The sequence below is a fragment of the Diceros bicornis genome, chromosome 7 (assembly GCF_020826845.1).
Source record: "Diceros bicornis minor isolate mBicDic1 chromosome 7, mDicBic1.mat.cur, whole genome shotgun sequence".
NCBI classification, from domain to species: domain Eukaryota; kingdom Metazoa; phylum Chordata; class Mammalia; order Perissodactyla; family Rhinocerotidae; genus Diceros; species Diceros bicornis.
Genome location: NC_080746.1, coordinates 43333082 through 43405170, shown reverse-complemented (window position 1 = coordinate 43405170; position 72089 = coordinate 43333082). Strand labels below are relative to the sequence as shown.

Below are 72089 nucleotides of genomic sequence, written 5' to 3'. Positions count from 1 at the left end.
TTATCAACATTTTTTATTATTTACGTGTATTACTTAAATATTTATGTTTTCCAAGTTAACAGGTGAAAATGAAATACCATAAGTGCATTGCATTGCATTTTCCATTACTTGTGTCATTACGGATTGACACTGGGATTGTTCACTTATGAATTCCCTCATCAAATTTGCCTATTTTTTCTAATAGGAATTAGTATTTATTTATTGATTGGCATTATATTCCTTTCTACATACTATTATTTGCCCATTAGGTTTGCAAACATTTTTCTCATTGTCTACACAGGTTGGTATTTTACAAAACACACAGAAAATGGCAAATTTTAGAAGTGTCCATTAAAATAATTCCTGAGAAGAAACAAATTTTGGTAAAAAGGTTATAAATTTACAATCCGATGGTCAAGACTATCTTTATTGAGGAAACAAAAACATCAGGCTACATGCCATTAACATGAGAAATATGCAAATAGCTTCTCATTTCTCATTATCACAGGTTCAATATGTGGGATCACTTATAGAAAGAACTTACAGAAAGCATTACAAGATGCTAAATAAACATTTTGTCTCATTATGAGTACCTGTGAGTTAACTATTCATTTTCTGTGCTAGTTCCAAAAAAGTTTATTTGAAACTTTACCATGATACTTAAATTGGGCCCTCATTGCAGTTTATGAGTGAAAAATAAGAGTCTGATTGTTTCAGAAAAGAAGTAGATAAGAAACAAATTTATGAGAAAACATTGAGCAGTATGGAGAAAGAGGCAGCTGAAGATTCATAACTCAGGAGCATCCTTAAGTTACTCTGAGGTATTTGCATGTGATTGAGTGATAGTCAGGAGCTTGTCTGGAGACTGTAATGACTATCCTCCTTCACATAACAAAGCAGAGAGCCTTCCTCAGAATCACCCAGACTGACATGATTCCTTGTCCAGACCTATCAACAGACTACTACAACCCAATGCTAAAAGTCTCACACATGCTCCGCCCAGTGATGCCTGCTGCAGGGGAATGCCTGTACTCCAGAACAATACGGTCCTTGAACCCCTGCAGATGTTAAAGCACAAAGTTTTATGGCTTCTATGAACTTCATGTTTCTTAAAATCTCAGGTAATGTAAGTGTTTGGACCAATTAGGTTCCAGAATGATACCCACCACTGGGAGGGAAAAGCGGTCAAGTCTACAGAATTATCATCTCAAAGATCAGAATCCCCCACATACATACAAAAGAAGTTTTACTTAGAGCCAACTTGTAATTGTCATTCTCTTTTCCAGAAATATAGGAACAAGAGAGCAAGCTCTGCCTGATGTATCTAGCCTGGGCATGAGTAGCAGCACCAACTCATCTGTTAATTATAGAAGATACAATTACACAATTACAATTTTAAAGAAAAAAAGCTATATCACACTTTTTGACCAAGCCTCCCAACCAAGATGTTTCATTAGAATTCTCTTAGTTCAGCAAAAACAATCTGATCTCTGTCCCAATCTTGAATCCAAGAACAAAATGACCTTTCTACATGTCTCCTAATCCTGGCACAGAAATAGAGGAAGTGTGTGTCAAGGATATGTATCTCCATTTTGTAATATCATTTTCTTTCCAGGTTGTCTTTCATGTCAATTTTTACTTTTTGTTCTATGAAAGAATAAAAATTCTTGCAATACAAAAAAAGTGACGAGGTAAATGAATAAATAACTTATTTTAGGGATGAGAACCAGGGAAGTCTCAAGTTTTGAATGTAATGATGGAGACGGTTTCTAGTAGCCTCATCTTAATATTATTTCAATTATAATTAAGTCCCAGGTAATACTGATTCCAATATAAGTAATCAAACATGAAAAATGGAGAGAGCAAATGCAATAAATATCTCCAGGAGTATTATTAGAAGAAGATACTCGATGTAATGGCGAGAAATTTATCAAATAGAAACACAAATTCTCCCCATCTTCCAAAATCAAAGGCAAATGCTGAATGTCCTTAAAGTAGCTAATTCTGCCTGTATATACAAGCAAATCTAAGGTAAATAAGAAGAATGCTAGCCATGAAATTTTCTTTGAAAAAGAAGAAACAATAAAATTATTAAACTTAGGGTGTATTTGCTGTTACTTAGAAAAATTTTAGCATCAGTAGACAAGCTCAGGACCCATAGGCAAAAAATAGGAAAGGAGTGCTGGACTGAAGCCCCGAAGGAAAAAATTATTCAATGTGAGATCACTTGGAGAGAGGCACAAAGTCAGAAAGAAGCCAGGGAAAAATGTTCTCTGTTAGTCAATAAAGTGCTGCGTGAAATATGTGGCAAGAGGAGAGAGAAAGTTAACTACAGAATCTGGGTGGTAGTAGTAGCAGAATCGAGAGTGAAAGGATGGTGGAACATTTCTGATGAGTATTTTCAAAGTCTGGAGAATCATTTCCATCTTAGTCATCTATTTAAGAGATTAGAAGACAATTAAGATGCTCCTTGCCTCATGACTCACAGTTAGCCAGGCCTAATGGTAAACCTTTGGCACCTTGCCAATAACGAAAAGCAGAGTTTACTCATTCTTGAATACTGAGACTAGACCTAACCTTGAGAAACACCGTCTCTTTTGTTGAGGCTCTCATTTTTCATTGAACACAACCTCTTGGGGTTTCTTCTATTGTGTCAGTCATTTCATGTTTTTCTTCTGACCCCCAAAATAAAAAAAAAAAATCTTTTCCTGTGTATCCAGAATTCCTAGACATATCTCTTAGCTTGGTGTGCCATATGCCTACGCTTGAACCAATAGGAAAGGAACAGAAGTGCTGTACAGAACACCAAGTCATTTCCTTAAAGTCAGGTCCCCTTGCCCTGGATATTTTTTCGGCTTTCCTGCTGGATGGGACATGGCAACAAATTGGAATTTCATACACACATAGATAAAAGCCAGTTGCTGAAGATGTCAGCCTTCCTCTTGACCACCTCCCATATCTGGACAGACATGAAAGAAACACCTCTTCCAACTCATTTAAATTTGGGAGTCTTCGTTCGAGATTAGCCTGTGCCCTAACTGGTTCCATGAGGGATTTTTCCCTTGCACTCACTACCTATGAGAAATGAACCCTCAGCTTCATGGGATTGAGCACGTCACAGATTATGCAATTTCTTCACATTTCAGTCATCATTTATCCCATGACTATATCCTGAAGTATTTTTCCTTTTTTAAGAATTTTTTAGGAGACGTATCATATTGTATTATAGAATTCTGTATTCTCTATCATCTGAATTATCCTTTCAAATTTACATTGATTTTGTTCGTTCCACTGCTTAAGGAGGTTTATACCACCTTAGGCTTTGCAAGTAATTTAATATATATGTCAGTTTAAATTTTCTGACAGTCTCCGTCATTTGAAGCCCTGTTTCCTGTTTTCCTATCATTTTATGTAGGGTCTTCATTATCCATCTTTGCCTTCCTAGGGAAATCTCAAAATCAATGCTATAAAATAAAATCATGCTATAGTTATTTTAAACCTCAAAATAATGACATTCTCTCAGGCTGAATTTGGAAATCAATCTATTTCTTGCCTTTTGTTGACATTTTCTATTAGTATTTTCTGTCTTATTATGTTAGGTACATTTTGGGAAACATTATCAACATTGGAATAATTGTTTATATTAACTCTTTCATTTATTTACTTATTCACTCGTTCACCTTATATTTATTGTGTATTATGTTCTAAGTACTGCATTGGATAGTGGGAATATAGTAGTAAATAAAACAAATACAGTCCTTACTCTCTTAGCATTTTAAGTCGGGTAGTAATAAGTATCTACCAATTTGTTGAAAGTTTGCTGAATATTATGATGAGATAGTATAATATGCTCAGAGAATGTGTAATCAGAGGAACTACCCTGGTCTGTGGAGTCAGGGAGGAGTTCCATGAAAAGCTGTTGTTTGTGCTGAGATGTGATGAATGACTAGGGTATAGAGAAACAATAAAGTCTGTCAGACACTTGGATCTACCCAACTAGGTCAGACTTGAGAAAACTAAGCACCATTCCTTTCACTTAACTAAGCTGAGATATGTACCACTTCATTCTTCTGCCGTAATATCTGATTCAAACACGTAAGTCAAATACATTGCTTACAATGTGGATGAACATTACTAAGTGAAAAAAAAAAACAGATACAAAAAAGTCACACATTGTGTGATTCCATTTACATGATATATATACAATAGAGAAATCCATAAGGACTGAAAGTAGATTATGGGTTGACTGGGGATAGCGGAGGGTGAATGGGAAGTAAATGTTAATGGGTATTGGCTTCTTTTTGGGGTGATGGAAATATACTGGATTTCGTTATGATAGTTAAGATATGCACAACTCTTTGGATATTACTAAAAACCCCTGAACTAGAAACTTTAAAGAGGTGACTTTTATGGTATGTAACTTTTATCTTAATAAAACTGCTATTGAAAAAAGAAGAAACAGCCATTCATTGTATTCTAGGAAATGGTCCATAATAAACAATTTTTATTAAAATAAAATTTAATAAACAAATTTTATGCATTCAACATGGTCATGTCATTTCATAAACATACAATAACTATGTTCCCTTAAGTTACAATGTGCTCTAGACACTCAGGTTGCCTCACACAAAAAGGCTTAAGTACAGGATTTTCCTCACACATGGAATTTCATGAGATAAACGGTCATGAAATGTGACTTTTCATGGGGAACCAAAGCAAAGGAAAGGCTTCAGAGGGGAAGAGAAGGAGGCAGGAAGGAAACTATATATGAGGGAACCTTTGCAAACGTCATAGAAGCTCACAGTGCCACTGTCATAATCCAGAAACACTCCAATCCTACCCAGAGGCCTTTTCACGTACTGAATTAAGGGTGGGGAGTTGGTAGAGAGACCGTAATGATTGTTCGTCTTCAAAGAAAATAGCAGAAATGCTTCCTCATCATCAACAACATTCGTATCGCTGGTCAAGGAATCTTTACAGACTCCCAGAATCCAGCTTGAGGAGTGTGTCACATCCACCTCCCAGTAATGCTTGCCGGAGGTGAAGGCCTGAGCTCCCCATACCGCAAAACTTGCCGCTCCCGGGGGCTCTCTGGACACGCCGTGATGGCCTTCTCCAAATATCGCACTTGTAACGTCCTCAGAAAGGCTCATATAGTGACTGGTCCTTTCCTGACTCAGAACGTCATCCTCTGCAGAAAGAGGCAAAAACCAGGTCAGCGAATGGCATTTCCGTGTCCTGAGGGGCAGCGGCTCTCTACCCAATAGGTATTTGCCCCTCCGCCAAGAAAATTAAAAATAGAGAGAGAAATGAGAGTTCAGACTGCCTTATCTGTGAAGAGCAAGAGTTATTACTGCCACTAGGGCACACAAAACTCCTCCAAATCTTACAGAAAAAGAAAAAATAAATAAAAATCCAAACATATCATGAACTGTTTAAAGCAGTGATTTCATGTCAATCTATGGATAGTTTATTTCAGGACATCCCTAAAACTTTTCTTTACTTTAGAAAACTTTTCTTGTGTTGTTTGTCTTTAATACTACTTAACAAATAGATAGCACTTGGCTGTTATGTGAGTTTTTATTGGGATACAAGCTGTACCTGTTACATTTTCAAATGTCAAAAAATTTGATGGAAATCCACATATGCATAGTTTAGAAGCTTCTGGAAAGACTGTTCTGGCTTTACATTGTCAGTTCAGACCCCGGATTCAGTCTGTCCTGATTTCAGCCCTCTGCTGTCTAGACCTACTCTCCACTATGGGCATAACATGGTTGGGCCACATTCACAAATCCCTTGCCTTTCAGTTGTTTTGAGATTGATCTAATAGCATTAAAATTTTTCTGCTTTGACAATTTTAGTCTTTTTTGTCAAAAATTTCTGATTTTATAATAATAAATATTCTTTGTACAACGCATGATAAATGTACTTATAATCTAGAGCAAATTAAAACCACCAATGCCAAATTTAATCTTTCAAAAGTGGAGTAAACTGAATAAACATACAATATTTATTGCTGCTCTGAGAACTAAATACTCTGTCTCTTCATAACTGCATGACCAACATGATTGCCCTTCTCTTGCTCTGCCTGTGTCAGATGTAACTGAAAATACGTATCTTACTTTGCATTTTCAGTAAACTATAAGTTGCAAAGTTCAGTCTTGATCATTGTAATATGACTCTACAGGGAGAAAAATGGAAAGTCCTGTCCTTCCTTCAAATCAGGAAAAAAAAATTAAAATGGAAAAAGTCTCATTTCCAAGAACCACTAAAGAAATTGAAGCTGATTGTAAAGAGCTGACTCTCACCTCTGAAGCTGTTCAGCATGTCTAGGAGTCCAGTAATGCGCCATGAAGTGAGCTCTGGGTTCACTGGCTGAGGCTTTTGCGTCTGCACAAATTCGCTCCTGCAAACAATGACATCAGTTACACTTCCAGGGCAGAGGTTAATCACACAACCATTACAAAAGAAGCAGTTTTTAATCCAAGGTATTTGATCAGAATTCTCCCATTTTTGGTTAAATGGGTGTACATTATATTCTACAGTCTTGGGGATATAAGAAACGTTACCTTACTTTTTTCTAAATTTAAATTATATCAAATTCCAGCTTCGCATTCTTCTCAGATATTATTCCGTTTCTAAAACTATTGAGGATCATGCCCTCCCTCTGCTCCACTTCAGGTAATGCAAAGATCCTGGGTATCTCATAGAGAGCAGAAAATTCAGGCAAAGCCTTTGGGACTTCAGTCCACCAGTAGTCACTGATGATACACTCAGTGTCTAATAGGGAAGAGTCCACTGAGCCAGACAGCTTTGCTCTTTTCTACCAAGCAACGGAATCCAACTCTAGCCTGGCAGCCCTGGTCCTGAGGGCCTGACTTCCCACTGGGCACCAGGAAGCCACTCCCTCTGAGGTCCAGCCTACAGCAGGGGCATGCTGTGATGGAACAGGCTGGGTCATTGCTGCTTCTGGGAACAAAATCACATCCTCCTCTTCCCATTCTTAGAGCATCTCTTTCTTTCCTGTCTTTTTCACCTTACAGCTCTCTAGGGTAGGTGCCTCCTCTGTGATACCTTAGAAAAATCCCTTCAGTAAGGTTTATTTGTGATGAGGCTAGAGAAGATGGGGGGTGGAGGGGGAGAGTGGGTGAAACAAAGCCCAGAATGTCAGATGGTTTTAGGTATATTTGAATTCAGCCACATAAGAAGGAAGCTTTGAGACCAAGAAGCAGAAGGCCTCGGGGTGTCTTTTGAAACAAAATAGAAAATAGCCACAGAGGATGCTGTTAATAGCTCAAAACATATGTTCATTTCATCAATGAGAGAACGACTTGCTCAGAAATCAGAAATCATTGGTGTAAACTCACCTTTCCAGTACATTTCCCAAGTCCTGCAAGGAAAAAAAAAAGATACTGTTAATCATCAGAGTTCTGACCTTTTGCATCTTCTCTAGTATTCTTGTTTTCTTGTTTTAATAATGTATTTTTTCTTATTCCCCTCTAAGGAACGTCAGAGGCTGTCTTAATAACAGAGCCTAAACTAAAACAGAGTGCACTGAGGAAGCAGGGAGGTCAGGAAGAGGCTGTGTAGTGATGCAACAAGATCTAGGTTTCCAGTGTCACTCATTGCCCAGTCTTATTCCCAAGGAGAGATCTGACCAATTATGATAAGAATTACAGCAAAACAGAGAAACATATAAAAAATAATAACTATAGAGTGCATTGAAATTGATTACCAAATTCTACAAGTCTTGCCTGGGCAAGGGGCCAAACCTCAATGTCTTCAGCAAGTGGCTTTTGTGTGGGATAGCTGAGAGTGTCAATGGACTAGGAGAACATAAATTGAGAATTATCCCAACAAAGTTAACCTTCCCCTGGTCACAGAGTTTTGCTGATTTGGGGTAATGTGTCTGCACGGATAGTACTCCTGATTACACTGAAATAATTTTGTCCTATGTTAGTTACCAAAACGCCAAAAGTCTCCCAAAGATTACCATGATATGAGGAAATATGTGGTTGGACAAACATAATGATGGGAGTCAAGGAGCGTTATCACTTAGCTGAGAGGAATGGTAAATGCAGGTAACATTTCAATGTCATGGCAACATTGTCCAGAAAAGGATTCCAGTCTCTGAGGATGGACCCTTCCTTCTCACCTGGAGCAGCTCCACGTCAGGCTTGTGGCACATCTCAGTCAGCTCTCTGTACATTTCTTTCAGGCTTTCTTTCTGTTGGGTCATTCTGAATTCACTTTCCTTGAGTTGTCGGAAAATCTCCTTTGCTTCCTTCTCCAGTGTCTCCAGCTGGAGTTGCTCCTCCTCACGGAGAAATAGATGCATCTTGTGATATTGAACTTTGATCATCATCTTCCTTAAGGCCACGTAGTCCTGCAGAGATAGTGGATTAAAAGGATTACGTATCCACACTCTCAACAGAAATCTTCAATCTTCCATATTTCCTTAGCATCATCAAGAAATAACTTGGTAAACTTTCTGCCTCACATCACAAAGTGTCTTAAATATTTGCTAGTCCTCTCTATCCATCCTTTCTCTATGTTCCTAGTCTCTTTTCCTGTCTAAATCAAGCCCTCTAAGGGGTCCCAGGCTCTCTCTCTGTACTGCTCCATCAATTATTTGCTCTTACCTGAATCTTCCTTTTCTCTTGCTCTTTTGCCTGATTTTTCTACATATTTAAAAATATTTAGGTGTACACCATTTTATACAGATTTTTTTAAAATTCTCTCTGTTTCCTCTAGTTACTACTCTTATTTTTCTCCTCTCCTTCCCAGCCAAACTTAGTGCAATGTTGTCTTACACTCAGTGTCTGAGAAGGTTTATCTGAACTTTCAAAGTTTGACTGTGAATACATTTCATGCCCTGGATATCCGATATACTCTCATTCTTTGCACAAGCTTGTGTTTGCCCGTATATTTGTGGTTACTGATATACCATTTGAAACCACTACTTTTTCCTGGGAAGAAACTACTACCCTTTACCTGCTAAGTTGAATTTAGCTAAAACTCTAAGCCACCATTGTGTTAATCTGCATAAAAACAAATAGAACATTTTCATTCTTACCTCTAAAATCTGGGTTTTGGTAGTTTCCTCATTCAGATTATCTTGCATTTCTTGAGTCACTTTCCATAAAGAGCCCATTCTCTTTAGAAGTTTCTCCTGCAAAATAACCATGAGCTTTAGCGACACAGATGATGATATTGTACATTTCATCCCTTTATTTATGGAAAAAGGCAGTGGCTGAGAAAACAGCAATTTTGAGTTAGAATGGGACGGTTGGATGTTTCTGCATTAATCTAATTTGATTCTAATATTTGGGATATCAGAGGTAACAGAAACATATAATAGAGGGTTAGGGATACCCTACAGATAATATAATCCATTTCCTGAGAAATTGGCATTCAGACTTTTATATAAGCTGACTATGAAGATGTCAAGCTTGCCTCAGAATTGCACTGGCCTCACCATTGCAGCAATTCCGCATGTTTGGGCAATGTTTCTAAGGAAACCTCCCTTGGTAAAGGCTCTGCACATCTATGACTATAGTGTCAAATCTGGTTAACAACATTGAAAGGATACACTTATATCTTGGAATTTACATTGAAAAATCACCTCCTCCACCATCTCCATTCGCATCAACTTCATTATCATCGTCCTCAGCTTTCTCTCTAATTTAGGAGCCTCTAGATTCCAAATTGCCGTAGAGGCAATACCTACCCTGTATTCCTCAGCGGCCCATTGTACTGGACTGTGGCTGTGACCCTCATGCTCTGGGGATTCAGAGCAGGACCCGCAGAGCAGATTCTTGTCAACCTCACAGAAGAGCCCCTTTGCTTCTCTGTGTGCCACACACATCTGCTCCTCAGAGCTCTTGACCTGGTCGGCTCGGGTCTGTCTGGCAAGGGAAGCCAGCCTCTTGAGTACAATATTCGTTCTGAAATCTGGCTTCTCTGATATTCCCCTGCACTCAGGGCAGCGCATTGGAGTTTGGGCTTCCTCCCAGCAGAGGCACAAGCAGGGACTGCAAAAGCTGTGCCCACAGTCTATGGTGACGGGGTCTATGAAGTAGTTCAAACAGATGGAACAGATGAGTTCATTCTGGAAGGTTTGCAAGGCGTCTGAATCCATGTTTCTAAAAATTAATAAATAAATAAAAGAAGAAGAGAGAAAAAGTCATTATTGGGCCCTAAAGAAGAAAAAAAAAAAAAAGCCTCTGGACAAAGGCTTGTCTGCTTGAGCTCTGTCTAATCTACCTATTCACATCCCCTCAGTACAAACCCAGACACGGCGAATACAGACACGTTGGGTTTATGCTATGATACAAAGGAGAAAATGAGACAAGAGGGTCCTCATCACCCTTTTTGTTGGAAACAAACAATTTTATCAATCATACCTAAATTATTTGGACAAGCTTAAAGATTTGGACAGAGGGTAAAAGTTAGGATGATTCCAGAGTTTCTTTCATTAGCTGATTCTTCCAGAATCCCATAGAGAATCTCAATCTCTCTCTCCATGACTCCAAGACTGTGACACACACGTGCACATGCTTGGTCTCTATGCTAACAGTCTGTGTGCAGCCTGACTCCGAACTGACAGATGTACTTTATTCTAAAGACAAATAATGTTGATTCGGTTTAATCTAAGCTGGCTTAATTTAATCAGTATTGGCTTCAACTTTGAACTCCTGAAAATATAAATGGTTGAATTTACGCTTCCAATGTTAATAATAAAACTCCTGCTTTCGAGAAATAAAATGTAAAAATTGTTTGTTATTCCTAGTTCAGGAAAACAATTTTTTCAGAGTCAGTTCTGACCATCAGAACACCTTCACATTTTGAACTGGTGAAGGCTCAAGCTACAGTGATAATAAGCAACAATTAATCAGCTGTTTATTAAAACCAGAAAAAAGGAGAATAAATACTGGGATTTCCTCTCTACACTAGAAAATCCAAAGATGCAGTTAATGGGAGCATGACCAATTCATCTTTGTTTCTGATAATTCCCCATGATGACCAATGCCATTCTTGGCACTCCTTACCAGTTGGTTGGATCTATTTTGAACATTTTTCAAATCTAGTCTGCAAACCAAAGGCTTTAAATAGACAGCAAGTAGAATCTTTACAACAAGGGTTTTCTAATTAATTCAACACATTTAACTTTTGATGTGTATAAAGACTATTACATGCATACATTATGTGGAACATTTTAAGTGCTTTTTGGGTTCAATAATTGCATAAAAACTGCAGAAATATCTTTTAAGATGTAAAAACTCTGTTAACACATGAGGAAATAGAATAAAAAATAATCAAATAATTTAATATAATAAATATCAATACATTACAAATGTTCTAGTTACACGTATTTTAAATATCGATGTCATTTTAAATTACTAGGAAAGCTACTCGTTTTCTTGGACAAGACTCAAGCAGGCCAGAAGGTGCATTGTTTTAGAGAAAGTAGGTATGGAGATATTTGCTCTAAATTCCATACTCACCAGAGTCTACTATGAGTGGTCTCACCTCTAGAAGTTCTGGAAGAGGTGTCTATACCACGGTCAGCAGGAACCCTGTGCACTCTGCAGCCTGGCAGCTGCAGCTTCAATCTACTCTGGAGAGGAAGTGGTCCCTGGACAAATGTGCTTTTTAAATGATTAGACTCACCTAAGGCCACACCTCCTTCTTGAGATTGGCTACTATCTTCAAATAGAAGAGGAAATGGCTGATTAGGTTACACCCAAAGGTATAAAAATGGCTGATTAGGTTTACGCGTATAGAAAACACTTGAGGGCTACACCATAACAAAACTTAGACTTGTTTTGGGCTAAGATGCAAAAAAGTTGACCTCACGCAAATTATTCAAAAAGACATTTTAACTGAAGCAATTATTTCATTAAATTTTTTTTATTCTACAAACATTGATCTCACAATTTTTAAAATTCTTTTTTTTTTAAATAGAAGGATGTGTAGGTGTATGTACACACTGTGTAGCTGAACAATAATTTGAATTTTTGTTTTTTTGCAGGAGAAGATTCAAGATTCGCCCCAAGCTGACATCTGTTGCCAATCTTCCTCCTATTTTTTTCTTCCTTCCCCCGCCAACAAAGCCCCGGTACATAGTTGTGTGTAGTCTTAAGTTCTTCTGGTTCTTCTGTGTGAGCTGCCGCCACAGCGTGGCTACTGACAGACGAGTGGTGTGGTTCCATGCACAGGAACTGAACCCAGGCTGCCGAAGCAGAGCATACTGAACTTTAACCACTAGGCCATCAGGGCTGGCTCTAAAATTGTTTGCTTACTCTAATTTTTAAATGTATAATTGCTAATTAAGTCTTGAGCCATTGTTTATCTGATTATGTCCAACAATAAATTATTAAATGGAATACTCAACACATCTGCACTTTGTAACTTTCTCATTCAAAAATGTGCACCTAGGCACTCAATTGTGTTTTTAAATAATTGTATATATAACAATTGGTGAAATAACCTATGCTAGTATTTTTCTTACTTTCAATATTTTATGACTATTTTGTAATGACTGCTTTATGTAAACATAAAATCTATTTTTTAGATTCATATACCTTGGTGAATAATTTTAAACCAAATACTTTATATATATAAAAATATTATATATATAAAAACACACATATATGATATTTATATGAATATGTATTTATATTAAAATATGATATAATATGATCACAATAATTATGTGTATAACTATCTTTAATATACAGAGAGTTATTTTTTTATTGAGGTGTAATTGATACATAACATTATATTAGTTTTGGATGTATGACATAATGATTCAATATTGGTATGTATTGTGAAATAATCACCAAAATAAGTCTATATCCGTCGCCATACGTAGTTACAAATTTTTTGTCTTATGATGAGATCTTTTAAGATCTACTCTCTTAGATACTTTCAAATATGCAATACAGTATTAACTATAATCACCATGCTATATATGCTCTAGTAAATTATTTTTCATCCATGTCCATATTCCTCTACTTTATATGGGACACTGCCACAGCATGGCTTGGCAAGCCATGTGTCCGTGCACGCCCAGGATCCGAACCTGCAACCCCGGGCTGCCTAAGTGGAGCACATGCACTTAACCGCTGTGCCCCCGGGCCAGCCCCAGAAAATTATTTTTAAAAGAGGTGCTGTACTATCTGTATTTTGTGGGCACCTATCACAGTTTAACAAATCACCAAGGCTTACATACAAGTTGTTTCACTAAATCATCTAATGTTTGGTTTTATAAACATATGAAAATATTCTAACCTTGCTAGAAATTTAAAAAGTGAAAAATCTAAATAAAAGTCATCTTTTAGAAATTATCAAATTAAAAAAAAAGTGATAAAAGAAGCCATTAAACCAGCATATCCTAGACAGAGATTGCCTTATTACTCAATGTTTAAGAGGGTAAATTAATATAAGCTTCAGAAGCATCATTTGACCAGCAATTATACCTCAAAAATATATACTAAGGAGATTAAGGAAAGGAATTAGTATATATACTAATAAGGTGTATATAGATATGTATATGAGGACTTTTCCAGAAATTTAATTCTGGGAAAGTTGCCTCAAACATTTCTTAACATGCTGCATATTATCTACACAAGTATGTAGAGGGAGAAGTTTCTAGTATTCTCAATTTTCAGTAAAAATTAAATGGTTAGGTGTGTAGGATGCCCCCTATGGTGCTGTTAAATGGTGTTCTCCCTTAGCGGGACTTGTCCAACATTTGCCTGCACTGTTATTTCCTGGATTTGTGATCATTTCACACAGCGTTGAAAAGTCATGTAAACCAGGCTCTGTGATCTCATTCTTACTTCAAATAATAAATACAGTAATTAAGCGGTTGCTATCCTTCTAAGTTTTACTAGGTAGTATAGTAACTTCTCGATTCCCCTCCCCCAAACCCAGTCTTCAAAGGTAAGTAAGACAAAACCCCAAGAACCTGCTTATAGTTTAGTAGGGAAGACGAATGTGTATATAGAGAAATAAAAATCGATAACATCCCTAGTAAGGAAGAAGAATCTGCTGTATACGACCTGGAGAAGAAATAAAGAGCAGCTGACTGAACCTGAGATTCTTCCCCGCTTCGTCTTTCCATGGGAAAACCCCCTGAAAAACATGGATTAAAAGCGCAAAAAAAAAAGAGCCAGCCTCATGGCCTAGGGGTTCAAGTTCGACACACTCTGCTTCAGCGGCCTGGGTTTGTTTTTCAGCTGTGGAACCACACCACTCCTCTGTCAATAGCCATGCTCTGGCAACGGGTCACATAGAAGGACTAGAAGGACTTACAACTGGAATATACAACAATATACTGGGGCTTTGGGGATGGGAAAAAAAAAAGAGGAAGGTTGGCAACAGATGTTAGCCTAGGGCGAATCTTTCCCAGCAAAAAAATTAATTAATTAATTAAATAAAATACCTTTAAAAAAAAAAGCTTAAATAAAAAAGGGCTTGAGTCCCTGCTGTGGCCAACACTGAGCCTGCAAAAAGCAGAAAATATCTACTCCTTTACCGTGTGCTAATTCTAGAACACTTGCCAGATGTGAATTCACCAAGGTTTATGGGCTTAGCTTGATAAAACCCTAATATGAACATAAATCTAAAAATGGATAGTTGAAAAAAAGGTATCTTTTGTTAGGCTAAGGAAATACTAATATCATGCATTTTGGAAATAAAAAACAGATGGACCAAATAATATTTTCAAAAGAACAAAGTAATCTATCATGCCTATAGATTGCCATGGAAGATCAGCTTGCAGCAGGTAGGTTAGAAATGACTTTCAGTTCATTCATCTCACATGACAGGCCTGGGACAGGTGGGGGCTGCTGTGAGAAGCCCGAGCATAAGCAGTAACACATCTGTCTGGACTGCAGCGTGGATTTTGACATGACTGGTGCCAGGATCCCCCCAAATTCTGGTACCTCAAATCCTGAGTGGCACAGCTCAACTTGGCTACTGGCAAATACTGATGAATTCCAGGTTGACATCAGTGTGGTTGGTGGGAAGAGTTGGTGAGTCTTTTTACCAGAAGGTGAACAAGAAGGTATAAACCTGCTGTCAGTACTACCTGGGCAACTAGAAATAGATGTGAACACTTACTTGAGGAAAACAGTCCAAATCAGGCTCACCCAGTCATCTGCTTTTCAATTAGTACGAATAACTTTTGACTAGAAGTGTTGGAACACACTCAGACTCTGAAGCCGGTTATTAACCTGGATTATCAATATGCTAGAAAGGAAAACCTGAATGCAGCAGCTACAAGTTCTGTTAGGACTGGACTTCAAATGAACATTTGAAAGTATTTTATAGCATAGCTATCTTCAGGACATAGTGTATCGCAGTGTATTTCCTAATATGTCTGGGATGTAAGTGCTTCTAACCAGCATACTAGGGATCCAGTTTAAAATAATTCCTTTTTATAGTATTAGTCTTTCAGAGGCGCTCAAGAAACCCAACTTAGTGGAGTGGGAGGGAAAGACGCTTTCTGACTTGGGGAAAACTTGGTAGTAGTCTTAAAGATTTAAGTTTTCTCTGAGGTTGAAAAGGAGCTCACTACCTTTTAAATCTATAAATAGTTTCGTGTAGTAGGTAATGAGTAATGGATGAAATTGTGACTCACTGAGAATGGAAGTCCACTGCAGCTGCTGGGTTACTAAATCCTGAATGAGTTCAGGCTCCCCGCTTGAAGGAGCGAAAGCTGACGTGGACCTTTCTAGACAGATCTTTATATGCTGTTCCTGCTACAATGTATCTCCTCGTTTACACAAATGTTGTCCCCACCATATGGTAGCAGTTTCATTTGTGCCATTTTGGTATGGAAAGAATTGAGGTGAGAAGGCTGAAAATACTAACCCTTCTTTGATGTGTGGCTTGTCCCTTATTCTGTAGAGCATAAAACATCGTCGAACAGCCCCAGCCACAGACATATATTTAAAAATCAACTTCTCAATTACACACACACACCTTGTTTGATTACTGATTTGAGTGGTCTATTGGGGAGAATTGACATATTTACTATATTTTGTCTTCCAATCCACGAATATGAGCTGTCTCTCCTTTTACTCATATTTCCTTAATTTCTTTCAATAATGTTTTATAGTTTATATGCATAGAATTGTATATCTTTCATTAGATTTATTTTTACTTAGTTGATGTTTCTGATAATATTTTAAATACATTTTAAATAAACTTTTCCACTTTTTATTGTTGTTTAGAGAAATACACTTGATTGAATTTCTTCTCAACTTCAATAATTATAAATTTCAGGAAATTTTCTAACCACACAATCATGTTATGCTAATAATGCAACCTATGATAGCTTTATTTATTCCCAAATCTTATTTATTTATTTATTTATTTATTTATTTATTTATTTATTTATTTATTTATTTTTTGTGAGGAAGATCAGCCCTGAGCTAACATCCGTGCTAATCCTCCTCTTTTTGCTGAGGAAGACCGGCTCTGAGCTTACATCTAGTGCCAATCCTCCTCCTTTTTATCTCCCCCTAATGCCCCAGTAGATATTTGTATGTCTTAGCCGCACATCCTTCTAGTTGCTGTATGTGGGACGTGGCCTCAGCATGGCCGGAGAAGCGGTGCGTCGGTGCGCGCCTGGGATCTGAACCCGGGCCGCCAGTAGTGGAGCACTCTCACTTAACCTCTAAGCCACGGGGCCAGCCCCCAAATCTTATAAGATTTATTTCTTTTTATTGTCTAATTGCATGGAATAAGACATCTATAATAGTGCTGAATATAAGTGATAATAGAAAACATTCATATTTCAGTCCTATTCTTAGGAGAAAGCTTTTAAATTCTCCATTAAATATGATATTTACTATAAATTTTTCTATATAACCTTTATGAGATTAGGAAACTTAACTCCCATTTTTGTTTGTTAATAATTTTTTAAAAATCATGAATGGGCATTGAATTATATCAAATGCTTTTCTCCTGCATGCATAGGAATAATTATATATATATATATTTTTCTGTTAATGTGGTGATTTCCATTTCTTCTGCTTTCTGATATTACAATACTCTACCTTTCTAGAACAACCCTCACTTGGACGTGATATATTAAGCCTTTGTCTCTCACTAGATTTGATTAACTAATATCTTGTTTAGAATTGTTGCATCTATGTTTGTGTGAGAGTCTGTACTGTAATTTTCATTTCTTGTAATGTCCTTGTCAGGCTTGGATATCAAAGTTGTGAATTGGGAAGTATCACTTCTCTTTCTGGATTCTGGAAACATTTGTCTAAATTTGTTTTATTTCTTAAATGTTTGGAAGATTCCACTGAATGAGATCATTGGAGTTTTCCTTATGAGAAGATTTTTTAAGAATATGGGTTCAATCTCTTTAATATAAATCATGTCATTCAGATTTTCGATTTCTGCTGTCAACTTTTTTAAGATGTGTTTTTCAAGGAATTTGTTTATATCTTCTAAATTGCCAAGTGCATAGGCATAAAATTGTTCATAAAATCCTCGTATTGCCTTATTAACATCTAAGAAATCTGCATACTTGCCTTTTTATTCCTCATCTTATATTTTTGATTTGAATTCCCCCATCCCCACCTTTTTGGATGAATCTTGCTGGGCTTTATCAATTTACTTGATCCATTTAACGAGCCCTTTTTTTTTTTTCAGCGAGGAAGATTAGACCTGAGCTAACATTTGTTGCCAATCCTTCTCTTTTTGCTGAGGAAGATTGGCTCTGGGTTAACATCCTTGCCCATCTTCGTCTACTTTGCGTGTGGGATGCCTGCCACAGCATGGCTTGATAAGTGATGAGTAGGTCTGTGCCTGGGATCCGAACCTGCAAATCCCAGGTTCCAAAGTGGAGCACACGAACTCAACCACCACGCCACTGGGGTGGCTCCTAAAGAGCCAATTTTTGACATCCTCAATTTTACCTACCGTATACTTTTTTTAAAAAGTCAGTATTTTCTGCAATTGTTATTATAATTTTATTCCTAGTTTATTTGGCACGGATTTGATTTTCTTTGTCTACCTCTTTGAGAAAGGCTTTTCTTCTGTTATTATGTGTGCATTTAATGCTACAAATTTCCCTCTAAGCATTGCTTTAATTACATCCCAAAAGTTTTGTTTTAATGCATCCTTAATATTATTCAATTAAAAATATTCCCATCATTGTTTTTTCTTTAATCCATGCAGTTGCATAAGAACTACGCAGAAGGAGGAGAATAAATGCTGAGTGCCAAAAACGATGGACTACACCAGGCTGGGACTTGTCCGTGCTCAGAATCTTCCCTCACCTTCTCCCTGCTTTGCTCTCTATCACAAGCAGCCTGAACCTACAGGCTGAGACTCCCAAGCTTTTGCACAAACTGACTTCTAGCAGGCACTGGAAGGACATTAGAGGGTGAGAGGAAGAGAGAAGTCACTATATTTCTTCTCTCCCTCTCTACTTCAGACACCAACTCCTCCATGATTCCAGCCTCCATCCGTGGTTCTGGATCTGAGGAGAGGCAATATCACAACCTCCCCATCTCCATAGCAGAGGGTGGTAGTGACTCTCTGATGATGCTAATCTTTGGGTTGTTTCGCTGTCTCTTCTTTGGCTTCTCAGCTCTTCCTTCACCAGAATAACTAATTCCTTGCATTACATTCTCTCTGTTTTAAATGCCCGGAATTATTTCTTGTTTAGATTCTTCCTGATCCAGCTTCCTTTCATATATCTAAAGTCTCAAGACCACAAGTTATGAGAATCAGCACCAGGTAACAAATTATTCTTTAAAAAGTAAAATAAGTGCAGTCATCTCTTCTAAGTGGACTAAGGGTACCCTATTTGTTTCCAAGAGGACAGCATAATCTTTTTCCTCTTTTTTTTTTGTTAGAGCTTTGGATTTACACATAACTGTGAGCTGTCAATCAACAAATTTGAAATGGAGTGTTTTTTTAAAGCTACATCTATAACCTAAAAGTTTTAAAGAAATATAAAGTATTGCATTCCACTCTCTGTTTCCCAATTGATTCAACACGATCATCTAACTTATATGAAACAGTTACGTTCACCTTAGCACAGTTTTGGGTGTCTTGGGTGAACTGAAACAGGATAACTGAGCCCTCTCTCCCAGGAAGCTTATTATATAATTAGGAAGATAGGGCAAACAAACAATTTTGAAGATATGCCTGAATTAATCACGCAAGATTTAATAAAATACATCTTAAATATTTAAATAATAAAATTCTTTACAGAAATAAAATCTGAGCTACATATGTAGTTTTAATTTTCTAGTGGTCACATTATAAATAGTAATTAAAAACAGGTGAAATGAATTTTAATAATATATTTTAACCCAATATTTCCAAAACATCATCATTTTAACACATAATTAATATTAAAAATATTAATGAGATTTTTTACATTCTTTATTAGAATACTAAGTTTTTGACATCGCTATACATTATACCCTTAGAACACAGCTCAAATCAGACTAGCCACATTTCAAGTGCTCAGTATCTACATGTGGCTACCCTATTAGACAATATGTAATCAGACAAACCACCCATCTATGTGGAAGACACCTTGTTTTCAAACCCTTAGCTGGCAGAACAATGTCAAGTAGTCTTAGGAAGAGAGGGTGGATTGGAACCCACTTTCTCTAAATTCCATACCAATAAATGGGCATTATAAATGGTCTCATGATGATAGTTTTAGAGGAAAGGCTGTCAAAGTGAGCCAGACTGCTTACTTTATGAGACAGGACTCACTGGTGGCTGTAACTTGGCATCCTAATGACCACCAGTGAGGGTCTTTATTTTCTGGATAATGTGGAGGACTGAATTTTATTCTTTAGCTCTTTTGCAGAATTTCCAAAGACTAGAAACTTTTCTTAAGGTACTGTGCTACACTCTTAACAGAAGATTAGGTTATCATAGCTGTAAACAGGAGTTCAAATCCTTTAGATTGGATTTACATAACCGCCTAATCTGTTTAAGGAACCACCTACAAATACCTGCTGGTGGGAGATAATTAGATCAGTTTGTCTAAAGCCATTATTTGATGTTACATGTTTTAGCTCACACAAGGTGACTTCATGTACGCCTTTCAATGACTCTTCATTCTAAACCTTAAATATATTAACTACAATAGGACATTTGGCACGAATCTTTTTAAAAATACACTTTACCTTTTAGAGTAGTTTTAAGTTCACAGCAAAATTGAGGGAAAGATACAGAGATTTCCTGTTTTACCTTCTGCCCCCATTGGTGCATAGCCTCCCCCATTATTAACATCCCCCACCAGAGTGGTATATTTGTTACAATTGTTGAACCTACAACGACACATCATTATTGTCCAGACTCCATAGTTTACCTTAGGGTTTACTGTTGGTGTTGTACATTCTCTGCATTTGAACAAATTTATAACGAAATGTATTCACCATTGTAATCATACAGAGTAGTTTCACTGCCCTAAAAATCATCCGTGCTCCACCTGAAAACTCTATGCTGATCATGCATCTTTTTTATTTTAAGTGGAGGACTTTTTTAATAAGGCAATTAAAAATAAATATTCTCGGGCTGGCCCCATGGCTTAGTGGTTAAGTGCACTCGCTCCGCTGCTGGCGGCCCAGGTTCGGATCCTGGGTGAGCACCGAGGCACCGCTTGTCCAGCCATGCTGAGGCCACATCTCACATACAGCAACTAGAAGGATGTGCAGCTATGATATACAACAATCTACTGGGGCTTTGGCCAAAAAAAATAAAACAAATTAAATTAAAAAAATAAATAAATATTCTCTGATATAAATAAAAAACTGAGTTCTGTCAGAAAATTGTCCTTTAGATTGGAGAGGTTTGTAAGCACTTCGTACATATATGTTTTATTATAGAGAACTGCTTATTCTGTTTGTGAACTTTTTTAAAGTTAAAAATATTTCACAACACAAGGAGTTTGAATGATGATGGGGACTGAGTTACAGGTATGAAACTGTAAAAAGGCTGTGTATCATTGGATCAGTATTCTGAAGCACAAATTAGTTGCCGTGACTTAGAAAAATTCCCAAATCACTAAGCACAATGAATTTATAGATCAAAAGTTTGAAGTGGGCTAATGAACTTCTCTGAATCATTGTCTAAACCTCCTATACCTATGAGAAACAAGCGCCATTCAAAACTGGTGAGTCAGATTGAGGTGTCTACTTGGTATATGGGTCCTCTGGCTCAATACATTATAGAGATTAACTTTTCTCTGGGACCCGCTCCTCATGTCCTCCTAATATATTCTCGTTTAATAATCCTTTTGACTCTGCATCTAAGCCTGCCATTACATTGCCCTGTTTTTCTGCTTTTCCTGAGCAAGAGGTTGATTTTTATCTTAAGGTTGTGGCTGAAATTCGAGATGGGTAAAGGGAAGTCTCAAATTTTGAATGTAATGATGGAGACAGTTTCTAGTAGCCTCATCTTAATATTATTTAAATTATAATTAAGTCCCAGGTAATACTGATTCCAATATAAGTAATCAAACATGAAAAATGGAGAGAGCGAATGCAATAAATATCTCCAGGGGTATTATTAGAATAAGATACTCGATGTAATGGCAAGAAATTTATCAAATAGAAACACAAATTCTCCCCATCTTCCAAAATCAAAGGCAAATGCTGAACGTCCTTAAAGTAGCTAATTCTGCCTGTATATACAAGCAAATCGAAGGTAAATAAGAAGAATGTTAGCTATGAAATTTTCTTTGAAAAATAAGAAACAATAAAATTATTAAACTTAGAGTGTATTTGCTGTTACTTAGAAAAATTTTAGCATCAGTAGACAAGCTCAGGAACCATAGGCAAAAAATAGGAAAGGAGTGCTGGACTGAAGACCCGAAGGAAAAAATTATTCAATGTGAGATCACTTGGAGAGAGGCAGAAAGTCAGAAAGAAGCCAGGGAAAAATGTTCTCTGTTAGTCAATAAAGTGCTGCATGAAATATGTGGCAAGAGGAGAGAGAAAGTTAACTACAGAATCTGGGTGGTAGTAGTAGCAGAATCGAGAGTGAAAGGATGGTGGAACATTTCTGATGAGTATTTTCAAAATCTGGAGAATCATTTCCATCTTAGTCATCTATTTAAGAGACTAGAAGACAATTAAGATGCTCCTTGCCTCATGACTCACAGTTAGCCAGGCCTAATGGTAAACCTTTGGCACCTTGCCAATAATGAAAAGCAGAGTTTACTCATTCTTGAATACTGAGACTAGACCTAACCTTGAGAAACACCGTCTCTTTTGTTGAGGCTCTCATTTTTCATTGAACACAACCTCTTGGGGTTTCTTCTATTGTGCCAGTCATTTCATGTTTTTCTTCTGACGCAAAAAAAAAAAAAAAATCTTCTTTTCCTGTGTATCCAGAATTCCTAGATATATCTCTTAGCTTGGTGTGCCCTATGCCTACGCTTGAACCAATAGGAAAGGAACAGAAGTGCTGTACAGAACACCAAGTCATTTCCTTAAAGTCAGGTCCCCTTGCCCTGGCTATTTTTTCGGCTTTCCTGCTGGATGAGACATGGCAACAAATTGGAATTTCATACACACATAGATAAAAGCCAGTTGCTGAAGATGTCAGTCTTCCTCTTGACCACCTCCCATATCTGGACAGACATGAAAGAAACACCTCTTCCAACTCATTTAAATTTGGGAGTCTTCGTTAGAGATTAGCCTGTGCCCTAACTGGTTCCATGAGGGATTTTTCCCCCGCACTCAGTACCTATGAGAAACGAACCCTCAGCTTCATGGGATTGAGCACGTCACAGATTATGCAATTTCTTCACATTTCAGTCATCATTTATCCCATGACTATATCCTGAAGTATTTTTCCTTTTTTAAGAATTTTTTAGGAGACATAAGTATCACATTGTATTATAGAATTCTGTATTCTCTATCATCTGAATTATTCTTTCAAATTTAAATTGATTTTGTTCGTTCCACTGCTTAAGGAGGTTTATACCACCTTATGCATTGTAAGTGATTTAATATATATGTCAGTATAAATTTTCCGACAGTCTCCGTCATTTGAAGTCCTGTTTTCTGTTTTCCTATCGTTTTATGTAGGGTCTTCATCATCCATCTTTGCCTTCCTAGGGAAATCTCAAAATCAATGCTATAAAATAAAATCATGCGGTAGTTATTTTAAACCTAAAAATAATGACATTTTCTCGGGCTGTGAATTTGGAAAGCAATCTATTTCTTGTCTTTTGTTGACATTATCTATTAGTATTTTCTGTCTTATTATGTTAGGTACATTTTGGGAAACTTTATCAACATTGGAATAATTGTTTATATTAACTCTTACATTTATTTACTTATTCACTCGTTCACCTTATATTTATTGTGTATTATGTTCTAAGTACTGCATTGGATAGTGGGAATATAGTAGTAAATAAAACAAATACAGTCCTTACTCTCTTAGAATTTTAAGTCTAGTAGTAATAAGTATCTACCAATTTGTTGAAAGTTTGTTGAATATTATGATAAGATAGTATAATATGCTCAGAGAATGTGTAATCACAGGAACTACCCTGGTCTGTGGAGTCAGGGAGGAGTTCCATGAAAAGCTGTTGTTTGAGCTGAGATGTGATGAATGACTAGGGTATAGAGAAACAATAAAGTCTGTCAGACACTTGGATCTACCCAACTAGGTCAGACTTGAAGAGAAAACTAAGCACCATTCCTTTCACTTAACTAAGCTGAGATATGTACCACTTCATTCTTCTGCCGTAATATCTGATTCAAACATGCAAGTCAAATACATTGCTTACAATGTGGATGAACATTACTTTAAGTGAAAAAAAAAACAGATACAAAAAAGTCACACATTGTGTGATTCCATTTACATGATATATACACAATAGAGAAATCCATAAAGACTGCAAGTAGATTATGGGTTGACTGGGGATGGTGGAGGGTGAATGAGGAGTAAATGTTAATGGGTATTGGTTTCTTTTTGGGGTGATGGAAATATACTGGATTTTGTTATGATATATGCACAACTCTTTGGACATTACTAAAAACCCCTGAACTAGAAACTTTAAAGAAGTGACTTTTATGGTATGTAACTTTTATCTTAATAAACCTGCTATTGAAAAAAGAAGAAACAGCCATTCATTGTATTCTAGGAAATGCTCCATAATAAACAATTTTTATTAAATGAAAATTTAATAAACAAATTTTATACATTCATCATGGTCATGTCATTTCATAAACATACAATAACTATGTTCCCTTACGTTACAATGTGCTCTAGACGCTCAGGTTGCCTCACACAAAAAGGCTCGAGTACAGGAGTTTCCTAACACATGGAAGTTCATGAGATAAATGGTCATGAAATCTGACTTTTCATGGGGAACCAAAGCAAAGGAAAGGCTTCAGAGGGGAAGAGAAGGAGGCAGGAGGGAAACTATATATGAGGGAACCTTTGCAAACGTCATAGAAGCTCACAGTGCCACTGTCATAATCCAGAAATACTCCAATCCTACCCAGAGGCCTTTTCACGTACTGAATTAAGAGCGGGGAGTTGGTAGAGAGACCGTAACGATTGTTCGTCTTCAAAGAAAATAGCAGAAATGCTTCCTCAGCATCAACAACATCCGTATCGCCGGTCAAGGAATCTTTACAGACTCCCAGAATCCAGCTTGAGGAGTGTGTCACATCCACCTCCCAGTAATGCTTGCCGGAGGTGAAGGCCTGAGCTCCCCACACTGCAAAACTTGCCGCTCCCTGGGACTCTCTGGAAACGCCGTGATGGCCTTCTCCAAATATCGCACTTGTAACGTTCTCAGAAAGGCTCATATAGTGACTGGTCCTTTCCTGACTCAGAACGTCATCCACTGCAGAAAGAGGCAAAAACCAGGTCAGTGAATGAGATTTCCGTGTCCTGAGGGGCAGCGCCTCTCTACCCAATAAGTATTTGCCCCTCCGCCAAGAAAATTAAAAATAAAGAGAGAAATGAGAGTTCAGACTGCCTTATCTGTGAAGAGCAAGAGTTATTACTGCCACTAGGGCACACAAAACTCCTTCAAATCATACAGAAAAAGAAAAAAATAAATAAAAATCTAAACATATCATGAACTGTTTAAAGCAGTGATTTCATGTCAATCCATGGATAGTTTATTTCAGGACATCCCTAAAACTTTTCCTTACCCTAGAAAACTTTTCTTGTGTTGTTTGTCTTTAACACTACTTAACAAATAGATAGCACTTGGCTGTTATGTGAGTATTTATTGGGATACAAGCTGTACCTGTTACATTTTCAAATGTCAAAAAATTTGATGGAGGGGCCGGCCCGTGGCTTAGCGGTTAAGTGCGCGCGCTGCGCTGCTGGTGCCCGGGGTTCCGATCTCGGTGCACACAGACGCACCGCTTCTCTGGCCACAATGAGGCCGCATCCCACATACAGCAGCTGGAAGGCTGTGCAACTATGACATACAACTATCTACTGGGGCTTTGGGGGAAAAAATAAAATAAATAAAAATTAAAAAAAAAAATTTGATGGAAATCCACATATGCATAGTTTAGAAGCTTCTGGAAAGACTGTTCTGGCTTTACATTGTCCGTTGAGACCCCGGATTCAGTCTGTCCTGATTTCAGCCCTCTGCTGTCTGGACCTACTCTCTACTATGGGCCTAATATGGTTGGGCCACGTTCACAAACCCGTTGCCTTTCAGTTGTTTTGAGATCTCTCTAATAGCATTAAAATTTTTCTGCTTTGGCAATTTTAGTCTTTTTTGTCAAAACTTTCTGATTTTATAAATACTAAATATTCTTTGTACAACGCGTGATAAATGTACTTGTAATCTAGAGCAAATTAAAAGCCACCAATGCCAAATTTAATCTTTCAAAAGTGGAGTAAACTGAATAAACATACACTATTTATTGCTGCTCTGAGAACAAAATACTCTGTCTCTTCAAAACTGCATGACCAACATGATTGCCTTTCTCTTGCTCACCCTGTGTCAGATGTAACTGAAAATACGTATCTTACTTTGCATTTTCAGTAAACTATAAGTTGCAAAGTTCAGTCTTGATCATTGCAATATGACTCTACAGGGAGAAAAATGGAAAGTCTTGTCCTACCACCAAGTCAGGAAAAAAAATTAAAATGGAAAAAGTCTCATTCCCAAGAACCACTAAAGAAATTGAAGCCTGATTGTAAAGAGCTGACTCTCACCTCTGAAGCTGTTCAGCATGTCTAGGAGTCCAGTGATGCGCCGTGAAGTGAGCTCCGGGTTCACTGGCTGAGGCTTTTGCCTCTGCACCAATTCGCTCCTGCAAACAATGACATCAGTTACACTTCCAGGGCAGAGGTTAATCACACAACCATTACAAAAGAAGCAGGTTTTAATCCAAGGTATTTGATCAGAATTCTCCCATTTTTGGTTAATTGGGTATGCATTATATTCTACAGTCTTGGGGATATAAGAAACGTTACCTTACTTTTTTCTAAATTTAAATTACATCAAATTCCAGCTTCGCATTCTTCTCAGATATTATTCCGTTTCTAAAACTATTGAGGATCATGCCCTCCCTCTGCTCCACTTCAGGTAATGCAAAGATCCTGGGTATCTTATAGAGAGCAGAAAATTCAGGCAAAGCCTTTGGGACTTCAGTCCACCAGTAGTCACTGATGATACACTCAGTGTCTAATAGGGAAGAGTCCACTGAGCCAGACAGCTTTGCTCTTTTCTACCAAGCAACAGAATCCAACTCTAGCCTGGCAGCCCTGGTCCTGAGGGCCTGACTTCCCACTGGGCACCAGGAAGCCACTCCCTCTGAGGTCCAGCCTACAGCAGGGGCATGCTGTGATGGAACAGGCTGGGTCATTGCTGCTTCTGGGAACAAAATCACATCCTCCTCTTCCCATTCTTAGAGCATCTCTTTCTTTCCTGTCTTTTTCACCTTACAGCTCTCTAGGGTAGGTGCCTCCTCTGTGATACCTTAGAAAAATCCCTTCAGTAAGGTTTATTTGTGATGAGGCTAGAGAAGATGGGGGGTGGAGGGGGAGAGTGGGTGAAACAAAGCCCAGAATGTCAGATGGTTTTAGGTATATTTGAATTCAGCCACATAAGAAGGAAGCTTTGAGACCAAGAATCAGAAGGCCTCAGGGCGTCTTTTGAAACAAAATAGAAAATAGCCACAGAGGATGCTGTTAATAGCTCAAAACATATCTTCATTTCATCAATGAGAGAACGACTTGCTCAGAAATCAGAAATCGTTGGTGTAAACTCACCTTTCCAGTACATTTCCCAAGTCCTGCAAGGAAAAAAAAAAAGATACTGTTAATCATCAGAGTTCTGACCTTTTGCATCTTCTCTAGTATTCTTGTTTTCTTGTTTAATACTGTATTTTTTCTTATTCTCCTCTAAGGAACCATCAGAGGCTATCTTAATAACAGAGCCTAAACTAAAACAGAGTGCACTGAGGAAGCAGGGAGGTCAGGAAGAGGCTGTGTAGTGACGCAACAAGATCTAGGTTTCCAGTGTCACTCATTACCCAGTCTTATTCCCAAGGAGAGATCTGACCAATTATGATAACAATTAAAGCAAAACAGAGAAACATATAAAAAAATAATAACTATAGAGTGCATTGAAATTGATTACCAATTCTACAAGTCTTGCCTGGGCAAGGGGCCAAACCTCAATGTCTTCAGCAAGTGGCTTTTGTGTGGGATAGCTGAGAGTGGCAATGGACTAGGAGAACATAAATTGAGAATTACCCCAACAAAGTTGGGGTAACCTTCCTCTGGTCACGGAGTTTTGCTGATTTGGGATAAAGTGTCTGCACGGATAGTACTCCTGATTACACTGAAATAATTTTGTCCTACGTTTGCTACCAAAACGCCAAAAGTCTCCCAAAGATTACCATGATATGAGGAAATATGTGGTTGGACAAACATAATGATGGGAGTCAAGGAGCGTTATCACTTAGCTGAGAGGAATGGTAAATGCAGGTAACATTTCAATGTCATGGCAACATTGTCCAGAAAAGGATTCCAGTCTCTGAGGATGGACCCTTCCTTCTCACCTGGAGCAGCTCCACGTCAGGCTTGTGGCACATCTCAGTCAGCTCTCTGTACATTTCTTTCAGGCTTTCTTTCTGTTGGGTCATTCTGAATTCACTTTCCTTGAGTTGTTGGAAAATCTCCTTTGCTTCCTTCTCCAGTGTCTCCAGCTGGAGTTGCTCCTCCTCACGGAGAAATAGATGCATCTTCTGATAGTGAGCTTTGATCATCACCTTCCTTAAGGCCACGTAGTCCTGCAGAGATAGTGGATTAAAAGGATTACGTATCCACACTCTCAACAGAAATCTTCAATCTTCCATATTTCCTTAGCATCATCAAGAAATGACTTGGTAAACTTTCTGCCTCACATCACAAAGTGTCTTAAATATTTGCTAGTCCTCTCTATCCATCCTTTCTCTATGTTCCTAGTCTCTTTTCCTGTCTAAATCAAGCCCTCTAAGGGGTCCCAGGCTCTCTCTCTGTACTGCTCCATCAATTATTTCCTTTTACCTGAATCCTCTTTTTCTCTTGCTCTTTAGCCTGATTTTTCTACATATTTAAAAATATTTAGGTGTACACCATTTTATACAGATTTTCTTAAAATTCTCTCTGTTTCATCTAGTTACTACTCTTATTTTTCTCCTCTCCTTCCCAGCCAAACTTAGCGCAATGTTGTCTTACACTCGGTGTCTGAGAAGGTTTATCTGAACTTGCAAAGTTGGGCTAAGAATACATTTCACACCCTGGATATCCGATATACTCTCATTCTTTGCACAAGCTTGTGTTTGCCCGTATATTTGTGGTTACTGATATACCCTTTGAAACCACTACATTTTCCTGGGGAGAAACTACTACCCTTTACCTGCTAAGTTGAATTTAGCTAAAAATCTAAGCCAGCATTGTGTCAATCTGCATAAAAACAAATAGAACATTTTCATTCTTACCTCTAAAATCTGGGTTTTGGTAGTTTCCTCGTTCAGATTATCTTGCATTTCTTGAGTCACTTTCCATAAAGAGCCCATTCTCTTTAGAAGTTTCTCCTGCAAAATAACCATGAGTTTTAGCGACACAGATGATGATATTGTACATTTCATCCCTTTATTTATGGAAAAAGGCAGTGGCTGAGAAAACAGCAATCTTGAGTTAGAATGGGACGGTTGGATGTTTCTGCATTAATCTAATTTGATTCTAATATTTGGGATATCAGAGGTAACAGAAACATATAATAGAGGGTTGAGGATTCCCTACAGATAATATAATCCATTTCCTGAGAAATTGGCATTCGGACTTTTATATAAGCTGACTATGAAGATGTCAAGCTTGCCTCAGAATTGCACTTGCCTCACCATTGCAGCAATTCCGCATGTTTGGGCAATGTTTCTAAGGAAACCTCCCTTGGTAAAGGCTCTACACATCTATGATTATAGTGTCAAATCTGGTTAACAACATTGAAAGGATACACTTATATCTTGGAATTTACATTGAAAAATCACCTCCTCCACCATCTCTATTCGCATCAACTTCATTATCATCGTCCTCAGCTTTCTCTCTAATTTAGGAGCCTCTAGATTCCAAATTGCCGTAGAGTAGAGGCAATACCTACCCTGTATCCCTCAGCGGCCCATTGTACTGGACTGTGGCTGTGACCCTCATGCTCTGGGGATTCAGAGCAGGACCCGCAGAGCAGATTCTTGTCAACCTCACAGAAGAGCCCCTTTGCTTCTCTGTGTGCCACACACATCTGCTCCTCAGAGCTCTTGACCTGGTCGGCTCGGGTCTGTCTGGCAAGGGAAGCCAGCCTCTTGAGTACAATATTCGTTCTGAAATCTGGCTTCTCTGATATTCCCCTGCACTCAGGGCAGCGCATTGGAGTTTGGGCTTCCTCCCAGCAGAGGCACAAGCAGGGACTGCAAAAGCTGTGCCCACAGTCTATGGTGACGGGGTCTATGAAGTAGTTCAAACAGATGGAACAGATGAGTTCATTCTGGAAGGTTTGCAAGGCGTCTGAATCCATGTTTCTAAAAATTAATAAATAAATAAAAGAAGAAGAGAGAAAAAGTCATTATTGGGCCCTAAAGAAGAAAAAAAAAAAAGCCTCTGGACAAAGGCTTGCCTGCTTGAGCTCTGTCTAATCTACCTATTCACATCCCCTCAGTACAAACCCAGACACGGCGAATACAGACGCGTTGGGTTTATGCTATGATACAAAGGAGAAAATGAGACAAGAGGGTCCTCATCACCCTTTTTGTTGGAAATAAACAATTTTATCAATCATACCTAAATTATTTGGACAAGCTTAAAGATTTGGACAGAGGGTAAAAGTTAGGATGATTCCAGAGTTTCTTTCATTAGCTGATTCTTCCAGAATCCCATAGAGAATCTCAATCTCTCTCTCCATGACTCCAAGACTGTGACACACACGTGCACGTGCTTGGTCTCTATGCTAACAGTCTGTGTGCAGCCTGACTCCGAACAGACAGATGTACTTTGTTCTAAAGACAAATAATGTTGATTCGGTTTAATCTAAGCTGGCTTAATTTAATCAGTATTGGTTTCAACTTTGAACTCCTGAAAATATAAATGGTTGAATTTACGCTTCCAATGTTAATAATAAAACTCCTGCTTTCGAGAAATAAAATGTAAAAATTGTTTGTTATTTCTAGTTCAGGAAAACAATTTTTTCAGAGTCAGTTCAGACCATCAGAACACCTTCACATTTTGAACTGGTGAAGGCTCAAGCTACAGTGATAATAAGCAACAATTAATCAGCTGTTTATTAAAACCAGAAAAAAGGAGAATAAATACTGGGATTTCCTCTCTACACTAGAAAATCCAAAGATGCAGTTAATGGGAGCATGACCGATTCATCTTTGTTTCTGATAATTCCCCATGATGACCAATGCCATTCTTGGGAATCCTTACTAGTTGGTTGGATCTATTTTGAACATTTTTCAAATCTAGTCTGCAAACTAAAGGCTTTAAATAGATAGCAAGTAGAATCTTTACAACAAGGGTTTTCTAATTAATTCAACACATTTAACTTTTGATGTGTATAAAGACTATTACATGCATACATTATGTTGAACATTTTAAGTGCTTTTTGGGTTCCATAATTGCATGAAAACTGCAGAAATATCTTTTAAGATATAAAAAATCTATTAACACATAAGGAAATAGAATAAAAAATAATCAAATAATTTAATATAATAAATATCAACACATTACAAATGTTCTAGTTACACGTATTTTAAATATTGATGTCATTTTAAATTACTAGGAAAGCTACTTGTTTTCTTGGACAAGACTCAAGCAGGCCAGAAGGTGAATTGTTTTAGAGAAAGTAGGCATGGAGATATTTGCTCTAAATTCCATACTCACCAGAGTCTACTATGAGTGGTCTCACCTCTAGAAGTTCTGGAAGAGGTGTCTATACCACGGTCAGCAGGAACTCTGTGCACTCTGCAGCCTGGCAGCTGCAGCTTCAGTCTACTCTGGAGAGGAAGTGGTCCCTGGACAAATGTGCTTTTTAAATGATTAGACTCACCTAAGGCCACACCTCCTTCTTGAGATTGGCTACTATCTTCAAATAGAAGAGGAAATGGCTGATTAGGTTACACCCAAAGGTATAAAAATGGCTGATTAGGTTTACGCGTATAGAAAACACTTGAGGGCTACACCATAACAAAACTTAGACTTGTTTTGGGCTAAGATGCAAAAAAGTTGACCTCACGCAAATTATTCAAAAAGACATTTTAACTGAAGCAATTATTTCATTAAATTTTTTTTATTCTACAAACATTGATCTCACAATTTTTAAAATTCTTTTTTTTTTAAATAGAAGGATGTGTAGGTGTATGTACACACTGTGTAGCTGAACAATAATTTGAATTTTTGTTTTTTTGCAGGAGAAGATTCAAGATTCGCCCCAAGCTGACATCTGTTGCCAATCTTCCTCCTATTTTTTTCTTCCTTCCCCCGCCAACAAAGCCCCGGTACATAGTTGTGTGTAGTCTTAAGTTCTTCTGGTTCTTCTGTGTGAGCTGCCGCCACAGCGTGGCTACTGACAGACGAGTGGTGTGGTTCCATGCACGGGAACTGAACCCAGGCTGCCGAAGCAGAGCATACTGAACTTTAACCACTAGGCCATCAGGGCTGGCTCTAAAATTGTTTGCTTACTCTAATTTTTAAATGTATAATTGCTAATTAAGTCTTGAGCCATTGTTTATCTGATTATGTCCAACAATAAATTATTAAATGGAATACTCAACACATCTGCACTTTGTAACTTTCTCATTCAAAAATGTGCACCTAGGCACTCAATTGTGTTTTTAAATAATTGTATATATAACAATTGGTGAAATAACCTATGCTAGTATTTTTCTTACTTTCAATATTTTATGACTATTTTGTAATGACTGCTTTATGTAAACATAAAATCTATTTTTTAGATTCATATACCTTGGTGAATAATTTTAAACCAAATACTTTATATATATATAAATATTATATATATAAAAACACACATATATGATATGTATATGAATATGTATTTATATTAAAATATGATATAATATGATTATTTACACAATAATTATGTGTATAACTATCTTTAATATACAGAGAGTTATTTTTTTATTGAGGTGTAATTGATACATAACATTATATTAGTTTTAGATGTATGACATAATGATTCAATATTGGTATGTATTGTGAAATAATCACCAAAATAAGTCTATATCCGTCGCCATACGTAGTTACAAATTTTTTGTCTTATGATGAGATCTTTTAAGATCTACTCTCTTAGATACTTTCAAATATGCAATACAGTATTAACTATAATCACCATGCTATATATGCTCTAGAAAATTATTTTTCACCCATGTCCATATTCCTCTACTTTATATGGGACACTGCCACAGCATGGCTTGGCAAGCCATGTGTCCGTGCACGCCCAGGATCCGAACCTGCAACCCCGGGCTGCCTAAGTGGAGCACATGCACTTAACCGCTGTGCCCCCAGGCCAGCCCCAGAAAATTATTTTTAAAAGAGGTGCTGTACTATCTGTATTTTGTGGGCACCTATCACAGTTTAACAAATCACCAAGGCTTACATACAAGTTGTTTCACTAAATCATCTAATGTTTGGTTTTATAAACATATGAAAATATTCTAACCTTGCTAGAAATTTAAAAAGTGAAAAATCTAAATAAAAGTCATCTTTTAGAAATTATCAAATTAAAAAAAAGTGATAAAAGAAGCCATTAAACCAGCATATCCTAGACAGAGGTTGCCTTATTACTCAATGTTTAAGACTGTAAATTAATATAAGCTTCAGAAGCATCATTTGACCAGCAATTATACCTCAAAAATATATACTAAGGAGATTAAGGAAAGGAATTAGTATATATACTAATAAGGTGTATATAGATATGTATATGAGGACTTTTCCAGAAATTTAATTCTGGGAAAGTTGCCTCAAACATTTCTTAACATGCTGCATATTATCTACACAAGTATGTAGAGGGAGAAGTTTCTAGTATTCTCAATTTTCAGTAAAAATTAAATGGTTAGGTGTGTAGGATGCCCCCTATGGTGCTGTTAAATGGTGTTCTCCCTTAGCGGGACTTGTCCAACATTTGCCTGCACTGTTATTTCCTGGATTTGTGATCATTTCACACAGCATTGAAAAGTCATGTAAACCAGGCTCTGTGATCTCATTCTTACTTCAAATAATAAATACAGTAATTAAGCGGTTGCTATCCTTCTAAGCTTTACTAGGTACTATAGTAACTTCTCAATTCCCCTCCCCCAAACCCAGTGTTCAAAGGTAAGTAAGACAAAACCCCAAGAACCTGATTATAGTTTAGTAGGGAAGACGAATGTGTATATAGAGAAATAAAAATCGATAACATCCCTAGTAAGGAAGAAGAATTTGCTGTGTACGACCTGGAGAAGAAATAAAGAGCAGCTGACTGAACCTGAGATTCTTCCCCGCTTCGTCTTTCCATGGGAAAACCCCCTGAAAAACATTGATTAAAAGCGCAAAAAAAAAAAGAGCCAGCCTCATGGCCTAGGGGTTCAAGTTCGACACACTCTGCTTCAGCGGCCTGGGTTTGGTTTTCAGCTGTGGAACCACACCACTCCTCTGTCAATAGCCATGCTATGGCAACGGCTCACATAGAAGGACTAGAAGGACTTACAACTGGAATATACAACTATATACTGGGGCTTTGGGGATGGGAAAAAAAAAAGAGGAAGGTTGGCAACAGATGTTAGCCTAGGGCGAATCTTTCCCAGCAAAAAAATTAATTAATTAATTAAATAAAATACCTTTAAAAAAAAAAAGCTTAAATAAAAAAGGGCTTGAGTCCCTGCTGTGGCCAACACTGAGCCTGCAAAAAGCAGAAAATATCTACTCCTCTGCCGTGTGCTAATTCTAGAACACTTGCCAGATGTGAATTCACCAAGGTTTATGGGCTTAGCTTGATAAAACCCTAATATGAACATAAATCTAAAAACGGATAGTTGAAAAAAAGGTATCTTTTGTTAGGCTAAGGAAATACTAATATCACGCATTTTGGAAATAAAAAACAGATGGACCAAATAATATTTTCAAAAGAACAAAGTAATCTATCATGCCTATAGATTGCCATGGAAGATCAGCTTGCAGCAGGTAGGTTAGAAACGACTTTCAGTTCATTCATCTCACATGACAGGCCTGGGACAGGTGGGGGCTGCTGTGAGAAGCCAGAGCATAAGCAGTAACACATCTGTCTGGACTGCAGCGTGGATTTTGACATGACTGGTGCCAGGATCCCCCCAAATTCTGGTACCTCAAATCCTGAGTGGCACAGCTCAACTTGGCTACTGGCAAATACTGATGAATTCCAGGTTGACATCAGTGTGGTTGGTGGGAAGAGTTGGTGAGTCTTTTTACCAGAAGGTGAACAAGAAGGTATAAACCTGCTGTCAGTACTACCTGGGCAACTAGAAATAGATGTGAACACTTACTTGAGGAAAACAGTCCAAATCAGGCTCACCCAGTCATCTGCTTTTCAATTAGAACAACTTTTGACTAGAAGTGTTGGAACACACTCAGACTCTGAAGCCAGTTATTAACCTGGATTATCAATATGCTGGATAGGAAGAACCTGAATGCAGCAGCTACAAGTTCGGTTAGGACTGGACTTCAAATGAACATTTGAAAGTATTTTATAGCATAGCTATCTTCAGGACATAGTGTATCATAGTGTATTTCCTAATATGTCTGGGATGTAAGTGCTTCTAACCAGCATACTAGGGATCCAGTTTAAAATAATTCCATTTTAAAGTATTAGTCTTTCAGAGGCTCTCAAGAAACCCAACTTAGTGGAGTGTGAGGGAAAGACGCTTTCTGACTTGGGGAAAACTTGGTAGTTCTCTTAAAGATTTAAGTTTTCTCTGAGGTTGAAAAGGAGCTCACTACCTTTTAAATCTATAAATAGTTTCGTGTAGTAGGTAATGAGTAATAGATGAAATTGTGACTCACTGAGAATGGAAGTCCACTGCAGCTGCTGGGTTACTAAATCCTAAACGAGTTCAACTCCCCACTTGAAGGAGCGAAAGTTGACACGGACCTTTCTAGACAGATCTTTATATGCTGTTCCTGCTACAATGTATCTCCTCGTTTACACAAATGTTGTCCCCACCATATGGTAGCAGTTTCATTTGTGCCATTTTGGTATGGGAAGAATTGAGGTGAGAAGGCTGAAAATACTAACCCTTCTTTGGTGTGTGGCTTGTCCCTTATTCTGTAGAGCATAAAACATCTTCTAAGAGCCCCAGCCACAGACATACATTTAAAAATCAACTTCTCGGGGCCGGCCCGGTGGCGCAAGCGGTTAAGTGCGCGCGCTCCCCTGCGGCGGCCCGGGGTTCGCTGGTTCGGATCCCGGGCGCGCACCGACGCACTGCTTGGCAAGCCATGCTGTGGCGGCGTCCCATGTAAAGTGGAGGAGGATGGGCACGGATGTTAGCCCAGGGCCATCTTCCTCAGCAAAAAAAGAGGAGGATTGGCGGATGTTAGCACAGGGCTGATCTCCTCACAAAAAAAAAAAAAAAAAAAAAAAAAAAAAACCAACTTCTCAATTACACACACACGCCTTGTTTGATTACTTATTTGAGTGGTCTATTGGGGAGAATTGACATATTTACTATATTTTGTCTTCCAATCCATGAATATGAGCTGTCTCTCCTTTTACTCATATTTCTTTAATTTCTTTCAATAATGTTTTATAGTTTATATGCTTAGAATTGTATATCTTTCATTAGATTTATTTTTACTTAGTTGATGTTTCTGATAATATTTTAAATACATTTTAAATAAACTTTTCTACTTTTTATTGTTGTTTAGAGAAATACACTTGATTGAATTTCTTCTCAACTTCAATAATTATAAATTTCAGGAAATTTTCTAACCACACAATCATGTTATGCTAATAATGCAACCTATGATAGCTTTATTTATTCCCAAATCTTATTTATTTATTTATTTACTTATTTATTTATTTATTTATTTTTTGTGAGGAAGATCAGCCCTGAGCTAACATCCGTGCTAATCCTCCTCTTTTTGCTGAGGAAGACCGGCTCTGAGCTTACATCTAGTGCCAATCCTCCTCCTTTTTTTTCTCCCCCCAATGCCCCAGTAGATAGTTGTATGTCGTAGCCGCACATCCTTCTAGTTGCTGTATGTGGGACGTGGCCTCAGCATGGCGGGAGAAGCGGTGCATCGGTGCGCGCCTGGGATCTGAACCTGGGCCTCCAGTAGTGGAGCACTCTCACTTAACCGCTAAGCCATGGGGCCAGCCCCCAAATCTTATAAGATTTATTTCTTTTTATTGTCTAATTGCATGGAAAAGGACATCTATAATAGTGCTGAATACAATTGGTAATAGAAAACATTCATATTTCAGTCCTATTCTTAGGAGAAAGCTTTTAAATTCTCCATGAAATATGATATTTACTATAAATTTTTCTATATAACCTTTATGAGATTAGGAAACTTAACTCCCATTTTTGTTTGTTAATAATTTTTTAAAAATCATGAATGGGCATTGAATTATATCAAATACTTTTCTCCTGCATGCATAGGAATAATTATATATATATACATATTTTTCTGTTAATGTGGTGATTTCCATTTCTTCTGCTTTCTGATATTACAATACTCTACCTTTCTAGAACAACCCTCACTTGGACGTGATATATTAAGCCTTTGTCTCTCACTAGATTTGATTAACTAATATCTTGTTTAGAATTGTTGCATCTATGTTTGTGTGAGAGTCTGTACTGTGATTTTCATTTCTTGTAATGTCCTTGTCAGGCTTGGATATCAAAGTTGTGAATTGGGAAGTATCACTTCTCTTTCTGGATTCTGGAAACATTTGTCTAAATTTGTTTTATTTCTTAAATGTTTGGAAGATTTCTCTGAATGAGATCTTTGGAGTTTTCTTTATGAGAAGATTTTTTAAGAATATGGGTTCAATCTCTTTAATATAAATCATGTCATTCAGATTTTCGATTTCTGCTGTCAACTTTTTTAAGATGTGTTTTTCAAGGAATTTGTTCATATCTTCTAAATTGCCAAGTGCATAGGCATAAAATTATTCATAAAATCCTCGTATTGCCTTATTAACATCTAAGAAATCTGCATACTTGCCTTTTTATTCCTCATCTTATATTTTTGATTTGAATTCCCCCATCCCCACCTTTTCGGATGAATCTTGCTGGGCTTTATCAATTTACTTGATCCATTTAACTAGCCCTTTTTTTTTTTTTCAGCGAGGAAGGTTAGACCTGAGCTAACATTTGTTGCCAATCCTTCTCTTTTTGCTGAGGAAGATTGGCTCTGGGTTAACATCCTTGCCCATCTTCGTCTACTTTGCGTGTGGGATGCCTGCCACAGCATGGCTTGATAAGTGATGAGTAGGTCTGTGCCTGGGATCCGAACCTGCAAACCCCAGGTTCCAAAGTGGAGCACACGAACTCAACCACCACGCCACTGGGGTGGCTCCTAAAGAGCCAATTTTTGACATCCTCAATTTTACCTACCGTATACTTTTTTTAAAAAGTCAGTATTTTCTGCAATTGTTATTATAATTTTATTCCTAGTTTATTTGGCACGGATTTGATTTTCTTTGTCTACCTCTTTGAGAAAGGCTTTTCTTCTGTTATTATGTGTGCATTTAATGCTACAAATTTCCCTCTAAGCATTGCTTTAATTACATCCCAAAAGTTTTGTTTTAATGCATCCTTAATATTATTCAATTAAAAATATTCCCATCACTGTTTTTTCTTTAATCCATGCAGTTGCATAAGAACTACGCAGAAAGAGGAGAATAAATGCTGAGTGCCAAAAACGATGGACTGCGCCAGGCTGGGACTTGTCCGTGCTCAGAATCTTCCCTCACCTTCTCCCTGTTTTGCTCTCTATCACAAGCAGCCTGACCCTGCAGGCTGAGACTCCCAAGCTTTTGCACAAACTGACTTCTAGCAGGCACTGGAAGGACATTAGAGGGTGAGAGGAAGAGAGAAGTCACTATATTTCTCCTCTCCCTCTCTACTTCAGACACCAACTCCTCCATGATTCCAGCCTCCATCCGTGGTTCTGGATCTGAGGAGAGGCAATATCACAACCTCCCCATCTCCATAGCAGAGGGTGGTAGTGACTCTCTGATGATGCTAATCTTTGGGTTGTTTTGCTGTCTCTTGTTTGGCTTCTCAGCTCTTCCTTCACCAGAATAATTAATTCCTTGCATTACGTTCTCTCTGTTTTAAATGCCTGGAATTATTTCTTATTTAGGTTCTCCCTGATCCAGCTTCCTTTCAGATCTCTAAAGTCTCAAGACCACAAGTTATGAGAATCAGCACCAGGTAACAAATTATTCTTTAAAAAATAAAATAAGTGCAGTCATCTCTTCTAAGTGGACTAAGGGTACCCTATTTGTTTCCAAGAGGACAGCATAATCTTTTTCCTCTTTTTTTGTTAGAGCTTTGGATTTACACATAACTGTGAGCTGTCAGTCAACAAATTTGAAATGGAGTGTTTTTTTAAAGCTACATCTATAACCTAAAAGTTTTAAAGAAATTTAAAGTATTGCATTCCACTCTCTGTTTCCCAATTGATTCAACACGATCATCTAACTTACATGAAACACTTATGTTCACCTTAGCACAGTTTCGGGTGTCTTGGGTAAACTGAAACAGGATAACTGAGCCCTCTCTCCTAGGAAGCTTATTATATAATTAGGAAGATAGGGCAAACAAACAATTTTGAAGATATGCCTGAATTAATCACGCAAGATTTAATAAAATACATCTTAAATATTTAAATAATAAAATTCTTTACAGAAAAAAAATCTGAGCTACATATGTAGTTTTAATTTTCTAGTGGTCACATTATAAATAGTAATTAAAAACAGGTGAAATGAATTTTAATAATATATTTTAACCCAATATTTCCAAAACATCATCATTTTAACACATAATTAATATTAAAAATATTAATGAGATTTTTTACATTCTTTATTAGAATACTAAGTTTTTGACATCGCTATACATTATACCCTTAGAACACAGCTCAAATCAGACTAGCCACATTTCAAGTGCTCAGTATCTACATGTGGCTACCCTATTAGACAATATGTAATCAGACAAACCACCCATCTATGTGGAAGACACCTTGTTTTCAAACCCTTAGCTGGCAGAACAATGTCAAGTAGTCTTAGGAAGAGAGGGTGGATTGGAACCCACTTTCTCTAAATTCCATACCAATAAATGGGCATTATAAATGGTCTCATGATGATAGTTTTAGAGGAAAGGCTGTCAAAGTGAGCCAGACTGCTTACTTTATGAGACAGGACTCACTGGTGGCTGTAACTTGGCATCCTAATGACCACCAGTGAGGGTCTTTATTTTCTGGATAATGTGGAGGACTGAATTTTATTCTTTAGCTCTTTTGCAGAATTTCCAAAGACTAGAAACTTTTCTTAAGGTACTGTGCTACACTCTTAACAGAAGATTAGGTTATCATAGCTGTAAACAGGAGTTCAAATCCTTTAGATTGGATTTACATAACCGCCTAATCTGTTTAAGGAACCACCTACAAATACCTGCTGGTGGGAGATAATTAGATCAGTTTGTCTAACGCCATTATTTGATGTTACATGTTTTAGCTCACACAAGGTGACTTCATGTACGCCTTTCAATGACTCTTCATTCTAAACCTTAAATATATTAACTACAATAGGACATTTGGCATGAATCTTTTTAAAAATACACTTTACCTTTTAGAGTAGTTTTAAGTTCACAGCAAAATTGAGGGAAAGATACAGAGATTTCCTGTTTTACCTTCTGCCCCCATTGGTGCATAGCCTCCCTCATTATTAACATCCCCCACCAGAGTGGTATATTTGTTACAATTGTTGAACCTACAACGACACATCATTATTGTCCAGACTCCATAGTTTACCTTAGGGTTTACTGTTGGTGTTGTACATTCTCTGCTTTTGAACAAATTTATAATGATATGTATTCACCATTGTAATCATACAGAGTAGTTTCACTGCCCTAAAAATCATCCGTGCTCCACCTGAAAACTCTATGCTGATCATGCATCTTTTTTATTTTAAGTGGAGGACTTTTTTAATAAGGCAATTAAAAATAAATATTCTCGGGCTGGCCCCATGGCTTAGTGGTTAAGTGCACTCGCTCCGCTGCTGGCGTCCCGGGTTCGGATCCTGGGTGAGCACCGAGGCACCGCTTGTCCAGCCATGCTGAGACCACATCTCACATACAGCAACTAGAAGGATGTGCAGCTATGATATACAACTATCTACTGGGGCTTTGGGCAAAAAAAATAAAACAAATTAAATTAAAAAAATAAATAAATATTCTCTGATATAAATAAAAAACTGAGTTCTGTCAGAAAATTGTCCTTTAGATTGGAGAGGTTTGTAAGCACTTCATACGTATATGTTTTATTATAAAGAACTGCTTATTCTGTTTGTGAACTTTTTTAAAGTTAAAAATAGTTCACAAAACAAAGAGTTTGAATGATGATGGGGACTGAGTTACAGGTATGAAACTGTAAAAAGGCTGTGTATCATTGGATCAGTATTCTGAAGCACAAATTAGTTGCCGTGACTTAGAAAAATTCCCAAATCACTAAGCACAATGAATTTATAGATCAAAAGTTTGAAGTGGGCTAACGAACTTCTCTGAAGCATTGTCTAAACCTCCTATACCTATGAGAAACAAGCGCCATTCAAAACTGATGAGTCGGATTGAGGTGTCTACTTGGTATATGGGTCCTCTGGCTCAATACATTATAGAGATTAACTTTTCTCTGGGACCCGCTCCTCATGTCCTCCTAATATATTCTCGTTTAATAATCCTTTTGACTCTGCATCTAAGCCTGCCATTACATTGCCCTATTTTTCTGCTTTTCCTGAGCAAGAGGTTGATTTTTATCTGAAGGTTGTGGCTGAAATTCGAGATGGGTAAAGGTCTTAACAGTATGCATTTTCATACTACTTTGTGGCTTGTTTATGATCTTATCTTTATTCCTTTTATTTTCTTTTTCTCCTAACCTGAACACACACACACCCCAACACACACCCCTAGGGAAGCTAGAGACTAATCATGAATACTGAACTTATTCATTTAAGAGGCTTTAAGTTAGTTCTGGTAACACTTTGCTATATTCATTGCAAAAATTTTTCCCAGTGTGCTGTTTTCATTTCATTTATAGATCATTTACTTTGTGATTTTTCCAATTCTTAGGTTTAGTAGGTCTTAATTCATCTAGACATATTAAACTGCATCATTTCCTTCTGATTTTATGGTTGTATTCTTCACATTTAACTGTTTATTTATCTGGAATTTATGTTGGCATTTAAATATATTTTATATTGAATATAAACTGAATTAAATTTAAATTGTTCAATTAGATTATAAATATTTTGTATTTACTTGATTAAAACAAATATATTTTTGTATTAAATATAAATTAAATTTAATCATTTGATAATTTCCTTATTTGCCATCGAATATGCTTTTTTTACAAGTAGCCTCAAATCATTTATTGAAATACATAGAAGGATTTGATTTACTCAAGTAAATATAGCGGACAATATGTAAATTGAAATATGAGAAATCACGGTGATAGACTCAAATAATCAGAAATGAAATTCCGTCTCTATTGGACTTTAAAAACTTTTCAGTTTTCCAAAGCAAAGTTATGTTTTATAAACTCTCCTCTCAGATGAGTAAAAGGCATTAAACTTGCTGGTCAATGTAGGCCATAGAGTAAGATGGAGATATACAGTACTGTCTCTCAGACTAGAAAAGTAACTTTAGTATATATATTCATTTATTTTTCTTTATGTATAAAATTCCTATTTGATACTTTATTTGTGAGCTAGAAAACCACTCTATGCCTATTCACCCAGACATCTTTCTCCTCTAACTGCACAGCAGATCTCCAGTAGTGGTACTGCCTTTAGCAATATGGAATAAATTGTGGTTCTGAGATTGTCCCAAGAGATTAATGAGAAATAAATGTCTTTATTGAGGAAGTCTATAAGAAAATGTTTCATTGTTAATCTTCATGCATTGTCTTTCCAATTTCGTAAACCACGACCAGCTAAATTTGGCCTAGGTATCATCTTTCATGAAGTTGCTGTCCGAAACGTAAGTAGTATCTTTATCCTTTTCATGCCACTACAATTTGGTAAATGATTGTACTTAATCGCCATTAAATATCCAAATCAATGTCAAATTTATCTGGCATGTTTCCTTTGCATGAAGTTAGTTAATTCTTATAATTTTTTAATCACGCTCAACAATAAATATGTAACTACAATTAGGTAGTACACATCTTACAACTATACTAGGCAGAAATAAACAATAAGCAAATTATAAGATGCATATAAAAGAATAAACAATAATTCAGAATTTTAGGGCTGGAAGCTACAGTAGGAAGTATCTAATTCAACTCTATCACCATGCAGAAGAGAGAAGAGGAAAGAAGTGAAATTCATTAGCATACTAAGAAATACTCTACCACTCAAATGACAATATCAAACATGTATTGATTACTGATTATATGCTGGGCACTGTCTGAAGTGCTTTACAGGTACTAGCTCTTTTAATCCTTAGAGCAACCCTATGAGATAGATACTGCTTATTGCCCATTTTATAGATTAAGAAACTTAAGAACAGAGAGCTTTAATAATTTGCCCAAAGTCATATTCTACGTAAGTGGGAGAACCATGTAGGAACGCAGACAATCTGTCTCCCAAATTTGTGCTCTTGACTATCATTGTACTACCTCTTACGAATGACAGTTACATTAAATGTGTTGCCAAAATATGTTCTTTTTGTGTGTGTGTGAGGAAGATCAGCCCTGAGCTAACATCCGTGCCAATCCTCCTCTTCTTGCTGAGGAAGATTGGGCCTGAGGTAACATTTGTGCCCATCTTCCTCCACTTTATATGGGAGGCCGTCACAGCACGGCCTGACATGCGGTGCATTGGTGCGCGCCCGAGATCCAAACCTGGGTCTCCAGCAGTGGAGCACGTGCATGTAACCAACTGCTATGCCACAGGGCCGGCCCTCAAAATATGTTCTTAAACCATGGAATTATATAAAATGTTTTTGGGGGGTGCTTATTGCATGCTTACAATTTAACCGAAGGTTCACAAAGCTTTTAAGTATTGTGTGAGTTTTTATCCATCTTTTAGAACGGTCTTGTTTACCTTGTCCCAAGTCTCACGTATCACCTACAATATTATCCAACTCTCTATCACTGACGTCATAAAAAACCTGTTACAAATCCCATTACAAAGGCACCACTGAAGTCTTAGTACTGAGCAGAGCTCTCCTTTGCCAAACACATAATCTCCCAGATGCAGCCCCACCTGCATACTGCTCATTATTCACAAATATGATTGGTTGCTGTGGACTCAGCACACTGGTAGGAACTGGAGCCACCATAATGAATAAGACTTAGTCTCCAAGGAGCTCATAGTCCTGTAGGGGATATCAGGGAGCAGGAGGACATCTGGAAGTCTTCCCAGAAGAGATGAAATCTAAAGGATAAGAGGGGGAGTCCTGTCTTTTTTGAAGGTAAAGGTCCACATGACACAGCTGTTACAATGAGAAAAAATTCAGGTTGTGATCTCTGGGTGGGTTAATGCCCTTCCAATCCATCTATGTTCAGGCCAGAATGCTTTGTAAAATGCAAAACTTACCATATTCTTACCCTGCTTAACTTTACAAGTGTTTTTATAAACTACAGGAAGACAGTGACATTCCTTAGGATATCTTCCCAAGCCTTACATGCGGCATCTGGTGCTTAATGTATAGATCCTTCTCCCCACAAACTCCTTGGATTCTGGTAACACTGAGCTCTTTTAGTTCTTTAACATATCAAGTCTTTCTTCTTTCTATTCTTTTGTGTAACATAATTCCTTTGCCATTGGGAATATAAATGAGTAAAAACAACCATGAAACAGTTTGGCATTGCCCGCTAAAATTGAAAATGCACAAATTTTACAACCCAGATATTCCCTTTATATGTAGATACTGTCAGGAAAGAGAATATCTTGATATTTGCATTGGAAGACATGCTCACTGGAGCAAAATACAGCAAACATTCTAAACACCCTCCAGCAAAAAAAATGAGTAAGTACATTCCATTATGCGCCAGTTATCCAAGTCATTGCTTCTCTACTCCAAATTGATTCTTCATTATCTGCTCTTTGTAATTGGATCTGGACCCTCTAAATTTTTTTTTTTTTTTTTTTTTTTTTTTGCCAAGGGATGTGATATTCAGCTTTGTGAGTACAAAGCATTGGAGAGACATTGCAAGAAGGTATTTTCCTTCCTGGTTCCCATGTGCTCATTGGCAGGCTCCTGCCTGCAAATGACTTCTCCAGCATCTGGCTCCTGCAGTTTACCAGGCTTCACCAGTGCCCCCACCCCGTAGTGCAGGCTGCTGCTATAGCACTGGATTCTTGCAGGTCATGGTGGTCAATCGAACCCAGCAGCCAGGAGCTTCTTCCAAAACTGCCCTTGGATGGTTTTGTAGTGGAGTGCCTCTGGCAAGACACTTCCCAATACACAGCTTTGCACAGTGGCCTAGAGCGCAAGTTTCTGGAGCTGAGATTTGCAGCAAGTTCTGCTAATACAGCACTACAGTGACTTGTCATTCAGTGAGGCCCATGGAGGGGCGGGGGTTGACATGGACTTCACTGGTTGTTCCATCTCAGCCCTAGGGACAGTGACTGCTCCTTATATGTGCTATTCTTTTACCCTTCCCTTTACCTTTCACTAGACAATACCTCATTGCTCCAAAGCTATTATAACTAATCATTCTTTATATTAACTTTTCTTGTTTATGTTTCTGTTTGGTTTCTCTGTCTCACCTGGATGCTGACTAATGTTATATTCACACAAGTGAATGCTCTGTGTCAGTGAAATCCAGTGAGCTATAGCCACAATGACACAAAGATGAACCTTCAAAGGTAAGGGAAAAAGTCAAGTCCTAGAAAAATACACATAGTATAATTTTATTTATAAAAAGTTCAAAAAACATACAAAGCCAAAAACATGTAAGGGATAAGCCATATGTGGTAAAATTATAAATAACAGGACACAATATCATAAAATTCAAGAAAGCGAGTATCTCTGGAGGAAGAGGAAGAAGGCACAAGGTCAGCAGTACATGGGGGATCCAAAGATACGGGTAAAGTTTCTTTATTAATCTGGTTACGGGCGAGGTTTACCAATGTTCATTTCTTTATTACAGACGGTCCCTGACTTACAATAGTTCAACTTACAATTTTTCATCTTTATGATGGTGTGAAAGGGATACACATATTCTATAGAAACCATACTTCAAATTTTGAATTTTGATCTTTTCCCAGACTAGGGATCTGTAGTACGATGCTCTCTCATGATGCTGGACAGGGGCAGAGAGCCGCAGCTCCCAGTCAGCCATGCGACCATGAGGGTAAACAACCGATACACTTATACCATTCTGTACCCACACAACCATTCTGTTTGTCACTTTGAGTACAGTATTCAATAGATTACAGGAGATATTCAACACTTTATTATAAAATAGGCTTTATGTTAGATGATTTTGCCCAAATATAGGCTGATGTAAGTGTTCTGAGTGCGGTTAAGGTAGGTTAGATGATTTTGCCCAACTGTAGGCTAATGTAAGTATTCTGAGCACATTTATGGTAAGATAGGCTAAGCTATGATGTTCAGTAGGTTAGGTGTATTAATTGCCTTTTCAACTTACCATATTTTCAATTTACGATGGGCTTATTAGGACGTGATCCCAATGTAAGTCTAGGAAGAACTATATTTTTCACTGTACATATATGTTATATATACCTTGCGGTATAAATGAAATATTTGCTAATTTAAAGAAAAGCAATTATCCCCTATGGTATAGAGTGATTATATTTACTTTGCAGTGTGATTAAACTAGAGTTGACCAACTAGTGTGCTAAGATAGCGATCCCCTCAGCCTTGGATGGCTAGGCAGGGCCTAAGGCCTCTGGCTTGGAGCAGCCCTGTGCATTTTCCATGTGTTCTATAACAAACTGATGTTTTCTATGTGTGCAATAACAGGCGTAGGTTCGGAAGTGCTCAATTAGACTTGATTCCCTGATAATCCCACATAAGAGTTTTAAAATATTAGGCTGGTCTCCTTAATTTTAACACTTAGTTCAACTTCAGAATAACCTCCTATAATTATAGAATAAAACTCATCCATTTTCATTTTTTAATCCACAGGGAAGAGAAAAAAGAACACTAAGATATACATATATATACGCACAACTTTATTTTTTACTTTATCAGTGCACCCATCATGATTCCTTCTGAGTGATATACCATACCAAATCAATATGGGTTCTCTGAAGAACCCTCTTAGGCTACTTCTTTCAGAGTCCCTGCTGCAGCCTGCACTGTGAAGGCTGCAATAGAAATCTGTCTCTTCACTTCTCCCCACGCCTTAGAAGGATCCACTTTGCTTTCAATATCAAACAGAGCATCATAGATCCCTGGGAACGACTCCCCTGCATACTTGTTGTGGCTGCTTGGAGCATAGATGACATGCCTGTTGATAAAAATAGTTTGCTGTCTATTAGTTGCCCAAATGATATATACAAGAGAAAAATAGGAGCACTCTACAATCCCTGGATCACATAATTCTGATTTTATGATTTGAATAAGCCACTTGTCAACTAAACTTCCAAGTTCCATCATCTCCAAAGACTACTCTATGAAATATGTGTTAAGTAATTATATTTTGACTTTAAACAGATGACTCAAAGTGGTTCAGAGCAACAAAAATAACAATAGCCAGAACAGCTTGTCACCTACTATGGATCATGTTTGATATTAAAGAATTTGAGTATAAGTTTTCTAATCCTTGAAAGCAAGCTCTACAAAGTTGACATTAGCATTTCAAAGAGGAGGAAATTGAAGTCTGAGGGATTCAGTGATCAGTCTCAGGCACATAGCAAATAGGTGCTGACTTTTCACTATACCACTCTACTCCCAGAAACCTAGCACAATTGTGACTATAAAGTCCTCCTGGGACCAGCCAACCTACTATTGTGTTTTTCTCCTCTTTAAAAAAGAAATCGTTAGAATGGCTAGCTTAAAGCATGAAGAATCATTAAAACCAGTTTTGTAATGTTTAGCGTGACCTAGGCAGAAGGTGGTGTTTCATTGAAGGAGCTAAGCCAGTTCATGTAATGCCCTGGAAGGAAAGGACAGATGCAAAGCAAAGAGATAAAGAAGGACAGAGGACAGTCATGCTGCTGTTGGCAAACCAATCACCTTGTTTGGATGACGCCCTTACAGCAAATTCCCATCCTTTGATGATCCCCAAACAGAAAGATGGGGCCACTGCTGGCTGGTCAATGATCTAGTTTGTCCTGTAAACTTAGTAAGATCAACCTGGGTATAGTTGGTGTTTATCAGAAATAATTACAACTGTCAAAAATTAGAAAAAAACCTAAATGTCAACATCATGAGAGAGAGTAAATAAATATATATTTATTATATATTATATATAATATACATATATTTATTATGTCTTATGTATGTACATAAACACAAAGGTTTTTAAAATGCGAGAGGGGCTAAAATTATATATACCAAAATATAAACATGACTTTATATCTGACTGATAGAATTGGGGAGATTTTTATTTTCTACTTGTGACTTCCTGGATCATCTAAATTTCATACAAGGAACATATATTCTTTTATAAGCAGAAAAAAAAAAAAGAAACTAAAAAGAAAAATATGTAGCAGTCATATTACATTATGGGAAGAAATAATATTTATCACTTACTACATGTATTTTGAAATTTTCCATTTGCTTGCAAGAAATTAAGTATATTTTTTCCACAGTGCAAAAAATAAGAAAAAAATGATACTATAATAGAGTCATATTTTTTTCCTTACCTATAGAAAGGCCTGTCAGGTAATCTTAAAGGATCAATAAATGCTCGTTCCAGAAACTTCAGTCGATCATTCATAATTCTCAGTAATATGAGGCTAAACAAGGAAATGAATACAGTCGTAGCTTCAGGAAAATGTGTACACTACCCAGCAAACTAAAAATTCAGCACAAAACTAAACTAGCTAATATATTTTAAATTCCTATAATATGCAAAATATGAAAATAGAATACCTAGTTACATTTTAAAAATCCTATAAAATACTATTCTGCTGAGGCTTATAAAACCACGGAAACAGTTATAAGTGCCAACGGAAAAAAATGGTAATAACTTTTATTTATATTAAAATAATAATTGATTGATAAACCTAGGTATTTAAATATAGGCTGCCTTTTTTCATCTTAGGTATCCTAATTACCTACTCATTGAAGTAATTTCAATACTGAAATGGGATAGTCTGTTAATGTTTAGTAGGAAATCATACGTATTTATCAAATGACAGCTAATGGTATTTTTATTATTAAAGATAAACCTATCATCATGAACACAAGAGATGGTGTTCACTTCATCCTGTCAACAATTGAATTCCTGCTATGTATCAGACACTCCTGCTTTCACAGAGCTCACAGTCTAAAGGGGGAGGGGAGTGTTATTGTAATAAGAATGACAATTTTTATTTAAAATAAAAATTAAATAATTAAAAATTTATCAACAAGTCTTGAATAGTTCAACAAATTAATTCTGTTATAATTTAATGAACTAATGGGAGACAATCAATACAATAAGGAATAATAAATTACCTTATTTAAAAATTTAATTATTTCAATTTTGTTATATTTTATTTTAATAACAGCTACTATTTACTGATTGATTCCTATGTGCCAATTACTATTCTGAATGTTTATACAATATGTTATTTTTAATCTTCAGAGCAATCCTAGAAGTTAAGCAGGATAAGATCCCATTCCATGGATGAGATAACTAAGACACAGTAGTTAAATAACTTGCCCAAGTTCACAACTAGAAAGTTTTAGAGTAACGTTAAGAGCTCAGTACTATTCTTTCCACTGCACTATACTGAGAAAAGGAAAATAAGAATAAGTAAAGGCCCCACAATTTGGATTTGAGCTATTTTCAACATTCACTTATTTAGCATCAAGAACGCAGGTTTTGTGATAGTATAAAGGTAGACTTTATCTGTGAGCAGTTCACATAAAGTAGTAGACAAGACAAGTGAATGAAACATAATTTCAATAGGATGCTACAGGTTTCTGAGCCAAATCCGTAAAGCATTGCTTACAAACAAAAAATTCACCTAGACACACACACACTCTCAGATGTTCTTGTACACAGCAGGTTCAATTTGAAGTATCCCTGGGAGGTAATGCTCAGAGCACCAGAGTTAAGTTAATGGGATCTTTTCACTCCAGAAGGATGCTGGCCTGCCTAGGGAGACTGGAGGATGATAGGTCTTGAGGTCCACTGCTACATGAGCATGAAGGTACTAGGGAGTCAACTCTCTGTATCCTTTGATGGGTCAAGGGATTGATTCAAGAAAAGCAGGATTCAAGAAGTATCTCTTCCTCAGATTTCACAGTTTGGGTTGAGAAATTCAACATCTAGTTTAATTTACATTAGCCAGAATTTATTAGTATTATATGAGATGCACTGCTCCACGTGTTTTGGGATTTGAAAACATAATATAGAGTCACAAACTGTACCTTAACTATCATTTAGAGCAGATAAGACAAATACAGAAGTACTCAAGGAAATGAAAGCCAAGTGTCCTCGATAACCATACCAACCCATGAGGCAGTTTGCCAGAGGGAGGAAATAGCATTTTTTCAAGGATAGAAAATCAATTTCATAGAATATATGGTGTTTGGGATGTCCTTAAAATTTATTTATCATTATGGATTTTTTTCCCAAATGTAAAAAGTTTGGAAAAGATTGTAAACTATAAGGAAAGAAATCCCCGTATTCACCCCAGGATTACACAATTATGCTAACTGGTTTATTGTAAGTTTTTCTCTATGTTCAATAAAAATGTAATTAAAATATATTTACTATTTTCTATCCTTCTTGTTTGTCACATTTTATTATAAATATTATATTTCCTTTATAATCATCAATTTTAAGATTTAAAAAATGTTCAAATTGGTGGACATCTGATTTTTTTAGTAGTTTCACTCCTCTTAGTGAGTGAATTTCACTCGTCTTAGGTTATTAAGATTGGTTTGAATTATTTAGTGTTATAACTCATATCTTTCTCTGAGAAGCGTTTTTTTTCCTTCCGAACTTGAGACTCTTTCATGAAGAAAAAAATCCAAAAAATGGAAATACTATGGCAAAGTGTAAGAACTCTGTGATGGCTCTCGAAACTGTAGAATATGTATTTATGCTTTTCCAAAGGTTAAAAAATTCACAATGCTATCAGAAAAGCATGAGAGCCTCTGCTTCAGTGTACTGTCTGTAGCAATGTGTACAACCAAGTTTTGAATCATTACTGACTTGATATGAAAATAGTTTACCATTATTTTCCTCTGTATTTTTGAATTAGTGAATCTGAATATTTTTTATATCTGTTTCTGTACAGGTGGTATCTTCTTTTTGAATTATCTTGTCCATTGCCAATATTTCCAACTTTGTTCTTTTGGATTTTCTCATTACTTTTCAAAAAATATTTTTATAATATTCATATTAACCACTTGCTTGTATTTTCTGGAAAAGATGTTTCCCAGTCTTTTATCATTGCTTTTAATTATTAGTTTTCATATTATTAACCATTTTGATATTCTCAAATCTGATCGCATTATCATTTCCCTGTTGCTTCTAACCTTGGAATCTTACTTCCAAGAGATTTCAATTTTTGTTAAAGAATTCTTCTACACCTGTTGCTTATCTTTGCACACAATGTGAAGCAAGATTCTGAATTCACTTTATCAGTTGCTAAAAGAGCTTATACAATGTTATTGCTGAAAGAAATTGCTGAAAGAACACCTTTCTTTCTCCAATGATTTTTGATGTATCCTTCATTACAAATACATCCTTATAATCATGTATTTGCTGTCTATTTTTAGACTGTTTGCTCTTATTTTTCTATGTATCTTGCATCAGTCCTGCTAGAAAACAAAATTCAACCCAGTAAATGTGCAGATTTAATTGGCTTTATTAAGCCGTTCCTGAGTCAGGCAGCATCTCATCCGGCAAGTAGACACGCCTCTACTGATGATGGAAGGTTTTTTTTTTTTAAAGATGCTAGATCTTTTATTTGTTTATTTATTTGTTTTTGTGAGGAAGATCAGCCCTGAGCTAACATCCATACCAATCCCCCTCTTTTTCCTGAGGAAGACTGGCCCTGAGCTAACATCTGTGCTCGTCTTCCTCCACTTTATGTGGGACGCCGCCACAGCATGGCCTGACAAGCGGTGTGTCGGTGCCCGCCAGGGATGTGAACCCGGACCGCCAGCAGCAGAGAGCGTGCTCTTAACTGCTATGCTACGGGGCGGGCCCCAGATCTTTTTTTTTTTAATATGAATGTTTTATTTTATTATTATTATTTTTTTTTAGGAAGATTGGCCCTGAGCTAACATCTGTTGCCAATCTTCCTCTTTTTCTTTTTTTTTCCCCAAAGCCCCAGTACATAGCTGCATATCCTAGTTGTAGGTCCTTCTAGTTCCTCTATGGGGGACACTGCCTCAGAATGGCTTGACGTGTGGTGAGTAGGTCCGCACCCAGGATCCAAACCTGCTAACCACTACTACACCAGGCAGGCCCCATGGAAGGTTTTTATAGGAAGACAGGTGGGGCAAGGGAGCTATTAGCAAAAGAAAAGTAAAGATTGCGGCCGGCCCCATGGCGTAGCGGTTCAGTGCAAGCACTTCGGATCCCCTGTGTGCACCTACGCACCGCTGTGGCGGCCTCCCACATCAAGTAGAGGAAGATGGGCATGGATGTTAGCTCAGGGCCAGTCTTCCTCAGCAAAAAGAAGAGGATTGGCATAGATGTTAGTTCAGGGCTGATCTTCCTCACAAAAAAAGTAAATAAATAAATAAAAGAAAAGAAAGGATTCTTTTTAGGCCAGGACTTGTCCAAAGTGAAAGGCAAATTGTCTTTATCAGGCAAATTGTCCCTTCTTCTGGGGGATGGGGAGGGCCCAAGTGACAGATTACCTTACTGGTACTTGACCAGAAAATTCCAGATGACATTTCTGGGAGAGGTTGAAACTGCAATGAGATCAGGTATCAAGTCTAGATTTGGTATCATGGGCTTTAACACAAGTAATGCCATTTTGACCCTGTGGTTTTCTTTTTAACCGTCCCCAAGGATTTTTAATATTTGTATCATCATAATGTTTAATATACAGCACATGTTCATCCTAAAATTCTACTTTTAAAAAACTTTCTCTAATATTCTCACATTATTTTTCTCTTATCTTAAAATTCTGTTCTAATTATGTTTTACTTTTGTGATTTTACACAGAATGAATCCTAAAGGCTTAACATTTGAAAAAAAAAAAAATAATGGCTTTATAATATTTGCCATTCTGGATAAACAGAATTTTGCTAGGTGGAAGCGGAAACGGGGAACTCTTTGTGGGGGTAATGGCATTAGGAAGAGGGAGAAGGAAGGTGTGCTCTGGAATGAGAGAGTCTGGTTGAAGTACTGTGTACAGGTATTGAAAGAACACGAGATAAAGCTGGAAAAAACTGAGGCCACACAGTGGAGGACCTTCAATGCTAAGGCAGGAATTTTCTAACTAATCAGTTGGTGGTAAAGGAGGCACCAGCATTTCTCAACAGCACAACTGCAATTCAGAATGTCAGAAATAGGTCTGAGAGCTAGGGCAGCCCTGTGGAGAATGTGTTAGAGTGGAGACAGAAAGCAACAAAAAAATATTCCAAAGATATTTCAACAACAAAGAGGTCAACTAGTATTTCTTTTACATTATATCTTTTATATGCATAACTTATATATGTAGAGCATACTTGTTTGTGTCCAAGTCTTGGAGTCTCTCACTGAACTTAGAAGCAATTTCTGTAAAATTCTTCACTGCAGAAAAAAGTGAATCTGAAATAGAAATGAGGCCCAAATAGCATCATTCCATAGTTTAAGCAAAGGGAACAATATAAGATGTTCTCTATTGCATTTTACAAAGTATTTATATTTTGTATATTACAAGATGAGCATCGATGAAATGAAAAATACATTTATAGAGGTAAATAAAATATTTGATCACGTGGAATAGCAATAAATAATAAATTGACCTAAGGTAGGTCACTACAATTTAGAGATTAACAGAAACATACAGATAATGAATTTTGAAAGAGGAAGTGTAGCATACCAAATGACACACTGTATGTTTTCATTTCTTGTGGATGTTGCAGTGAAATAGTATAGATTTTGTCAGCATACTTTCTTAAAACTACAGCATAATCTCGACAGTCAAAAGGGAGCACTATGGAATTGGCTAGTTCAAATACCATCACTCCTCGAACCTGGGCCACAGAGAGGTGATACTTAAAAGTTGCATCATAAAACTTTTCCACCAATTCATATGTTTCATAGACACTGTGATACAGTGGATAGCTGCTGAAATTGTGTATTGCCTAGAAAAGAAATAAAATATATCTCTTGTAAGATAGCTTACAATAAAATGCATAGTACTGTACTCACTATTAATATTAGTAAGACTGTTTTAGTCGGTACCTCAATAAAAAAAAGTGCCTTAATAAACCACTTACTAAAGAGTTAGTAGTATAATATTAAACCCCACACAGGTTTTTACTAATTAAAAAATATGTGGTTGCTGGCCCAGTGGCGTAGTGGTTAAGTTTATGTGCTCCACTTCGGCGGCCCAGGGTTTGCAGGTTCAGATCCCTGACGCCGACCTACACACCGCTCATCAAGCCATGCTGTGGTGGCGTCTCATATACAAAGTAGAGGACTGGCACAGATGTTAGCTCAGGGACCATCTTCCTAAAGCAAAAAAGAGGAAGATTGGCAACAGATGTTACCTCAAGCAAAAAAAGAGAAAGATTGGCAACAGATGTTAGCTCTGGGCCAAACTTCCTCACCAAAATAAAAAAAATGTGTCTATAACATAAACGATATTAAAAAAATTATTTTGGAAAGACTTAATAGTCTTGCCTTTAAGAACACAGGAGATGTGGAAATGTTTCTGAAACAAAGACAAGATAATGATACATTTGAGTAAAAATAATTTAAGACAGAAAATTGTTAGAGGCAAGTAAATAAGCATTATACAATATTACAAAAGATAATGCTACAAATTGTTTAATGGCTGAAATTCCCTGGATGACTAATTCTCTGACAAGCAGTGTGCTCAAGAGTGAAGAGTCTGAGCAGTGAGGGTTTCAGGAGTGGGTCCAAAATCTCACTAAGGAAAGAGAAGGAATGCTTGGACAGGTATAAGAAACCAAGAACATACACAAAAGGCAAGAGGGAAGAGCTTTTCAAACTGTGAATTGCTGATTTACACCTTTTGCCTATTTTTTTAACTGCTTATTTTTCTTTACTGGTATAAAAGAACACTTTATATAGTGGTGTGTTGAAGAGACTGGGCCTCTGGAATCAGACTGCCAGAGTTTGAATCCAGCCAGGCCTCAGGACTTATTACCAAATAACTTTAGGTGGTTATTAACCCAAAGGTTATTAGCTTTTCTTCGTTGTAGTTTTCTCATAAGTAAAATGTAGATAATATTAACATCTACCCTCATCACCATCCCCATCTAACTCTGCCTAACTTCCTGCCCCAGTGGTAAGAGAATGAAGATTTCCTGTCTGGGGAGAATAATTAGCCCAAGAGAAAAGACCTACAGATTCTTAATGTTGGTTGCCTCGCAATGAAGCAACTAGAACAGGCATTCTCCATCCCTATCCTGTGAAGCTTCCCATTCGAGAAGTGCCACCCTTGTGTACAGGGCTTCAGTCAACTTTTCATGCTCTCACTCCTAAAGAAAACAGATTGCCAAAGACAACCAGGCATTGGAAGAAAGCCTTTAACTTGAAAGATACAGACCAAGCACACAAACTAAAATAAAATCAACTCACAGTAAGGAGGTAGTGCAGGGAATGGAGGAAAACTTAAAAAGGATTTCAAGGAAAAATAAAAGATAAAGAAAGATATTCCAGAAAGTAGAAACGGACACAGATAGTGTAGTATAAATGACATTTTCAGACATGCAAAGTCTTCAGATTTCATTCACCCTTTTCAAGAAGTCCCTGAAGGATGTGCTCCAAAAAAAGTAGAGAGTAAATAAGAAAAGGAAGACACAAAATCCAGGAAACAGGAGATCCAAAACAGGAGAGAAATGAAGGTTCTCCCAGATTTCTCAGTGAAGGCAAATTTCACAAGCAAGAGCTGTGCCACAGGCAGAGAGAACAATCAGAGAGCCCAGAGGAGCAGAAGAGCCCAATGGGGGATTGAAATCTGTCAGATCACCTGATGTGTTTGAATATACTAAGAGTTCGAGGTGAGTCAGTTATGGATACATGGAGGAAAAAAAAGGTGTTCAAATCAACGAGTGGAGAACAACTATATACCGAGAAAACTCGATGAGGGAAAGTATTTGGGAGTTGGGAGAAGAAGCAGCGATAAGAGAACTGAATGCCTATCTTCCCTAGTAAGAAGTAAATGGATACTACACAAAAATGAAAAATAAAGAAATAGCAGCATAAGCGTACTATTTATAAACATGCAGACAGATATCAGGGGAAATCAATTAAAAAGTTGAAAGAAGTTTAGTCTGCTGAATAGAATCAGGGGGAAGCATGGAGGTAGGATAAGGGACCAGTTTTTCATTTAAAACACATAGAACCACATGACATTTTATGAACAATGCACCTGTGTTACTTTGATAAAAAAAAAAACTGTAAAATTGTCATTATCATCAGCAGCAACAACAAAAAGAAAAGAATCATGACTTGCATATGTGTTCATTGTTTATTGTGACATTTGTTGTTATAACTTTCATATCTAATGACTGGAGATGTAATGAGATAAAAATCCAAACATTTGCAGGTCTTGATACTGATTAGTTTTGAATGACAACGAGTAGAGCGGAGACAAAGACAATTCCTACATTTCTAGTTAAAGTAACGGGGTGAATGCAATGTCCCCGAGGGAAACAGAAAATATGTTTAAGGGAACACACGGAAGTTCATGTTACAAGGCTCGGATTCCAGATGCAGGAGCTCTCCCATGCAGTAGTAGCACCACCTCTTCAAACTCCTATATTCGCTAGCACTTCAGTGACTTTTTAATTCAGAATTATCTGTTTAGCTAAAATATATTCATAAATAATCTTGAAGAACTTACTGACAGACTTACCCAATTTTTCGTATATCGTGCTCTGCCTGAGGCAATCCCAAGTCTTTGGAAGAACACCTCAAAATCATTACCAGATCCCAACTTGCTAATCCTTTCAGGGATAAAATACAGGATTATTTGAGTAATTTCTTCACTGAGTACAGAGTAAAGATAAGTTAAACTCCATTCTTACTCTTATAAATATAATATTAGATGTATAGCCTTAGACAAACAGCAAAAGAAAAAAAAATTGAGAGGAATACCAATTCTGATCACAAAGTATCTACTTCCATAAGACTATTTTGGATAGGGGTGACCATCATTCTTTGAGTTCCTGGACCCCAAACATGTTGTGGGGGAAGGGGTATTTCCCTACACAAACAATAAGAAATTCTCTGGGACACCATTTGGGTGTCCTACAATTCAACTCAGTTCTGACACTATTTACCCAGAGATAGCATCAAATTTCACAGTTTAAGGGTTCAGTCCTATAAGACTGCCACGCCCACCCCCAGAAGCCAATCACAAGCCCAGATTGTTATCTGTGCTTCTGACCAACTGGCTATAAATCAGAGGTTTTCAGGATCCCCTCCTTGGGTTCGATTAATTTGCTAGAGCAGCTCACAGGACTCAGAGAACTACCTTGCTTACTAGGTCACTGGTTTATTATAAAAGGATAGAACTCAGGAACAGCCAGATGGAAGAGATGCACAGGGCAAGGTATGGGGAAAGGGCACGGAGCTTCCATGCCTTTTCCACGTGTACCAGCCACTCTCCCCAAATCTCCACGTGTTCACCAACCCGGAAGCTCTCCGAACCCCGTCCTTTTGGGTTTTTATGGAGGCTTCATTACACAGTCATGATCAATTAAATCATTGGCCATTAGTGACTGGTTCAACTCCCTGGCCTTCTCCCCTCCCTGGAGGTTCAGGGATGGGACTGAAATTTCCAACCCTCCAATCACCTGGTTGGTTCTCCTAGCAACCAGCCCCCATCCTTAGGTGCATCCAAAAGTCGCTTCGTTACAAGTGAAGCAAAAAACACCTTATCGTTCTCATCCCTTAGGAAATTCCAAGAATTTTAGAGGCTCTGTGCCAGAAATGGGGATGGAGATGAAACACATATTTCTTTTTATAAATCACAGTATCACAATTGTATGTCACTTTTTGAAAAAGATTCATCAAGTTGGAAAATATTTTCCTTCATTAACTTATTTTATCATCTATATTTGTTGCATACAATAAAGTTAAAAGAAGCAGAATTTTTTCAGATAATTCAGATGTAAATCCTATCCTTAAAAATGTAAGTTATTTATACTGTTGATATCTATTATCTCAGACTACTGAGAGATTTATTTCTCTTCCCTTGCCTGTGAAGATACAACCAATAATAAAATTATGTCTATATTTTTCCTAGAGTACCCAAAATATTTGTTAATCGTATGATGTTCAGAAAAAAAGAAAATTTATAGAGTGATTAGGGTCAGAAATATGAGGGGGAATTACTTTCCACCATTACAGCTTTTGACTTATGTACCACATGTATTTATTTCCTCTTCAAAAGAGACCCATTTTTTGATGGCCTGCAAATTTAACTTCAAATATTTTGTTTGTAAACCTAAGCATTGCTTTTCCTTTATCAGACGTTAGAGAATTTTGAAAAATTAAATGTTTATTATTAATGATTGAAAGAAAATATCCTTACATTTTCAACACAATCCCATACTGAATTCAGTAGAAAGTTCTGTGCTTGTTTACCTGGGTATGCCACTGAACTCGGGGGAAGGACTTTTCTCGTTCCAGCTCTCATACAGAGATTTGCCTTCAAAGCCGTTGTCGGGGCTTTGGAGCTACACAAGTTAAAAAAAAGAATACCTACAAATCAGATGTTTTAAAATCTAAATGTCCATTAACCAGAGAATGAATAACTAAACTATATTCAGCAAAACAAGGGAAGCAATCCATACATTAGCAGTCATCAAGAATTACAATGTTTCTGACAATAGGGGAAAATCTCATATTATTATGTATAAGTGCAGCTGTTATTAAAAATACATGGGGCGTACAGAAAAGAAAGCTACACCAAATTATTACCAAGGCATCGTATTCAAACAAATGGTCATATAATAAGATTTTTTTGGTCTCTTTTTCTGAATTGCGGGAGGCTACTCTTAAAAATATATATTTCTCCTCCTCTTATAAAAAAGAAAATGGAAAGAAGCAAACTGGTTAAGGGAAGGTGTTTCTTTCAATATTGCTTCTTGCCAGTAAGGTTGGCCAAGTCAATAAATAATACATAATAAAACAAACACGTTAATATTTTATTTAATTAATTGTGTATTTATTGTAATTGTGCTAAACACTGGGTTTTCGATACATTTTCTGGTTTTACAGAGGAGAAAACTAAGGGCGTAAAATATGACCTACTATTGAATTCTAGTCTCAGCATTAGATGTTATGCCAAAAACATCTAGCAAGCTAAACTTTAATTAACGTTCCAATTCATAGGGAATTGAATACTATATGGTATACAATGTTTTTATATTTAATAAAAGAGCTATGTACTATTTTTCAATGAATTCAGTTCAAAAAAGTTTATACAGCACCTACATTGCTTAAGGCTTTTTGTAGATGCCAGGGATACAATGTTCAATAAGTGGGAACTGTAATACAAATGTGGAATTCAGTGGGGTAGGTGCTATCATAGAAGTATGTGCAAAGGTCACGGGAACACAAATCAATTTGCGTAAGCATGAGGAGAGAGTCAGAAGTTAAGTCAACATCTTGTAAAATGTAAAATTTATAAAAAAGCAATAAATAAAGCAACAAAATAATTTCACTTAAGCTTATAAATTTGCACAGAACTTTGTTGTAAGGAACAGTATGACTCCATTTATTCTAAGAAATGCAAATTTGCAATAGTGTAGAAGTATATTGTTAAATTCTCAGTTTATTACTAAAATTTGAAATGCTGCAAATCATTCTCCCAAAACAAACAAAACAGAATAAAACAAAACCAGAAATTGTCAAGCATCACATAATTTCGAATCTGACCTACTGAGTAGTGTTTTTGCAATTGTTCCATGACGCCACCAACACAGGCAGTAAACAAATATAACCGCCGAGCTTCCTGAGCATTTACCTTAAATTACATGAATGGTGGAATTCTCTGAAATATTCTGTTTCAGGTGTTTAATTATTATACATTTCATGGAAATTGGTACAATTTCAGGCAAACGATGGAGCCCTTAAGGGGCACTATGAATAGGTTTTTTTCAAATTAATTTTTTCTATTACTACAGGAGGAGTTAAGTTATAAAACTATAGTCCATGCTTTTGAAACCAAAGCTTAATGATATTTAGGTTTTATTTTAAATACCTATACCAGAGGGAAATAATTGCATTTTTCTTGGTAATTACATTTCAATTGGTAATTATATTAAATGGGCAAGTCTTTTTTCCTTTCCAGTTCAAATCAGGTAATTGGCAGCAAACAGCGAAAATCTGCCACACAAAAACTCCTTCCTCATGACTCACTTTAGGACCAGTGGATTTATGGGGCAGGAGCACTGAAGTGAAGAGCTGCCTGTCAGTCCTATAAGAATTCAGGCACCACCTCTCCGCCAGGTTCAGTACCTTGTGCTGCTGTCAGAATTAAGATAACTTTAGCTGTCAGCCCAGCCCAGTGGCTCAGTGGATTGCAGCCCAAGGCAGGAAGCCAGGGAGTGGGGTACATGGTCTCACCCAGCCTCTGCCCACAGATGATTCACCCCTGGGAGTCAGCACTGGTGTTTTTAGACATATTCTTTCCCAATCAGTTAGAAACTTGAACTCTTCCTGTCGCCCGAATTAGTTGGTATCATTACATTTAGTTAAACCAGAGGACCAAGTCCTGGTTCATCTCCTGTACAGGTTATGTGACTTCGGTGGCTAATGTTTTCTGAGCTCAGTATCCTTGTTCTCAAAATGGGGATGGTAGACACAATGCTACCCAAAGGCTGCGTCAGAGTGGTGTGGGAAATGGGGTAACATGTGTAAACAGTTTATTAGATATAATGTTCTACGGAGTGGACATTTGCTATATCAAAGAAGGCAACAAGTTATAAAACAACACAGATGTTTAATATAATAATGGTACCTCAAAAAAACCTCATTTGTAGAACTTAGATTTTCTTAAATTATATGTAACTATTTTTACAGGAACCCCTGTGCTTGACTGAAAGAGCCGCTGCAGGCAAGGAGAGGGGAGGGGGAGAATGCTCCAAGGCGGAAAAGGTGACATCTGCATTTCTTGTGGTGTTTGCCTAGAGCTGGTCCTTCTCAATGTGAAGAGATCAGACGTTCAGGCTGGGAAGGTTCAGAAAAACCAGGTCTAATTAAGCGGAGCATCTGAGTCTTGCAGGAAAAAAGCCAGAAATGCCTCTGGGCCTGAGTAGCTAGGTCCCTGGCTTCAATTCCATTTCTAGGGTAAAAGAGGAAAAAGCTGTGTGGAGATCAGTAGCAATGCTGCCCACTCTCTCGGTCAGTTCTTTCATCAATTGACATTATAGGATATGGAAGAAAAAAGGAAATCAACTTACCATTTTTTTTTTGGAACCACTTGTAAGCCAGGCATTTTATAAGCACTAAATCTAATCTTCTCTTACATCCTATAAGATTGTAATTTTGTTCCCAGTTCATGAATGTATAGATGAGGAAATGGATGAGTAAAGAGATTTTTATTTTAACCAATGCCATCTTTTGTAACAGAAAATTCAGAATGTTAGCCTCTATTTATCTAGTTTTTGTGCTTTTCTGCCTCTTACTGACTAGACTTACTGGTCCTTCTTCTCTGCCTGACTGTGAGTGTTGCAAAGTCAGGAATTGAAACTTTCATCTCTGTATCCCATGCCACTAAGACAAGGCTTAAAAACAGTAGATGCTAAATAAATTTGACAATACACGATTTAAAAGCACGATCAAAAGCAGAGGTATAAAAATCATAAGTACTGCCTTTATTTTCTGATACAGTAATTGTATGCTTATAAAAATATTTGTAAGTACTGAAGTATTTCACTGAGACATCAACAAATATGATACACTCTCAAAACTCAACTGTTTTCATGCATACAGGCTATAACTACAGTTGTAGGTGATGCTAATGTCAATGAAAACAAAAACGAAATAGGAATGTTTAGAAAAGAAAAGAATAGTGAGGTGGTACTGGCTTTAAAGGGGCTTTCAAGAATATCAGTAAACCAAAATAATTGAAGCATGTGGTCCCAGTACATGACTTCACAGATAGATCAGTGATCAGTGGAAAATATGGTTCTATTTATACACACACATGTAATGTAATACATACAAATTAGAGGCATGTTAAAAATGTGATTCACTTGTACCTGGAGCATTGAGAAGTGAGAGGGACAAAAACCAAATATATTCAGACATGACAGGGAAAATTAGTACCTAGAGTCAAACGGGACTGATACTAACAAGCATCAAATTCAAATGAAAAAAGTGAGGTTTTAAAATTTAATTTCTAATTTTTGAAATCAGCTAGAAAAATCTCATTGACAACTAAGAGATAAATGTGCACATAGAAATGCTGCTGCCCACATCACCCTGCCCACTCCTAAGATAGAGAACGGCCAACTCCTTAATTCTGAGACTAGGGAGAGATATCAGGAATTTGACAACATTTCTAAAGGCGACTATTCTACCTGCAAGCAATCAAAACTTCCCCTCCCCAGCTCCAGCGCACGAGTGCTGAGGGACAGTTCCACAGAGAAGGCAGAGGTCACAGGCTCCGGGGTGTCCCCTACCACCTCTGGCAGGCAGAAGATGAGGACAGCAAAATTTCTCACATCAGGAAACTCAGTCTAGTCCAGTGTGCCCCTCACAGCCCAATCACCTCGTTATTGATTCCAAGAGCCTTAATTGCATGGAGTTTCTCTGGGAGTGGAGTTGGGGTTAAGAGGGGAACCAGAAAGTTCTGCACAAGATCCCTTTTTTCCAACCAATTCTATTTTGTATTGGGGAGGTAAAGAAAGAGGGAAGGAGATGAAAAAGGAGAGGGAGAAGAGCCCTTCAATTTGATGTAGACGCCCTGCCCTTCTGCTGCACAGCTCGCTGTACTGCCCGGTAGGGTGTGAACAAAGTCAGTTGGAGTCTGAGTCAGAGTGGTCCCCTGAGGAAGAGGAGCTGGACTCACTGCCCTCAGCCTCCCAATCTTCATCTTCATCCTCACTGCTGGAGTCTGAGGAGTTCCTGCCTTCCTCCTCTTCCCCATCTTCCTTATTTTCTTCTGATCTCGGTGAGGCATGAAAAATTCCCCCAACAGACTCTGGTGATTCTGTCTCTGGAGCCCGCAGCCCCTGCTCCTCTCCAAGGCCTTCTTGAGGACTCCTTGCTGATGGGGACTGCGGATCCATCCGTCTGATCTTGGGGTCCGGGCCTCCCTTCATGCTCATGTTCCTACGCTTAGCATAGGTTGCTTCTCTGTATTCAGCGTATTCTTCAGGAGACAGACTCTTGAGCCAGTGATCCAGGTCCACCTTGTACTGTTTCTGCAGCTCCTCAGCCTGCTTCTTGTAACGCTCCTTCTGGCTCTGCGGGATGCGCTGCCAGCGTCTGCCAATCTCCACCATGCGACCCCTCAGGGGCATGGCCTGTAGCTCCCTACTCAGCCACAAGTCCTGGTAGAACTTCTGGTATCCGTGCATGGGGGGCTTCTGGGGCTCTCCACGGAATTTCATCTGCTTGGAAAAACAGTTCTCTGGGGAAGACTTCACTTCTTTCACATTTCCCTGAAACTTCTTTTGGGCTTTGGTTGGGCCCCTCTTGGGCATATCAGATTTCTTGGGGTTCTGAACTAGATCAGGGTGGTCTTCCCTGAATCGAGCCAGTTTCTCCTCAAACTCCTGTTTCTCCTTTTGGAAATCTTGACTATATTTCAGCTTCGTCTGCTCTGGGAGCTCCCTGGACTCCTCAGACAGGAGCTTGGTCAGCTCCTGGTTGCTCAGCTTGGGGTGCATTTGGGAGTACTGGGCCCGCTTCTCCCTGAAGAAGCGCAGGTAAGCAGTCAGGGACTTCTTGGGGAAGTCAGGATGTTTCTTGCGTCTTTTGCTTTTGGAGAGATTTTTAGCATCTTCCTTAGCTTCCAGGACTAATTCTTTCAAAGTGCGACATTTTCTCAAGTTATAAGAAATCTCTAACCATTTGAGTTTGCACATTTCTCCAGAAAAATCTTTAAAAGCTACTTTTCCCCAGTTCATCTGTGACTGGGTGGTTCTGAATGTGTGTCTATCATTGGATGGAAGGTTATTGTCCATGCGTTCCAGTAATTTCTCAATGTCTTCTTTGCACCAGTGGTCTTGGCTTTCAGGCAATGCCATTTCTGGGTCTTAGGGCCACTTGTATGGTCCCAGCAGTTCAGACACCTCTGCAGGATCTCAAACTTCCTCACTCTCAATACTCAGCAGGTGAGTTATTTCTGGAAGTCCTGCAGTGTGTGTGATTCTATGGTTCTGAGGAGAAAAAGAAGGAAAGTTACTCTGCAACGTGACAAATGAGAAAATCACACCCCACATGGGATATGTCCTTTCTATAATTTACTACTCTTCAGGACAACTAGCCCAACTTCTGAGTTGAGATTAATGTGAGCATTAACATGCTTCATTTGCACTATTAACAATCTTCAATCCCCATCCCAGCATACTTTCCCATCAATCTCACCACAGCTTGCCTTAACCACAAATGAGCAAAACAAATGACCAGCAACTCACTCAAGAGACATAGGATAAGAGAAACGGTAGAGAGTGAAAACTATTAAAATAAAATGGAAAGCCCTCAAAAGAAAGGACTGTAAATCAACAATGAGATCCCACTAGACAGCTATTGAAATGGCCAAAATCCAAAACTGACAGCACCAAATACTGGCAAGGATGTGGAGTAACAGGAACTCTCATTCATTGCTGATGGGAATGTGAAACGGTACAGCCATTTTGGAAAACAATTTGGTGGTTTCTTAAAACACTAAACCTGCTCTTACCATATAATCCAGCAATCACGCTTTTTGTATTTGCCCAGAGTAGTTGAAAACTTATGTCGGGGTGTTTATAGCAGCTTTATTCATAATTGTCAAAACTTGCAAGCAACCGAAATACCCTTAGGTGGGTGAGTGGATAAATAAATTGTGGTACATCAAGACAATGGAATATTGTTGAGTGACAAAAAGAAATGAGCCATCAAGCCAGCAAGAGACATGGAGGAAACTTGAATACATATTACTAAGTGAAAGAAGTCAATCTGAAAAGGCTACATACTCCCTGAGTCCAACTGTATGACATTCTGGACAAGGTAAAACTATGGAGACAGAAAAAAGATCAGTGGTTGCCAGGGGTTGAGGTTCGGGTGACTGATGAATAGGTGATCAGAGATGATTTGTAGGGCAGTGAAACTATTCTGTGTACTGTACAAGTGGGTACACATCACTGTACTTTTGTTAACTTTAGGATGTACACAGCCAAGAGTGAACACCAATGTAAACTGTGGACTTTCGGTGATAATGATGTGTCAATATAGGTTCATCGATTGTAACAAATATCCCCGTCTAGGGCAGAATGTGACAATGCGGGAAGCTGTGTACACGTATATTGGGGGGGCGGCAGGAGGCATATGGCAATGCTCTGTACTTTCTGCTCCATTTTGCTATGAATCTAAGCTTCTCTAAAAAAATAAAGTGTGTAAAGAAAGGAGAGGACGCACTCCATAGGGCCCTGAGCAGAGCCACATACTAAGGATAGTCCAGATGGCCAAGATTGAATGTGCAATTGAGGAGCTAGAAACAGAAATGAGACAAGTCAAGGAGACCCTCCGGATGTGCAACCAACTGTGATCTCTTTAGGAGATAGTCATCAAAATTTTATCCTTAATTAAGTGACTGAGTTACAGATTCTTCTGTGCTTGTACAGAGGAATAAATGCTTTCTAAGCAACCATACTTTTTCTGCCTTTAAATGGCAACGATTTAATGAGAATGATAGAACATTTCCTCTTTTTATTTGGTTAACTATTACTGGTATTTAGGACACAGTGAAAGTTTTACTTCCCTCAGAAAACTCCCCACAAAATACCTGATACCTCCTAGAACTTAAACCAGTGGAAGATCTGATAACTACTATTTCCTCATGTCCTTTATCCATCTTTTCTTTTGTAATCTATTATCTCTGGTACATGACCAGATCACACCCCAAATACTCACAAGAGCTCCTTGAATAGTCTGTTTAGGAGACTCTTTTATTCTCAGACTAAGCCCACGCAGACATATTGAAATAAAAAAGTGGAAAATTATATAAAATTGCCTTTAGAAATGAAATGTGGAATATTTGGAATCTGTATCTAGGGAGGAGGAATTGCTCTCTTTCCAATTATTCTAAAAGATATGATGATGTGTTTAAAGCAACAGAAATGGAAATGCAATTGTGTTGTTGGGGGTGCTTTCATAAGCCAGGCATTTTTCCAAATGTTTTACACTCGTTATTACCCCATGACATAGATGAGGAAACTAAAAACACTAAGATAGTTTATGTTACTTACATAAATTATAGAGATGTTCAAGAAAATATATTAAAAAAATACGAAAATTTAAAAAGAATCATTCATGTTTTTTGAGGAATCTCCATACTGTTTTCCATAGTGGCTGCACCAGTTTGCACCCCCACCAGCAGTGTGTGAGAGTTCCCTTCTCTTCACATCCTCTCCAACACTTGCTGTTTCCTGTCTTGTTAATTATAGCCATTCTGACAGGCATGAAGTTATATCTCATTGTAGTTTTGATTTGCATTTCCCTGATAATGATGTTGAACATCTTTTCATGTGCCTGTTGGCCATCTGTATATGGGGAGGAGGGTGAAAGGGATGATTAGGCACATGTGTGGTGATGGATTGTAATTAGTATTTGGGTGGTGAACACGGTGTAATCTATGCAGAAATAGAAGTATAATGATGTACACCTGAAATTTATACAATGTTATAAACCAGTGTTATCACCATAACAAAAGTCAAATAAATAAATAAATAAAAAGAACAATTCAGAAAACAGAAGAGATCTTTGTATTAGATATAACATAGCAGAAATTAAAACTCAATGGAAGATTAGGAAAATAAAACTGAAAGGTAGAATGACAACTTAAAAAGTTGTAAAATAGATGCTATCACTTGGGAAAGCAGGAGACAATCTAACACAGATAGTTGAGGAGATATTGGTAAAGGGGATACTAACAATCTTGTCAGTAATGTGAAGGAACCTACATGGAGCTGAGGTACCAAAGTCTAGCAACAGTGGGAAGCTGAACCTGAACGGGGGCAAACAACCTCCAGATGAAATTGAGGGACGACAGACAGGTGTTTGTATATCCAGAGAAGAGCTTTTCAGTTCAGAGAGTTTGAGGATGAGTGTCTGATCAGTTTAGAGAAAGTAGAGGCAAGAAAGGTAAGAATTGCAGGATGGAGAAATGTTATAAGAAAAAGGAAATGTAATCACAGTACACCTCATGGCTCAGGTATGATTTTCATTATATCTAGAGGTAGTAATTGATATAATAATTCATCTAACAAAAAATACAATGGGAAGATGAGGGGAAAACAAGTGTATACGTGTGTGTTGGGGGGGTCAAGGTGGTAAAGAGCTAAATATTTCATTGTTTGTAAAGTCAATAGACATTATTTACATTAAGAAATATTGGAATAAGCATAATAAAAATAATCAGATAGAGTAGGACAGGGACTCTCTGTGTTGGTAGAGACACAAAGGTGAAGAAGACATATCTTTCATCAGAAGCTCATAGATATGAACAAATAAAATATCCATAGAAAGTGACCATTACGGAGAAATGTGCAGGTCCTTGAGGAGCTGATAGGGGGAAGCACTTCTCTGCATTTTGCCTTCTGCACTAATACACAAAAATTATCTTTTTACCAGCCATTGATAGAACAATCTGAGAAAAAAATGATTACACACATGCACACACAGTACATTTACGCTAAGCAAATCAGTTATTTTCAATGTTCTGTTTTATTCTATAAAAATACTCGCTCCTGTCTATTCCTAACACAAAATAATTGATTACCATTAGATTAATTTTTGTTTAGCTATAACTTCCAGTTCTGAGAAGTCTAACAATTGAATTTTCTCTTCTCTTTGATGTTAACACCTTTGCATTTAAGTGACCTTGAGACAAAGAGTATCCACCGGTGGAATAGGAGACCAATATATTTAATATATTACCGGTGATATCAGACTTCCTATACCATCCAAAGTGTTTTCACATGTGGCAATATGTAAATCTCAAGTTAAAATGACAACCAGTGCGTCTAATATATTGGGCTTTAAAATAAATGACGGGAGGCCGTGGAAATTCCCACTTGTAGACCAGAGAGAGTGAGGAATTTCCTCTGCTGTCTGGTGTTCCCTGTGCCACCAGTGGTGCCTTTTCACGGCCATCATCAGTTACTTGATGGTCACTGGTCACTTTAAAGTCCAAGGCTGCAATCTTAAGTTCCTAAAGAAATATTACTCTTCACATTCTACAACAAGGTTTTCCAATTAAGTTTTAGATATCATTCCAAATAAAAAAAACTACATTATATTTAGTATTTCCCGTTCAGAAATTGACAGTCTATTTTTACAACAAAGAAATCATAAAATAACAGAAACAATCATACCCATTTATAAATTTCAAACAATTATAGATATTAAAATTCTATAGCTCCAGAGTAAACTGAAAGTAATTACACAATTTTTATTAACTAGGCACATTTTGGCTGCTTTGGAAAGTCTGAAGTCTGCTGACAGTTCAATTAAAATTCCTTTGTATTTTTTTTTATTATTTATTCATTTTGTGAGGAAGATTAGCCCTGATCTAATATCTGCTGCCAATCCCTGTCTGTTTGCTGAGGAAGATTGGCCCTGAGCTAACATCTGTGCCCATCTTCCTCTACTTTATGTGGGATCCCTGCCACAGCATGGCTTGACAAGCGGTGCATAGCTCTGTGCCTGGGATCCAAACCCAAGAACCCCAGGCTTCCGGCGGCCAAAGCAGAGTTCGAGAACTTAAGCACTACACCACCGGGCTGGGCCCAATTCCTTTTTATTTTTAAGGGAAAGAAATATGAATTCATCTACTCAGAACTCTTGACTCACCTAAAGTTTCTATAATTGTTCTCATCAATACCGGTAGGAAAATCCATCTAATCAGGTTGGGGGTTCTGTGTTCTCCGGACAGGACAGCAGCAGTAACTTCCTGAGTTCTCCAAGTCCAGTCAACTCCAAATGCGTCTGAACAGAGCAAACCTTGCTGTTGGAATGCCTTTATATCAGGATCCTTGAAGCCCCACCCACCCCTGATTGGTTTTCTGCACTTCCTTAGAATACACCAAGCCAATGTTGATTAGATTAACACCCTTCCTAATCTCCATAAACAAGCCACTACAAACTCCCCATAGTGCTGATTTATCCCCGTCATTAATCTTTATAACATCCATAGGGCAACTTTACAACTGACTTTCAGAGTCCCACCTTCTCCAGTTCCCTCCAATTTGATTATATCTCAGTATAGTGTTTGAATACATATCCTTCCATTTCTTGAAAATTTCTGCCCTTTCTTCACTATGATCTAGGATCTAATATCATCTCATTTTCAAAATGGCCATTTAAATCCCTTCACCCCTGATCAATTTCTATCACTCGTTAGAATGCAAGATCAAATGTGAATGATTATCGTGGGTAGTTTGAAAAAATGAGAAACGGAGGCTCAAATCTGGCATCCTTGGCTGATCTAATTTTGAATTTAGGGAGATGAAATATATGCATTACATTAAAAAAAATCCAGATGATTTTGTTGAAAGCAATTTGATCAAACTCAAATTGGTCAAAAGAATATCTTGCTTTAAATGATTAGTCATTTGAGCAAAGAATGTTTGACAATATCAGACTTCATACATTTTTTGGAAATTGGCTTCCTCCAATGCAAAATTTTATATCTAAATATAGTTTGTAACTAGTGGTTAACTGACTATATCTAACAAAAGGATATTATTTGGAAAAATTAAATCAATGAAATGTTTAAATATTTAGCTTTACACAACAGTAAATAAATATGGCTTAAATTTGGATTTTTTTTTAGTTGTGGGCATATACAGACCTAGGCAAAATCATGTACAGAAAAATATCAGGGGGGTTAAACTGCTTGGAGATTTCCATGGAAGTAACTGCTTGGGATTCTTTTCAATAAGTATGTCATTCCTCTCTTTATAGTTTAGGATCTTTTGTAAATGAGAACAAGCTGCTCCCGAAAAGGAAAAGCTATTTCTGTAAGAATGCACTGGCACATAAGTCTCCCTCAGGTAATTCACATGAATAATGATGTAGACGTCTGGAGCTAGAGTTAGTTGTATACATGCTATTTAGTCACCTATAAAAATTAAGGAAATCAATAAATCTTGCATATTTATGTTTATAATACCAAATTCTGATTAAGTTTTAGCATATTCACTATTACTGAAATTTGACAACTTCCATTACATTAATGAAGAGTTATTTAATTCCATTAGAAAGAAATAAGTGAACTGTTAAACTATTGTTTTGAACTAATGAACATGATTAAACTATTAAATTGGCCTATATTAAGAAATGATAATTTTCAATATTAATGATAGCGTGAAATGTGTACTCTCACATACTACTGATATGTTTGCATGGGGTTAGTGGAGGATATTTTGCACATATGCATCAAAACCCTTAAAAATATGTTTGCCTCTGACCCAGTAATTCTATTTCTAGAAAAGAATCCTACAGAATTTATTGGACAACACCTGGCAAATAGGAAACGTTGCTTCCACAGTTACTCTATCTTCTACATGTGATCTACAGACTCGACAGAGGAAAGGATTTGAGTTTCTTTTCTTTTTCCCAGCAAAAACTGAATCCTTGGCATTTCAGGACAACCATCTTTCATTCTGTTGGATGGTGCAGCAGGTTAAATTGTGGCCCACCAAAAGTGATGTTCAAATCTCTAAACCTAGTACCTCTGAATGCCACTTAATTTGGAAAAAGGGTCTTTGGGATGTAATCAAGTTGGAGATGTCAAGATGAGATCATCCTGGGTAACGGATGGGTTTAAATACACTGACTGATGTCCTGATAAGAGAAAGAGGAGGGATATTTCAGACTCAGGAGAAAAGGTCACGTTAAGAGGCAGATTTCAAAATTGTGTTGCCACAAATTGAGGAAAGCAAGGAGCCTCCAGACACTGCAAGAGACAAAGAAGGATTCTCTTAGAGCCTTTGGAACGAGTGTGGCTCTGCCAACGTCTTGGTTTTAGCCTCCAGAACCATCAGAGAATAAATTGGTTTTAAGCCACCCAGTTCGTGGTTATTTGTCGTGGCAGTCCCAGGAAATTAATACCTATGGTGACCTGCATTGACAGTGGCCAGTCCTTCATTTCCTCCACTCTATTTTCTGTGCTTCTGATTACTACACTCAGCACCCAACAGGAGGCAGCAGGGCTGAGACTCTTGCCTCTAATGATAACAAGAAAAATAGCAACTGACATTTAAAAATCCTTTCGTGCAATGCTAACTTCTTTCATGCATTGCTACCTGCACTGTGGGGTTTATAGCCTAGTAAAGAAAATACAAATAAATATATTCAAAATAGTAAGAACTTGACTATAGTACAAGAATTTACATCTTACTCGTTGAGTAGAAAATAGAGAACACACCACTGAATTCTAGCTCTTTTCTTTTCTTGCCGCTCTATGGAAGTTGCTGCGTGTGAAACACTATCAAAAAGTAATTGAGGATTATGGGGACCACTGACACAACCATTTTTCCCTTTGATTTTTTATGGTATGGGGAAATAAACCTCTGCCCATCCTCTTCTGAAATACAGAATAGATTCCGGCTTAGATTCAAGTTTCCACAATTTCGGCAGCAGAAGTCAATCATGTATAAAATTAACGGATTATAAAAACCATAGAAGAGGATCTTCCACCTTTAACTTCTCCATCACAGAATGTGGTACGTAAAAGGTATCCAGTTTTTTGAGACTCTTATTAGGAAATATTATTGGTCAAATCAAATTCACTATGCAGACTAGTTAGAACACTATATATTTTTTTCCTCATGTTTAGAAGGTGTAAAAAATCTCGTTTTGTCAAATAG

At 37.4% G+C, this 72089-nt stretch overlaps 4 protein-coding genes across 4 annotated transcripts; all 4 read right to left on the bottom strand.

The window, feature by feature from the left end:
* Window positions 1-4533: 4533 nt before the first annotated feature.
* On the bottom strand, window positions 4534-11546 carry LOC131408550 (tripartite motif-containing protein 64-like). Its single transcript, XM_058545428.1, has 7 exons — window positions 11487-11546; window positions 9710-10124; window positions 9056-9151; window positions 8135-8365; window positions 7347-7369; window positions 6288-6385; window positions 4534-5170 (listed from the first exon to the last, which is right to left on the bottom strand). The coding sequence occupies exons 2-7, from the start codon at window positions 10118-10120 to the stop codon at window positions 4680-4682; spliced, it is 1350 nt and encodes a 449-aa protein (XP_058401411.1). The 5' UTR covers window positions 10121-10124; window positions 11487-11546; the 3' UTR covers window positions 4534-4679.
* Window positions 11547-24203: 12657 nt separating this feature from the next.
* LOC131408559 (tripartite motif-containing protein 64-like) lies at window positions 24204-31461 on the bottom strand. The gene is made up of 6 exons (XM_058545433.1): window positions 31402-31461; window positions 29627-30041; window positions 28968-29063; window positions 28034-28277; window positions 26194-26301; window positions 24204-24853 (listed from the first exon to the last, which is right to left on the bottom strand). The coding sequence occupies exons 2-6, from the start codon at window positions 30035-30037 to the stop codon at window positions 24363-24365; spliced, it is 1350 nt and encodes a 449-aa protein (XP_058401416.1). The 5' UTR covers window positions 30038-30041; window positions 31402-31461; the 3' UTR covers window positions 24204-24362.
* A 22063-nt stretch (window positions 31462-53524) lies between these two features.
* Window positions 53525-59971, bottom strand: LOC131408996 (putative N-acetylated-alpha-linked acidic dipeptidase). The gene is made up of 5 exons (XM_058546215.1): window positions 59945-59971; window positions 58645-58736; window positions 56909-56999; window positions 53900-54164; window positions 53525-53625 (listed from the first exon to the last, which is right to left on the bottom strand). The coding sequence occupies exons 1-5, from the start codon at window positions 59969-59971 to the stop codon at window positions 53525-53527; spliced, it is 576 nt and encodes a 191-aa protein (XP_058402198.1).
* Window positions 59972-62961: 2990 nt separating this feature from the next.
* On the bottom strand, window positions 62962-64262 carry LOC131408553 (upstream-binding factor 1-like protein 1). Its single transcript, XM_058545430.1, has one exon. The coding sequence runs from the start codon at window positions 64260-64262 to the stop codon at window positions 63027-63029; it is 1236 nt and encodes a 411-aa protein (XP_058401413.1). The 3' UTR covers window positions 62962-63026.
* Window positions 64263-72089: the final 7827 nt, after the last annotated feature.

What these genes read in the sequence shown, in the direction of transcription:
- LOC131408559 (XM_058545433.1), bottom strand. Translation starts at nt 30,037, where the DNA reads ATGGATTCAGACGCCTTGCAAACCTTCCAGAATGAACTCATCTGTTCC. An exon ending in CCAAAACCCAGATTTTAGAG is followed by an intron (nt 28,278 to 28,967) that starts GTAAGAATGAAA and finishes CTATCTCTGCAG; the next exon opens with GACTACGTGGCCTTAAGGAA. An exon ending in CATGCTGAACAGCTTCAGAG is followed by an intron (nt 24,854 to 26,193) that starts GTGAGAGTCAGC and finishes CTCTTTCTGCAG; the next exon opens with TGGATGACGTTCTGAGTCAG.
- LOC131408553 (XM_058545430.1), bottom strand. Translation starts at nt 64,262, where the DNA reads ATGGCATTGCCTGAAAGCCAAGACCACTGGTGCAAAGAAGACATTGAG.
- LOC131408550 (XM_058545428.1), bottom strand. Translation starts at nt 10,120, where the DNA reads ATGGATTCAGACGCCTTGCAAACCTTCCAGAATGAACTCATCTGTTCC. An exon ending in CCAAAACCCAGATTTTAGAG is followed by an intron (nt 8,366 to 9,055) that starts GTAAGAATGAAA and finishes CTATCTCTGCAG; the next exon opens with GACTACGTGGCCTTAAGGAA. An exon ending in TTGGGAAATGTACTGGAAAG is followed by an intron (nt 6,386 to 7,346) that starts GTGAGTTTACAC and finishes CATTGTTTGCAG; the next exon opens with GAGCGAATTTGTGCAGACGC.
- LOC131408996 (XM_058546215.1), bottom strand. Translation starts at nt 59,971, where the DNA reads ATGGAACAATTGCAAAAACACTACTCA. An exon ending in AATTGCAAAAACACTACTCA is followed by an intron (nt 58,737 to 59,944) that starts GTAGGTCAGATT and finishes TAACTTGTGTAG; the next exon opens with CTCCAAAGCCCCGACAACGG. An exon ending in AACATACAGTGTGTCATTTG is followed by an intron (nt 53,626 to 53,899) that starts GTATGCTACACT and finishes TTTCTATTTCAG; the next exon opens with ATTCACTTTTTTCTGCAGTG.